A 72,089-nucleotide genomic window follows, 5' to 3' on the forward strand; every position below is an offset into this window, starting at 1 on the left:
TACCCCGTACACTAATCACACACAGGTCATTAGCGGCTTCATTCAGGGGTAGACGTGGGCTTTCAGGTTGGCGCTTGTTGCGGCGTTTGGTACAAGAATGTCGCTAAGATCACGAACCACTTATGCACAATCACGAGCAATATGCACACATAATTTCTCCAGAAGCTGACACTGAGCACGGGTAGCACGAGCACCGAACATCGAACGAACATAGAACATCGAACATTCGGAACCATCTTACAAAAACATACCCTGTTAAGTCCCTCACAGATGTTAGAAAAATAACGATGTGGTAGTTTGGGCTTGGTATTACGCAATGGTGAATTTCAGCGCAGATACATACAAGGACAGAAAGAATGAGAGGAAGGACGAACGCCAACTTCCAAAGAAAAGCTTTATCTTCAGCGACCCATGTTTATATTGTCACGTAGTAGTGATGTTCAAGGATACAGTAGCAAAACTGTGAATGATAAAGCTAACCTTCTTGGGGCAAACCTGTCCTCCCCCCCCAAAAAAAGTAGGAAATGTACAACGATAGCGGCGAGCGCATTCGGCGATCGTCGAAAACATGATCTCCGGGTCAAGCACGTCGGCTTTTATACATGATTCGTCGAAGGTTTCTTGAAGACACGCTCGTGCCCGCGTGTCTTCCAGAAAGAACTACACAATTCGCGTTGCTCATAAAATCATATTCATACAATCAGATAGAATCGATAACATTAAAGAAACAGTTGGTACATGCAGGCACATCCCGCGCTGAGTGACAACGTTTAAAATCTGTTTGCGACGGTGATAATCGGCGAACTGAGAAAGATAAACAAGTACACCTGTCAAAAGGACCCTCTTACAAAGCATCATACTGGTGCTATGCACATAAGAGCGAAAAACAAAAGCACACTTAGTAAAAGTAACAAAGCAATAAAGAAACAAAGTCCAGAAGTTGGATAGCGCTGCTAGAACGGCTTCAGGCGCACAACAGGTCGTGAGCGGCGCCGCTGCGATTGCGAAATGCCGTCTGGCGCGACCTCATAGTCCAGCGCACCAATCCGTTGGATGATCTTGTAGGGTCTGAAAGAGGGGTGTAAAAGCTTCTAAGTCCTCTACGACGTGCCGGGGCTCAAAGTCTAACACGATCGCCTGGTTGGTTTTCCGTGTAGCATCGTCGAAGATTGTAGTACCGGCTCTCGTTCATCCGCTGGTTCTTCATGCGTAGGCGGCAGAGCTGTCGGGCGTCTCGGGTGCGCTGGAAATAACCGGCAGCGTCGAGATTCTCTTCGCCGGTGCATAGCGTCAAGTGTCGTTGCCGGTTACCTTCCGTAAAACAGCTTGAACGGCGTTACCTGCATTGTTTCTTGCACTGTCGTGTTGTAAGCGAAAGTTACCGACGGCAAAACGGCATCCCACATGTTGTGCTCGACGTCGATGTACATTTCCAGCATGTCTTGTTCAGCAGCTTCGTAAAACCATTCATGTACAAGTAGTAGTCAGTTGTCCTCCTGCGGCTTGTCTGGCTGTATTTCAGATTGGCTCGAGTTAACTCTGCTGTAAAGGCCGTTCTTCTGTTGGCGAAGAGGACTTCTTAGGCACCATGTCGCAACAGGATATTTTGGACGAAGAATTTTGCGACTTTGGCCGCACCACATTTAGGCAGAGCATTCGTTTCGGCGTAGTGGGCAATGTATTCGGTGGCCACGGCGCTCCACTTATTTGTAGATGTTGACGTCGGAACGGGTCCTAACAATTCCATCCTGATCTGCTGAAATGGTAGGCAAGGAGGTCCGACCGGTTGTAGTAATTCTGCTGGCCTTGTCGGTGGTGTCTTGCGTCGCTGGCAGTTTCGGCATGTCTTGACGTAACCAGCGACGTCGGCTGTCAGACGGGGCCAGTAATACCGTTCCTGTATCATCGATAGCGTCTGTGAGAATCCGAGGTGCCCAGCGGCCGGATCTTCAGGTAGGACATGCAGTACCTCTGGACGCGGTGCTGAGGGAACAACAGTAAGGTAGCTGAGTTGTGACGGACAGCTTTTTGTGGTGCTAGTTGTTATACATGTGCTGCGCGTCGCGACATTTCCTATCATTGCACAGCTTCATAAACTTCTGAAGTGCGGAGAACACAAGTTTATCTTTGCAGTACTCTGCAATTTTCTTGACGTTATGCAGCAGCTTCTGAATTGACCGTATGATAGCCACTTTTTTGTCTGTCAGATGAAGCGACCACATGACAATCACTCGGCGCACGCACCTTTCTGAGAGATTCCGCAACGGAAGAATGTACATGCAAAGGATACCCTGCTTTTGTGAAATGCTTGGATTGGTAAAGAAAACTAGCTTCTATTTGATTAGGACAGAAATTCTGGAGCCCATTCAGAAAACAAAAATAACCGATCGATTTCTTGACAAGTTTCGAATGCGCGGAAGCGTACGAAATAACTGGCTTCTTGCTACGAAGTTTGTAACACCAACACGCATGCTCTGGGTGAAAAACTAGCTTAACGTCAAGGAATTTAAGAGAGCTTTTAGTGGGTAAATCACACGTCAATTCAAGAGGCTTGAGGCATATCCTAAATGACCCGAAAATATTAAGAGCCTGCGTCTGCACAGCATCTGAAACCTTGTCAAGGCAAATGGCCTAGTCATTGACGCACCTAAAGACTTTTGCCACTGGCTTGTCTTCCAAATAAATCAGAAATTCGTCTAAGTAGCCCAGAAGCATATCACAGAATGCGTGCTAAGTATGATCCGATACAAATTCCTTTTTTCTGAAGGTAAGCCTTTCCATTCTATTGAGTGCATGTCGACTTCAAGTCAAAACGATAGAAGTCCTAAAAGTTACCTACAGAAGCGCAGGAATAGCTTTGAAACCTTACGAAACAATTATTGTCAATGCACTCGTCTACAGTATACACTTCCGCAATACCAAATGGAATAAAATCCGAGAAATGGTCACCTTTTAGATATCCGCATTGCGACCGGTGTCTTAGCAGCATGTCCAAGACAGAGCTTTCAGCAGAGTCAAATGAGTGATATGTTTGTCTAGAGCGATCGTATTCAAGCTTTACATAATTTCTTGGAGTGCGTGCCAAGGCGGAACACCCTTATTGCTCAACTATAAATGATATAGCCTCTGCTACATTCTATCATAACCGACTTACACAAAGAGAGCCTTCTTCGCAGCGTGTAAGTAGCCTCGACAAGGAAATGGGTGTTCCGCTTTTTCAGCATTGTTTGATGACCCCCACGAAGCCGTTGCCGCTGTGGAATTGGCAGTTGTTATAACGTGATCACGAACGCATTTTGGGATGAAACCCCCAGCGAGGTCATCGCAGACCTTCAGGCCCGAAATTCCGAAGTCCCCATCATTCATGCCCGACGTATGGGGAAAACACGCTCAATCCTTATCACCTTCGCCTACGGACCAGTTCCGAGGAAAATCATCTACGGCGGCGGTGTCCACCTATGCACGGTCTACCAGGGACACATCGACACCTGTGCGAACTGCAGAAAACCAGGACATCGAGCAGATCTATGTACCCTGCCCCGCTCCCACCGATGCCCAAGATGTGGCGAAACTCATGAAAGAGTGGACCCCCCAACCTTCGCTCCACAATGCATTCTCTGCGGTGGAGGACATCTGACCGGAACAAGTGGATACAAAGCAAATCGAAGAAGTCCTACTACACGCCAGCCGCGGTCCACTCAAAAGAAGACAGAAAATCGTCAACACCATCGATCCAGTCCCGGCCCGCGTCGACGCTCCGGCAGCACAGCTTCTCGCTCTTCGGACGCTCGACATCTCACATGGGCCGACCTGGCCGCCGGAAGACATACCCCCCCCCCCTCTCAACCAGCCTCCCGAAGCATTACAACAGGAACGGGAGCTCCGGGCCCTCAGGAAAGAGGTAAGTCGCCTTGCTTCCCTCGTCCATACCCAACCCCCGACACAATCAGGCCTCCCTAACTCCACTCTACCCCCCGAGACAGAATTTCCCAGCAAACCCAGCACGAAAAAACAGCGAACCACACAGGAAATACCACCCCCTCAGTTGACACACATGCATGCCAAACTCGCAGCGCTTGAGGCTAAATTCGATCGTAAACTACAACAACTCGAAACAAGCCTCGAAACTAAACTCACTCACTTCGTAGAAACCCTCACGGAGAAATTAGAGCAACGCATGGATGTTACGCTTAACAAGATGTTCGAAAACATATAACACCGCTTGACACAAATGCGCCCTTCCATACCCTCGCGACCCACGCTTCAGCCTACACAATTCACCCCTCCTGACCAACACATTCCAATGGACACGCAACTAACCCCCTCTCCGCCCCCCCCACGCTCCAGTATGGGGGCGCGGGGAAATAATAACCTACAAATTCTAACTTGGAATTGCCGTGGCTTCCGGGGCAAGCGTGTACCTCTGCAGCTTTTACTTCCCACGCTCACTCCTCAGCCCCAAATACTTTTACTCCAAGACGCTACACATTGCGCAACACTTCCCAGCTACACCTTGGTACATTCGGACGCCACAGACAAACCCAGGGCGTCCACACTCATACACCGTAGCATCGCTCACAGAGTACACCATATCGCTTCAGAGACGCCCTGCATGATCACTGAAATCATACACCATAAACACACGTTACCATCCATATTTATTGTCAACATTTATTACCTCCCATCACACCCGATGGCGTCTCTAGAGTCCCTACTTCGGTCGATCCACCGACTGGCAGGAAAGCACCCGCGGTTAGTCGGCGGAGACTTCAACAGTCAACATACAGACTGGGGATACAAAACAACACACCAAGGTCGCAGGCTCTGGCTGCTCCTCCAGAACCTCCACCTCACCGTACACAGCAACTTCCTGACGCCCACTCGGATCGGCAATAGCGTGAGTATGGACACCAGCCCGGACCTGGTGCTGACCCACTCTCTCCGAGGCATCACCTGGACCAGAACACAATACACACTAGGCAGTGATCATTACATTATACAGGTCACTGTCCCATACAAACAACCCTGTCACACTTACATGACACACAAACTCATAAACTTGGACTCTCTCCGCACCACTCGGGCGGCCCGCTCTGATACCCCTATTTCCGATATCGTCACCTGGGTGAAATCACTCCAGAATGAAGTCCAACGCAATACAAAAATTATTGAAACCCTTACAGAAACCCTTACATTAGAAACCCGACTCGCCCACCTCTGGGAGGCCTATCACAGCCTCCTAGAACGGTGGAAGAGGAATAAGCTAAACAGGACACTTAAAAAGCGGCTGGCCGCGCTGCAAACCCAAATCCAACAACATTCTGAGGAGCTCTGCCGGTCCAACTGGGGCCAGATATGCGACAGCATTGCTGGGAACCTGTCCACCAAGCGGGCCTGGCAACTCCTTCGCCACCTTATAGATCCGACGCAGACAAAAAAAGCAACACAACACCATGTAACGAGACTCATCCACGCACACATAGACAACCCTGACAGCCTTATAGACACACTTCAAAAAACCTACACCTCCCCAGGCACACCGACTCGCTTGCCTCCCTATACAGGGCAGCCCGACTCCACACTGGACACGGACATAACGGAGACGGAAGTCAGAGCGGCCCTCCTGACTCTCCGCACCAGCTCCACACCAGCTCCGTACCTGGCGCCGACCAGGTAACCAAATCCATGCTTCGTAATCTGGATGATCAATCCATCACACAGATTACGGACTACTTCAACCAGTGTTGGAAGGAGGGCATCCTCCCCAGTCCTGGCGTCATGCGAAGGTCATTTTCATACCCAAACCCAACAAACCACTTACACTCTAAAACTTTCGCCCAATCTCGCTAACCTCATGCCTCGGAAAGCTTTTCGAGCCTGTAGTATTATCGAGACTCACACAACACATGGCGGAAAACGACCTTTCCCTCATAGCATGGTGGGCTTCCGCCCCCCCTTTATCCGCGCGGGATGCCATGCTACAACTTACGCACGACATTTTCGACCCCCTTATTCCTGGTCACACAAAGGCAGTCTTGGCTTTGGACCTCTCCAAAGCCTTTGATCGCGTAGAACACCAAGCGATCATGACTGCCCTCTCACCACTGGATGTAGGTGCACGTACGTACACCTGTATTGAAGCATTCCTGACCGACCGCACGGCTAAGATACACTTTGTTCCACTCACCGCCCTATCTTTTACTTTACGGAGTGTTGGCACCCCGCAAGGGCCCGTTCTGTCCCCCTTTCTATTTAATATCACCCTAATCCCCCTGGCCCGACAATTGGCAATCATACCCCATCTCAAACACACCCTCTATGCCGACGACATCACGCTGTGGACAACCCACGGCAGCGACGGCGACATAGAGGACACTGCAGTCTGCAGCCACCCTGAGCCAAAATTATGCGGCCAGTATCGGTCCTTCTCGCTCCCCAGAAAAATCCGAACTACTACTCATCAGACCTCGTAATCGCTGCTCCCCATGCTCCCCCATCACGATCGAGCTGGACGGACGCCCAGTGCCGGAGGTTGAAACCCTCCGCATACAGGGACTCCATATCCAGAGTGATGGTAAAAACACCACCACCCTGAGGAAACTCAAGCAGATTGCAGGTGGGATTTCACACCTCATTCGCCGGGTTTCAGCCCACCACAGAGGCATGAAGGAGCGCGACTTATGTCGCCTCATCCATGCCTTCGTCCTCAGCCGTGTGCTTTACACAACCCCATATTTACACTTATCCCGACACGGTTCTAATGCCCTAGATGCCTTAATATGCAAGGCGTACAAAGTAGCACTAAAACTGCCCATTAACACACCCACAGACCGACTACTCGGCCTGGGCCTCCACAACACTATCGGGGAACTTGCAGAAGCCCACCGACAGGCGCAATACATTCGCCTGACACAGACATCCACTGGGCGGCACGTCCTGGACTCCCTCGGGATCCGGATACCGGCCAACGACCCTACACTACTCGCCACCCCACGCCACATCTACCGGGAGCTGCTTATTAAGCCGCTCCCGAGGAACATGCACCCACAACACCACGAGGAGCGCCGCCGAGCTCGAGCTAAGGCGCTCCACCGCTATTAGGGCCCCTAACCGGACGCCGTATGGGTGGACGCCGCATGCATCATCCCCACTCATCACACTACCCCTCCCCCCACACACTTCCCCAGAAGCTGCAGAGGAAGCTGCGATTGCCATTGCCATCACCCATACGGAAGCCCGGTACATAATAACAGATTCAAGAACAGCTATACTGAATTTTGCACGAGGCCGAGTTCATGTTCCTGCTTTTCCATACTGGACTCGCCCGTTGCACCTCCACCCCGCCATGTGGAGCTGATATGGGTGCCTGCGCACTCCGGGAATCCCGGAAACGAGGTTGCCAACCTTTTAGCCCGAGGTTCTATTAACCAGGCTCAGGTGGCCTCCGATCCGGGATTCACGAAGGGGCGCATGCACTCTTTCACCGATCTGACGCAGGCTTTTAGAGCCGCACGTCGGATCTACCATCACCTCACCCATTTCTAGACAACAGACATGCGTCACATTGGAGGCGTCTCCAGACGCACACACTCCCCTCCCCTGTCACCCTATTCCATTACCATCCATCTTTCCCCACCCCCGCTAGCGCCCTCCGTACCGAACCGTTCGCATCCGCCATCCACATCCTCTCGCTTTGCCCGGCGGATACTCCCCCACGGGGCCTGGAGCACCTGACATCGTGGGAGGACTGGGAGATCGTGCTCCGCTCTGAGGACCCGGCAATGCAGACCATCGCGACCAGCCGGGCTGCCAGTGTTATGGACCTACGGAACATAAACCCTTGAGTGGAGTACGGTCGTGCGGGGACCCAGGGGCCTGCGTGCCCCGAACACCTTTATTTGAATAAAGTTTTTAAGAACAACAACAGAACGTGACACTTGGTTTGTAGGGGTGACAAAGCAGGTTCCGGAGATGCACATTAGAATGCGCTTTCTCGAATTCCAAGCAAAGTATCCGCACCAGTATGACTACACTCACACGTCAAAGGCACCTGCCGGCGTATCCTATGCGGCACTTGCTGAATCCTTTTCTGGATCAGATGAACTTCATCCGGCTATGACTATATTCGCGGCTTAGGCGTATGCAGTGTTGTCGGCTCTCAAATGTACCAAGCGAACAAACATAATAAAGGTATTATATTCACGGGCTCCTTAAGGGTACTAAGATCTGTAATGTCGCTAGTGAAAACAAAATATCCTGTAATCATTGGTCTTTATACACTTCTACGTACAACGTATATCTCTAACAAGGGTATACTGTATACTGGCTACCTGGGCATAGAGGTGCTGCGGCCAATATACTGGCAGACAAAACCGCCACATCGATGATTACACAAGCCTGGATACAATAGTTACTTCTTTATAGCTGTTCCTGCCATAGACTTGAAGCCTTTCATTCGGAGACAGTTTAGGAGCTATTGGCAGTGCTTACGTTAAACTGAAACGTCCAATAAGCCGCGTGTGATTAGGCTGAAGTTAGGAAAATGGCCACCCATTTGAAGAACACAATGAACAAAGGTCATCATCTAACGACTTAGAGTCGGCCACACTTATTACACACTCGTACCTTTTTACTCGTGACAAGCCATCTATCTGGGGTAAATGGATCACGAAGTTAACTGTCCTGGATGTGTTCATAGTATGTCGCGAAGTAGAAGCTCATAGATTGAAGCATATTCCTGTACCATGCCGTCAGCAAATCTCGTTTCCTACATCAATGTTACTAGTGTATTCTGTGCTACTTGACAATAATGAACCTTAGCTTTTTAAATGATGTTCATATGCGGCGTGATGTCTACCCAAATGATCCGTAGGACAGCCTCAAATTTTGCTGCAGCGATAGTATTATTTAATGCACGTGCTTCCCGGCTTTACACTCAAGGGCCCAGGTGAAGTGTGCTACTTGCATATTCCTACATTTTTATGTGCTGACCACTTCAAAACATGTATTTTATGTAAAAAAAAAACACGTCACATTTAATTCTAATAATCTAATGGGTATAGATGTTGCGCAATCATACAGCGAATTATTTTTAGCCATACAGCGACTTGTTTTTTTTTTCCATACGGCACCACCCTACGCCGACACAAAACACCGCCGCCGCCACCGCGCCATAGAAGCACCTGCCGCTACCGCTGCTGCAGCCGCGCCGGCACCTCCGATGAGCGTGTTGTTAAACTACAGAAGAGAACGCCACGTGCAGAGGTGGCGTCACCAAAACCGCAGCTACAGCCGCGCCGGCATCTCTGACGCGCGCGACGTTATAACCATAGAAGCCCAGTGATTGTGCAGAGGCGCCGTCGTCACACTCCCCCCTCTCGTTATCCGTCAAATAGGATTTAAAGTAAATAAAGAGCCTGAAGGCCAACTTGCTACACTAAGTGCCCTTTCTTATATATATAGTTCACCGCCGCCCATACCGTTCAACGGCAAATCATTACGGGCAACGTTGATGACATGCTCAAAAGAGACGTCATACGGCCGTCGTCCAGTACTTGGTTGTCTCGTGTTGTGTTCATCCGCTTACGATTTGCGATCAGATACGGTTTTGCGCCGGTTAACGAGCAATGGATAACATCATGTGCAGAGACGTATATCCGTTGCCTAGAATCGACGATGCGATTGACTCCCTCCAGGGCGCTGCATATTTCTGAAGTCTAGACCTCTGATCCGGGTATTGGCAAATACCTATGCATGAGGCGGACAAGGGCAAGACAGGCTTTACAACACCCGATGGACTTTACGAGTCTAACGTAAAGCTCTTCGGTTTATGAAATGCTCCTACAACATTTGAACGAATGCTAGACATAGTTTTACGCGGCCTTAAGTGCCCGACCTGATTGTGTTATTTAGATGACATTGTTATTTCTTCTACCACTTTTCTCCAACACCTTGAGCGCTTGGACGAACTTCTGAGATGCATCACTAACGCTGAACTCCTACTCAGCACAACAAAATTCCTTTTTGCCAGAAAAAACATGACAGTGTTGAACCACCTTATCAGTAAAGATGGCGTTCAACCAGATCTTGACAAGGTTGCTGCCGTGCTTCTGTTCCCTCACCTCGAAAATTAAAAACAATTAAGAAGTTTCTTGGCCCTGGCATCCTACTTCCGCCGCTTCATCAGTTATTATGTTGCCATGACGTCGCTACTGCACTAGCTGCTGATGCCGGGCACAGCTTTCCCTCGGACAGACGACTACAAACTTTCTTTTCCAGCCCTCAAGCAAGCGTTAACATCCCACCTCGTCCTCTGTCACTTCGATGAGAACGCAGCAATTTGTTTGCACGACGACGCTAGTAACCATGGTATCGGTTCTGTCGTTCTACGGCGAGATACTACCTCATGAGAGAGGGTTGTTGCTTATACCAGCCGCAAATCAACGGCTGCCGAGCAGGACTATACTCCATAACTGAGCAGGAGTGCCTCGAAGTAGTTTTGGCCATCCAAAAATTTCGGCCATATCTTTATGGACGCCACCTCACTGTCATCACCGACCATCGCGGCATATGCTGGCTGTCGTCATTGAAAATTTTGTTTGGGCACCTTGGTCGCTGGGTGCTCCGATTGGAAGTGTACGATTTTGACGTTGCGTACAAGTCTGAAAGAAAAAAAACATCAGGATGCCGACGCTCTGTCTGGCTTCCCCCTGCCACTATTACCTTCGAGCACGTCTCTGCATTGTTCGCCATTTGATGATGAGGCTACGTCTCCACATAAGCTTACTTCAAGTCGCGTCGCTCAGTTCGCCTCGAGTCAACGTTCTGATCCATACAGCAGGCGCATTATCCACCGCCTGTTCGCAACTGCTCTTGCACCGCATGACGGATTGCGTCAACAATTCAGACTATTTCAACTCGAAAATAATATGCTGCACCGCTACATTTCCGACACCGACGGATACCACTGGGTACCTGTGCCACGTTCGCTCCGCACACAAGTATTTCAAGCGTTTCACTACAACCCATCGGGTTTTCACATTACGTACAACCGCGTTAGGAGCCGTTTCTTTTGGCCAGGGGTGTCTGCCTTTGCAGCCAAGTATGTCACCTCTTGCGTCGAGTGTCAACGGCGGAAACAACGGACTTCGCCTCCTGCTGGCCTTTTACAGCCCATCCCGACACACTTTTGTCATCGTTGGGAAAGTCATGGTCGGGTCTCTGTCCGTAACTTCAGCAGGTCATTGGTGAATCGTGGCAGCAATCGACCATCTCACACGGTACGCAGAAACCGCTCCTCTACGCTCTTGTTCGGAGTCACACGTTGGCGCGTTATTTTCTAGACGCCATGGGGCTGCGTCACGTGCACCTCGTGTACTGTTGAGTGATCGCGGTATCAATTTCATGTCAACTATTATCATGGAAGTACTCAAGAGAGAGAGAGAGAGAGATGCAAATGAGAGGAAGGCAGGGAGGTTAACCAGACTTAAAACGTCCGGTTTGCTACCCTGCACTAGGGGAAGGGAAAGGGGAAGTAAAGACGGAAAGAAGAGCGTGACAAAAATAAAAGCGAAAAAATATGAAAAGGGACGAAATGGGGTCATTACAGTCTTTCTAATAGGCCACTGTCACGTAGAAAAGTCAACAGAGCCTTGACCGGATGTACTCAAAGTTTGTGGCACAGTTCATAAGACGACATCCGTATATCACCCTCAAACAAATGGCCTCAAATAAACAGATCGATTTTATCGCACGCTAACGGATATGATATCAATGTATATCGGGTCAAACCACGCCAACTGGCACAAACCTTTCCCTTTTGTGACGTTTGCTGACAACACCGCTACCCAACGAACTACGGGTACTCGCCCTTTTACCTCGTTTACGGTCGTTCGCTGTCATTCAGCATCGACGCCGCTTTCTTAAATGCCCCAACTAACACCTAGACTAGTACACCCGAACAGTTCGTCTCGAGACTTGACGAATTTCGCCAAAGCGCTCGCCTCAACACAGAAGTCAGTCAGCTAGATCGCAAGCAAAATTACATCTTTCATCGAGACGTCTCCTTTCGTCCTGGAGGGAAAGTACTCCATTAGACGCCCATTCGTACACCCGGATTGCGTGAGAAGTTTGAATCACTCTTCCTTGGACCCTACATTATTACTCAACAAACACCCCCAGTGAACTATCGTGTTGCTCTCGTTGAGGTTTCTTCAGGCCGTCGTTACCATGGTTCAGAGATGGTACACGTTTCGTGTTTCAAACTATTCGTTCGGCGTTTCCTTCCTGGTTAAGTCGCGGCCTGGCTGGCTGCTTGCCCGCGCAGGGAAATTAGTGTGAGCATTATTCAAGCGCTTCATCTTCTCATGTGTGCATACTCATAATCACAGTTTTTGGACCTATATTGTGGGTCTCTCGCTTGAAAAAATAGTCTGTCGGCCTGAACTTTGTCGCACACAATGTATGTACGTACATATATATATATATATATATATATATATATATATAAAGAAGAAAGGGCATCAGCAGAGGAGCCCGATTTTTATTAGTCATATCATAAGAAGCCAACAAACACTGACACCAAGGACAACATAGGGGAAATTACTTGTGCTTAATAAATGAAATAAAGAAACGATAAATTAATGGAAATTAAAGTGGATGAGAAAACAACTTGCCGCAGGTAGGAACCGAACCCACAACCTTCGGATTTTGCGTGCGATGCTCTACCAATTGAGCTACTGCGGCGCTGTTTTCCCATCCACTATCTTGGGTATTTGTGTGTCCTAGTAGAACCTTGGGAGTGTTAGCCAGCGCCACCACTCACAGACCTTGGCGGTGGACGTGGAACGTCCTTTTTGCTGCAGGCGTCACGAGAACGTGATCTTTTTTGGGGTGAAGGCAACTGGTCAATAAACCCACATATGCTACCCGAAGGCATCAATGTAGCCGGATTCGAGACCCTCGTTATGTAATAAACGAGAATAAAGGGGGTTAGCAGAGGGGCCTGATTTTTATTAGTCATATCATAAGAAGCCAACAAACACTGACACCAAGGATAACATAGGGGAAATTACTTGTGCTTAATAAATGAAATAAAGAAACGATAAATTAATGGAAATTAAAGTGGATGAGAAAACAACTTGCCGCAGGTGGGAACAGAACCCACAACCGAAACGAAGCGAAACAACCGCGAAATGCGAAGGTTGTGAGTTCGGTTCCCACCTGGGGCAAGTTGTTTTTTCATCCACTTTAATTGTCATTAATTTATCGTTTCTTTATTTCATTTATTAAGCACAAGTAATTTCGCCTATGTTGTCCTTGGTGTCAGTGTTTGTTGGCTTCTTATGATATGACTATATATATATATATATATATATATATATATATATATATATATATATATATATATATATATATATATATATATATATATATATATATATATATATATATATATATATGTAGCGTTTCTCATGCAACGCCGAATTTATTTGGTTGTATTGGGACACAAGATATTCAACTTTTGGAAGTTGGCAGAATTCTTGAAGCCTGCTTCACCTCCGCCGGGTGTCGGCCCGGTACTGCACTATCTTCCGGATCGGCCCACGCATTCCTGTCCACGCGCCGTGGTAATGATGTCAGCCTATCAGCCGGCCACGGTACGCCCCCTGGGAACGCATACAGGGCATGCCTACGGGCGCTAGAAGTACACAACTTTGCTGTAAAATGTATGATTTCATCATGTATGCAGCCCATATGTATGCTGCCCCAACAGCATCGCTGGTAATACGTGCCCATATTAATGCTGCGGCCGCACGAATTGGTTGCACAGATACGTGTGTTGGGTCTTAAAATACTTGAACAAAAGTTTCATGATATCTGTGCAGACGCTAGCTATTCCTGACAATTGATGATGTGCAATAGTGCTGCAAATGAAAAAAAAATCTGGTTCTGAGTCAGGCCCTAACAAATACAGGCCAGTGGGACTCAGTAGCACTCGCCGTAAGATTTTGGAACACGTAACTTACAAAGCGAGTGTCGCTAACGTTGATAGCAGAGATAGTATCGCTAACGAGGTTGATAGTAGAGATCAAACTGGTGCTGTTTTATACTTCTCCAAAGCCTTTGATGTTGTTGCTCACATTCATTTATTCGCGAAACTTCAGGCTTACGGTATTCATAAAAGTGCCGTATCCTGTATTTCATGTCATCTTAACATTAGTAAACAAACTGTGACTGTAAGTTCCACATCTCCGAGAAATTGACAGTCTTTTTGGGTGTTCCGCAAGGAGTTTTTGGCCCCATATTATTTTCGATTTGTATAGATGACATCCAATGCTGTGTTCCCCCAACAGTGCATGCCCGATTGTTGCAGATGAGTGCGCCATATATAGATCAGTAATTCCCTGGTCAGAACAACTGCCATTTGTCGCAAAGCTGAAGCTAAATGTCACTACTGAGAAGAAAACTGCATGAAACAACACCCCATGTCAAACTGGAAGCTTAAGAATATTTTATGTTACCCATCTGAAAATACACTGATATATCTTCAAGCCCGTATGAGGAATGTTTAAATGATAATTTAGAACAAATAAAACAATTAGCAGTCCGCTTCAAATGTTCAGAACACTCACGGTGGATCAGCGTTAGCCATTTAAGCTAAGCTAAATCCACTTGTCTATCGTGGAGCTCTAACAAGGTTGAAATTGATGTATGAGGTCTATTATGGCCACTTGAAAATATATAACTATGTTTACATTCATCACCTTAAAAAGCATTCACTACTCACGGGTCACAGTAAAATATTCAAACAAGGCAGACGTCACATTAACTCTCATGAGTGTTGTTTATTTCCAGCCGTAATAGCGTATTGGAACAAGCTACGGGAGGTAGCCGTCGGCTATTCTTCGAGTGAATATTTTGTTAATGTTATTGTAGACATCAACGTCGGTATGCAGTACGCTAATATTGCCTAACTGTCAACACACAATTTGCATTTCTATTTTATGCTTACTCAAATGTGGTTATTCGCGATGTTGTCTCCTTGTACGCTTAACATGCGGTTGGTTGTATTCTATGTGTGCTTGTTCTTCACTCCGGCTTGGGCCCAACCACGGCCTACATTTGTATACAAAAAAAAGAAAGTCTCTGTCCATGAACCGTTATAGGCGTCTCTTCTGGGTCCGTATTAAGTATGACGGCGGCTGTTGATAACTAAAAATGTACGAAGTTTCATTTGCTCATTTCGTTGTACGTTCTTTGCACGCAGCTACCTCTGGCTTTTCTCTATCAGCACCAGTCTGGACCTTCCGGTATTTAAATGAAAATTGTTCCGTCGTAGAAGTACCAGGTGCTTTTATTGGTAAGTAGGGAAGGCATGGGGGGGGGCGGGGGGGGGGGGTCTAATTGTTAATGTTTCTGCTCACCGAAAATCCTCGTGCAATATAAGGATTGCTTGGGGCGCTTTCACGTGACGCTACGGATTTCGCACATGGAAAAGACACTCGCTGATTTCACTCCAAATCTGTCAGCTCTGTTCTTTGTTTTACACGCACACCACGTTGTGTGGCAATGTCTATGTAGGTGTACTGTTAAGGAGATCACATAATCCCTGAGCGGCAGCGCACTTTCTTCTGCGGGAAGTATCTAAACGTCACGCTTTGTGCGAGGTGACTTGCGAAAGATGGCGTTGCGTCGTCTATATACCGCGTGTGGCACGTAATCTGAGAGAAACTGTAAAAACACGCATGTGCCATGTATCTGGACAGTACCAAAGTAATGGCGTTTGCCATCGCTTGGAGATACTCAGATTATTTTTTTGCATTCCATCTAACTACATAATTAATCTAGGTGACAAGAATAAGACGAGCTCGTACAGAACAGTTGCAGTAACTTCATATATATAGAGGGTGAACATTTTTAACTTTTATGGAGTATTAAAAATAGCCTGGTGGCAGATAAAAGAATTTTAGTCCTTGAAGCGACGTATCCAGAGAGCCGCACATTACTTGCACGATAAAGCGAAACACATATTCAACTAATTAACAGAAATCCACAAATTATCCTTCGAATTAAGTATTTTACGGCAGATATTGCAACTTACACATTGCAGCCGGCGAGCTTGGAAGGCGAATCTACTTGGAAGTAATTTCCAGAATGACGCCAGTTTGGAGATATGCACCATAAAACTTGCCGTAAAATTGCACTGTTGTTTCACTTTTTTAACAAAACGCTCTTTTATGTATGGAAGCCCAAAAAAGCTTCAACGGCCATGTTTTTTGTTCCACATTTTGGGAATAATGCCTCGAAACTGGTCTCATTTCGGAAGTTCATTTCAAGTGGATACGTCTTGCAAGATCACCGGCTACAATTATTAAATTGCTATATGTGCCATAAAGTAATTATTTAGGAACTAACTTAATTATATTTTTATTATTTCAATATGTGTTTCGACTTCTCGTGCTAGTAATGTCAGCGTCTTCGAATTATGCAACTCAAGGATAAGAATTATGCTACGTGCCAGAATCGATGTATAAAAATTCCATAAGAATCTAAAAATTATAGCCCTGTATAGAATGGCAAGGCAAGCCATAAAACTAAAGCTGTCGAAATTGGTGGAGAAAAATGATGTACTGAGGCGAATATAGAATGGGTTCAGAGCAGGCACACGCTTAGAGGACGATATGTTTTTACTAACTGAATGCATAGAGATTTCAGTAGCTCAGAATTGACATTTATGGGCAGCATATCTGGATATCAAGGGAGCCTAAGACAACACAGACATGGAATTGTTATGGATTATTGTCTCGCACGAAGGCATAGATAATGATTTCGTGGTGCTACTGAGGGAGATATATAGAGACAACAAAGTACTAATTATATGGGAAAGAACCAAATGTCATGCACTGGTGTAAATTCAGCAATGACTGAATCAAGGATGTCCGCTGTTTCTATTTTTGCTCACGCTTTCCGCTAAGGGAATAGAACGACGACAGGAAAACAGTATTTTAGGGTTTCATTTGTCCTCCATGCGCAATGGACAGATGGTGCAACGGAAGGTTCCCCGACTGATGTATGCGGACGACAAAGTGCCACTAGCGGACAATGCAAGAGATTTGCAGACACTAGCAAATATTTGTGGCAACGCAACGACAAATTTAGGGCTTAATTTGGCACGGAGAAAGCGGGAATTACGATAATTAATTAAGAGATGGGCAATTACGTGGTGTCAACTCAACAGCAACTCATACCCATTGTGAAGCAAGGTATCTCGGCCTTTATATCACTCACGATCTATCGTGGCACAAGCACGTTGAATATATAACCTCTAACGCTAGTCGCACGCTAGGCTATCTGCGCAGAAACATTCCCGCCGTTCCTCCATCATTAAAGCTGACGCTCTGGAAAGCACTTGTTCGCTCAAAATTAGAGTATTCTTCGGCCAGCTGGGATCCCCCTCAAGCATGAATAAGCGTCTCCCTCGAAGGCATTCAGAATCACGCGTCCCGCTTTATTCTATCTAATCACTCTCATCATGCTAGCGTAACACTCATGAAGCAAACCCCTAACATATCGGACCTTTCGGTACGTCGCGCATACGGTCGCCTCTGCCTTTTCCACAAGATTTACTATAACCAGGTATTAAAAGAGAAAATTCTAACACCTCCTCACTTTTCGTCGCGCAGCGATCATCTTCATCAAATTTTCGTGCCGTCTTGTCGTAGGACCGCGTACTATTACACGTTTTTCAGACGTACGCGCATTGACTGGAACCACCTTCGCACCGAGGTTCAAGACTGCTGTTCTCCATGCCATCTAACCAATCTTTTATTTTGTTCTTTTGTCCTGCATTCTTTTTCTGTGTATGTACCACTCCTTTCTGTAGCGCGTGCGGGCCTTGAAAGTATGTAAAACAAATAATGAAGTACAACGGTGCATGCATAAATGAAGGAAATATTTATTCCTGCAACCACCAAGACAATGTGAAAATAAAGGGTAAGCGGAATGCGTGCATAACAAAACACAGAGCACTTGGGGGCCACAATAAATGCGAGGTGGTGGGTGGAATCTGGAAAGGAGCAACGGTAACAGCGCTGATGTTTGCGAATGCAATTCTGTGCTTAAAATTGGATACTTTGGATGGGAACTTCACGAAAGGTTGGTACGCCGGTTCGCACTGAAAACCCACGCTAAAACTACAAAGGCGGGAGTGCCGGGCGGCATCGATAGAGCTTTTTTTTTCTTTTTTGAAGTCAGAGAAGCGCAGAGCGAAATTGTTTTTCAAGAGAGGCTGAGCAACATGAATCAAAATAAATGTTGGCTAAAGGGCGTAAGCACCTGTAACTGAAAAGCGTACGCACAGAATGGAGGAAGTAGTGAAGAAAGTTGGCAAATAAGTACAGGGTAACTGAAAGTGCAAATAGACAACCAGGAGTCACCAAAAAGACAGCGCGAGAAACAGAGATAGTGAATTGGATGCAAGGAATGGAAACAAAAAAGACCATAGAGAAATACAAGAACGACAAGAAAGCAATTGGAAAGCAAATTCTACAGGATAACACAAAGAGCAGTGCCTTGCTATTCGAAGATCCTCCTGGTCGCGTAAGGACAAGAACATAACGGAGCAAATATTCGCAACGAGATGAAGCGTCTATATGCTGTAGCGAAAATTCGGCACATCATGATTAGATGCGAATGGGTTGCCTCAGTGAACTTCAGAATAGTGGATAGCCGGACTTGTTGGTAGGAACAGACACTTTAGCGAACAGCGCAACAACGGGACAAAGGAAAGGCGCACACAACACACTCAGTGAAACCTGTAGGTAACGTACACCTTCCAAAATCGCTTTAATTTAAAGTGGACGGAAGCATCAGCCGGTCAAAAGTCAAGATAATCAAGCGAAGTTTACAGTATTAAAAAAGTAGGGAACAGATTCATACGACTGAATCCGTTACAAGCATATATAGTAGAACAATGTAGATTAAAAATTTTGAGAAACAGAAAAAAAATAGATTAGGGAGATGCGTACAAAAACGCTAGAATGAAAAGGAGCTATAGCATATCTGATTAGCTCAAGCGCGCTGGCTGGCTATTTGTCACCGCCCTGTTTCAATTGGGATGGCAACAAATCATCACCGATAAGCAGCTTCTTTGAGCGAGGTATGGAGACAGTAAGATGCCTCACCCAACGATGCACGTGTAGTGGCGTCATGCATTCGGCATTGACTACAGCCGGGCTCCTGTTTCATGCTTTCGTCTGGACACGCTGGGCCATCTAGTGGCGACTGACACGAATGAGGCACTATCGCCTTAATATTTTTATGACTGCACACCGCTTTTGTCTACTTGGCGAGTCCATACTGGGGATCGCTTTTTGCATGTGCGCTTCTTTTTTTAGATTTCTGCAAAGCATTTGATTTCGTTAACAGAAGATTCTGCTTAAAACCTAGGCTAATGGGATTCGCGGCGGAGCTGAAGCCCTCGTACAAGGTTACTTGACGAACAGAGTGCAGTCTACATAGCTAAACGGCTTCCACTCTGACGCTGGCACAATAAAGTACGGCGTACCGCAAGAATCTATTCTGAGACGCCTACTGTTCTCTGTATATATTAATGATTTAGTAAATATTCCTTTAACATGTCTAATTACAGCATATGCTAGTGACACTAATGTCTTTTTTTTCTAATTCAGGTCTCAAGTTATTTGCACAGCGTTCTAATACATGGTTAAGGAGTTTGTAGTTTGCTTATCTCTAAACGCAATCCAATTAAACATCAAAAACAATTCATGGTTTACTATGCGAAAAACAAAGTCGTTAATCCTAATGTAAAGTTATTTTGCGATGAAATAAGACTTCTGCACGCACATTCACGCAGCTTTTCGCGAGCGTAGTTTAGCAGTTAAGTTAGAGTGATCACGTAACCTATTTTAAAATGGTGGTAGCTCGTTCGAATGTCATGATAAATCGCTTAGAGAACTTCCCTTCTATATGTTCCGAAAAACAACCCCACTTTTTATTTGCCCATTGTCATCTCAATTACTGTCACCTAGTATAGGCAACATGTAACAATACAGATTCCGATCGTCTGGTTGCGATGCAAAAGACGAATTCATATATTCACTGGGAACGCCCGACTCAGGGGAGTAACCTTTTTGAGACTTTTCAAATCTTGCCTTCTCCAGAACGTATAAACAGCGTTTGGGAATATATATAGCACACAATTAGGCAAGCCTGCACATAATTTAGTAATGCCTACTTCGGTCATAATCTTCAATGTGACCTACGTGTTACCTTATTAATTTCTGTATGACCTCGAACAACATATCCAACTCATTCAATTGATTACCATGCAGATTTATGCACTAGCTATCACCTCTTGCTAAACGCGGCTCAAGCACGTAGAAAAGTTTCCCACATGAAAAAAGTACGAATAGATCTTGATTCGGGACAACCAGTGCTCTTCGTTCTATTGTGAAGCGTGGCATAGAATCATGTATGTACTTCCTCGTATTGTCACATTACCTGTTAAATTCTTGCATGTGTATTTCTTGCCTAATATTATTATGCGACTGAGTCTATTATTTTGTTTGTAATACTAATGAATATATTTCTTGTATTACTGTGGCTTTTTCATTATCTTGCCCGAAATCAGATCTCCTGTATTAGTTTCTGCATGTCATCCCATTGTATTTCTGTTACCCATCTTTTGTCTAGACTATTATATACCTGAAATGGTGTCCTGCCTATTATATTATGTTATTTATAGAATAGCTTTCTATACTTTTGTGTTTCTTACCCACCGATGGACTAATGCATTACCAGGGTTGTTGACCATTTTTAGGAGGCATGCAGTATTTGCCTTCTTTTGCCAGATTTCATGGGAATGTTGTGAACATGTCTGAATAAATTGAAATTGTAAGCTATTATAAGCTCTCGGCATCAAACGTGACTTGCACAACACACCCCTGCGCTATTTAATGGCGAAGGAACCAGTTAAAAGCTACCATTTCTTATTTATTTGTCGGTTTGTTATCTTATCTCTTATCACGCACATGCGCATTAGGCACTGTTAAGGTAAAAACAAACGTGCGTTATCGTTGGCACTAATGTTGTGCAGCACACCAGTCAAACTTATCGATGTAAGGGACGCTCAATAAGTCTGTATTATATTCATGAAAGAACCAAGAGTAAGCGACGAGGATCAGGTGGGAGTGTAATCTGGGTCACGCTAACGTGCTGCACGATTAGTTCAATAGTTATTCGCCGTTCAGTAAGCACTAGCGTATTCACTCACGTGGCAACTCGGGATTCACCAACGAGCAATGGTCGGCCACTTCTACCTGGGTCGTCCAGCCTTCTTCGACTGCGTTGAAATACTCTGTGTCATTTCGCTAGAGCGTCATAGGATGGAACATTATCACCGTACGCCACCGCCAGCTCGGCATAAACTTCCTTGGCATTTTGTCTCTTAAAGTGCAGAAACGGCATCACTACCCGGGTTTCAACCAGATTTCGAGATGAGCGTCGCCATTTTTTTTCTTATGGCCAAGGTTCACTTTGCGGAAATATACAGAAGACAATTTTTATATTCCGCTGAAGCTAGAGAGATGTGCGCTCATTTTGATTCCCATCCTCTACGGTTGTTCTGAGTGTGCGGTCCCGAGAATACGAACTTTATTAATACCCCTTGTATTATTCGAATAGCCATTTTCGTGTAGGAGGAGGATGAAAAGGTGGGAAGGAAAGGTAGGGAGGTCAACCAGACGCACGTCTGGTTTGCTACCCTACACAGGAGAAGGGGTATAAGGGAAAAAAAGAAAGGAGAGGGACGGAAGAAGGTACTATCGGTGTGATTACATTCTGATGTCCATAACTTCACGCCTATAATCGGTCCCTGAGGCCAGTCGCTTTCATGAAACGTACCAGTGCCCGCGTCGCTTTGTAAGCCTGCGACACATGGGGTCATGGTCAGGATAGGATAGGAATAAACTTTATTTGTCCAACGGTTATTGATGTTGGTGCCCGGGGCTAGGCTGCCGGAGAATCTTAGTATCTGAAAATGATCTGTTATCTAATCGGTTACGCACCCTCTGAAGAACGTCGCATTCATTGTCATAGAGATCACAAAAACACAACACGTGCTCAATCGTCTCTTCACCGTTGCACGAGTCACAGATCGGTGCGTCGGACATTCCAATAAGAAATGAGTACGCTTTCGTAAAAGTAGCTATGTAATCAAGCATGCAATATCTTAAGAAATAATTATTCTGTTGTACCACCCAAAATTAATCGCATTTTAATGGTATGAACTACGGTGTTTTTGTGCGCAGACGACTGCAATGATTCCAAGAACGCAGCCTCTGAAAGCAACAGCCTTCGCAGGAACGGCCGCTCCTCCGGCGGGTGGAATTTCTTGAAGCCTCGTTGTGAACTCTGGGTGCGCCGCGATTACGATCGAATTCGCCAAAAACAAGGGGAGCTGAGGAATTCGTACTGCTGCGAAGAATTCTTCAACCGTACTTGTGCCACTTCGACTATACTACGAGTATACGACGCTAATAAGTGCCTCCGCAAAAAAGAGGTGCCACATTGTTAATAAAGTTTATAATAAACCTGCTCCATCTGTGCGCGAAGTGTTCATGCAAGCATTCATGCGAGCTTGGGGCTTCAATGAGCATTAATGTTCTTGTGAAACCTGGGACAGAGATGTGACTACAAGAAGCTGAATAAAACGAGTTCAGGTATATATTCAGTATGGAATTTTCGTGGCGCCCACTTGGTCGGGCATAGGAGCTCGCGCACTCAATGATCGACATTTAGTTTACCGCTTATATATTTTCGGTAAGCTTAGGTGGCAAAGCGACTGCTTCGCATAGTTGGTCCTTTTTCTGTTTCATCTCCTGATCAAGATGAAATTGCCTTCTTTGAGGCAAACAGCGCAAAAAACGGGACATACGACATTATCTGGATCACACGCACTGTGGGAATCGACTTAAGTGATGTTTTCTGTGCTGTTTACGTTGCTTGACGATAATTTTCGGTGTTGTTACGGCAAATGCTTAAGTTCATCAGTGTTTAGTGCAATACTAGCGCGGCGATTTGGTGGTGAACGTTACATGCGGGCACCTCCTGTGTTTGTCTGCGTAGTACACAGAACACACAGCGAGACGTCGTTGATTCAGGTATTTTTTGCACGCCATTGCTGATAGCCTCCAAGAAGGTTAGCACTCTCATTGCCTGACACGGCGCAATGCACCCTAGCAAAAGCGTTCAACTTCAACTAAATTACGGGGCTTTACGTGCCAAGCACACCATCTCAATATTAGGCACGCGGCAGTGGGAGACTCCGTTTTAATTTGGTAACTTGGGCTTCCTTAACGTGCTCCTAAACCTCAGTACACGATCGTTTATGAATTTCGCCAAGCTATAAATGTGGCTCCCAGAGTCAGGATGGAAACCGCGAGCTCGAGCAGTGCCACTGCCAAAAGATTAACTCGGGGGACGTAGAAGTGTTGATTTGATGAGCGGCCACTCCCCCAGTGTCATTTAGACGCTGCTGTGCTTTAACGCAGCTTTGCGTCCGCATCACTTACGTCAGTTGCCCGCTAGCCAAATTTGCGTTTCGTTTATTTTTCACAGGTACTAGAACAGTACTGTAGCGTGCCTTAAATTTCATTTACCTTGTTAAGGTGTTTATCGGATCGGACTAGCAGCAGCGCAGCGGCGACAGTCTAGGCGGGGCACGGACTCCGAGCGCGAGCGGCATTCAGGAGCAAAAGCGCTGAAGAGGAAGACTACTAGAAAGGGCTGGAGAGGACGACCCACTATACCGTTCCACTCCTTCTCTAAAATTACACCCGGGAGCGAAAAGGAAGCCACCCGCCGATCTAACAGCATGTCACTATGAGTGGTTCATAGTAAGTCTTGAGGCGGTCGACGTTGACAATGTCTCGTCCACGACGGCGCATGTCCGAAGCGGATTCAACGGGCTCGATCACGTATACGCGACAAAGTAGGGCGTCTGTGTCTGTTCGTGAGAACGGTATGCGTACTTCAGAAGCATTATCTAAAGCAGTTTCCGCTTCAGCGTCTGCCTGTTCGTTTCCTATTACGCCACAGTGTGAAGGTATTCACTGAAAGGTGACATTCTGGCCATTTCTAGTTGTGTGGTCGAGATGCTCTGTAATTTATATAGCCATGGGCCCCGTCTGACACGAGCTCCGTCTGAGGACACAATCAATCGTTTGTAGAGCTGGCTTGCAATCGCGGAATATCGTCCATGCATGAGGAGGCTCCTCGGAGAGAAATCGAAATGCCTCCAGGATAGCAACAAGTTCTGCGGCAGTTGATGTTGATCCATGGTCTAGTTTACACCACCGAGCGATAAACATATGCGGAATGACGAAGGCTGCAATGGAGACATACGTTCTGGCAGAGCCATTGGTATACACGTGTAAAGTATCTCCGTAGTCTGCAGAAATGTGCAACAGGGTAGGTTGCTTGAGGTCAGATGTAACGGATGACTTTTTAGTAATTCCAAGGATCTGCAATGTAACGAAAGGTTTACGCAGAACCCACGGGGGTATTCTCGGAATACAGGCAGGAGAAAATCTTGACGGTAGAACACTCTGATGACGCGATAAAGCTGGAACCTGGGTGGGTGGCAGAGAGCAATGACAGAGGATAATGTATGTGTCGGGTCAAGACGCGAAGGTACAGTAGAAGAGGCTCGCAGAGCAAGTACACCCGAATAGGACAAGCACGAGCTTCCGCTATTGTTCCATTGATTGACGTGCATCGTGGGAGGCCCAAACATGTGCGCAATGATTGAGCTTGAATGCTCTCCAGCTCGCGCACACAGCTAAGTTCCATGCTTGAGAGCGCCGGCATGCTGTACCGTATATACCCTACGAATAGTGCTTGGTACAGTTGGAGTAATGAAGACTCCGAGGGGCCCCATCTTGTTCCTGCAACGACGCGAAGGACGTGAACAAAACTCTTCAGCTTTGACTTCAGTGTGGCGACGTGTCTTGACCAAGATAATCCCCGGTCTATGACTAAGCCAAGGAATCTGTAGTGTGTAACCGAAGGTATCGCTACTCCGTTAGCGATTATGGGATACCTGGTCATTCGTTTTCGCGTGAATGCAATCACAGAACATTTTTCTGTTGAGAGCTGGAGTTCTTGAAGCCGCAGATTCTTAGCTCTGATTGTCACTGCACGTTGAAGCCTAACACGCATTTGGGGACGGGGGGTTCCAGATGCCCATATGCACATGTCGTCCGCATATGTGCTAATCTTCACCATGTTAGGAAGTTCAGATGCAAGGTGAATCAATGCAACATTGAAAAGAGTTGGACTGAGAACTCCTCCTTGTGGAACACCTCGATGGATATTTTACTGTCCGGTGTCGCCATCACTTGTCGACATATACACCATGCAGCCACTGAGATAGCTAACAATCCATGCCTATAGCCGGCCACCAACGTCTAAATCTTTCAATGGTTCAAGGATTGCATAATGGAGTACATTGTCGTATGCACCCTTCATGTCCAGAAAAACATCTCCAACTAACCGACGGCGACTTCTTTCCTGTTCAACAGTGGAGACGAAGCCGATAACACCTTCACTGGAAGAACGGCCTCTTCTAAATCCGTTTATCTCTCTAAAGACGAAATAAAACACAACCATGTGCAGAAATTTTAGAAAGAATATCGCGCGTAACCGGGCCTCATGCTTGGATGTCATTCCATAAAGTCATTGTTCAAGGGCGGCGCCTGGGAGGGGAAGGGGAGAAGCGGCCGCCCCCCCTCCCCAAAAAAGAAATATTCCGCCTGCCCCCCCCCCCTTTGCCACGTTCCCCAAGACCGCCGGAAAGCTGATCCAACGTAGGCGGTATTAAACAAAATGTCAATTTTGATGTCTTATAATTTAGCGGCAGACGTATGAGAGCATCGCCGCTTCACCCTTGCCTTCACCGAAAAATATCGCGTACTCGTGACGCCTGCGGCAGAAAGGATGCTCCACATCCGCCGCCAAGGTTTGTGAGTGGTGGCGCTGGCTAACGCTCCCAGGGTTAATTCTAGTAGCAACACATAAATAACCCGGAAAGTGGGTGGGAAACGGCGCCGTGGTAGCTCAGTTGGTTTGAGAATCGCGCGCGTAATACGAAGACGTGGGATCGTTCCCCACCTGAGGCAAGTTTTTTCATCCACTTTCAATTCCATTAATTTATATTTTATTTTATTTCAATTAGTAAGTACAAGTAACTTCTGTTTTGTCCTTGGTGTCTTTGTTGACTTCGTATGATATGATTAGTTCAGCATGTCATCTTCAGGTAGAGGGTCTTTTCCTCACCCGTCAACGGTCGGTGGCAAAGCTGCATTGTCTTCTGGACAGGTGGGTGATGAATGGGGTGGGTTCGCTCTAGTAAACGTCTAAGGAATGCTCTTCTTCCTATTGAGATGTAACAGGAGCTTCGGCAGCGAGTTACAACTACGCCGCAGCTACGATCGTCCCTGGGCGCACCATTCATGCTGCGGCGCAGCCGTTCCCCTCATTGCACTGAACCCTTTCTAGTCTTCTAGTTCACTGCAGCAGTGGCACCAACCACTTCAGCCAATTCGCTTGCTCGCTCCCAAGCAATGCTAGTGTCGCGGGAAGGAACGCCAGCCCATCTCGCCACCGGAAGAAGTTCCAATGTGTGGTCGACGCCACAGGACCTTTGGGTTGCCTTAGGATGTCGCAGAAAAGGTCAATTGGCGATTTTTTTTTTCAATGCGAGCATACGGGCCAAGTAATAATGCGTCCAAGCGAGCTTTCTGCTTCAACAATAGGAGATTTGGAGATGCTCCATGAACAAGAAAATCCTCAGCGGTCCGTTTTGATTCCGCTGCAAGAGACTGAACAGCATCACTTCTGACGACGCTTGTCCGTCCTCGTCGGTGCAAATGGACAGTGAGTGCGACGAGTTTTCAGCATCGTGTGCAGCAAGGGATGAACCTGATTCCGCGACCGAATTCACCACCTCGGATGTGGATGTCGACTATGCAGGCCAGTTGGGCATTTCGAAATTTAAGACAGAGTCACTCACACAGCCAATACGGAACCCATTTTCATCTAAGAAGTATGGCAAATTGAGCAGAAACTTCCACTCGGACTGCTACCGCCTATTTCCTTGGTTGGAGTACAGTGCACAGGCTGACGCAGCTTTTTGTTACCCTTGCATAATGTTTTCTACTGGTGCCTATGAGAAATCTGCATTTGTCAACGGTGGATACACTAACTGGAATAAATCGGCAGTGGCTTAGCTCGGCTATGCCAGGATATACGTAGCAAAAGCTAAGGCATAGCTGGTTAGCCTTGGTTAATCTTGATTGCAAGTCCAGGTTAGTCTGGTTGTCTAGCTATGCTGCGGCGTTTAGCCAGTCGTTCGGCGCGCTGTTCGTCTGTTTCCTGGACTATTCGTTTCCTCTTCATCTCGTTCCGACGTCGATTCCAGGCCTCCTCCTGCTTATCAGAATTGTCGCCGTCCATACTGCCGCCTCAACTGTGGTTGCGGCGCACGCGAGCTCTCCTTTTCAATCCTCAGAGATGTTATCAGGCATGCGACGCAGCTGGCGAAGCGAGCGGAGGCGAGCGCAACGACGAGGAACGTGGTGTGACGTCATGCCAAACGCAAACGGCGGCAGGGAAAGGCGCGGCGGAATACCTGTGGCTCGGTGCTACTAGTGGCGTATGTGCAGTAGTGACTAGGGAGCGAGAGAGAGAGAAATATCCGTGGCGAGGGGCGCGCGTTGTGACGCCATGTGCCTCCTCGGAGCGCCGCCACGGCGAAATCGCAAGTTCGCGGCCAGTAAAGCTTTCGCTTTAAAAAAGCCCTGGAAAAAGATGCTGCTTTCAGAAAGCACGAAAACTCACTCGAGCATAAGTCTTGTCAGACATCGTGGGATTCCTACACGCAGATGAAGTCGGGAGGACACAGCAAGTCCGTTGCAACACATCTCAAGGACGCGTACTCCAGGGGGTTGGAGGAAAATCGCCTCTGTGTAGCAAGAGTCGCAGATATATTGCAATTCACTGCCATTCAGGGAACCGCTCAGAGGAGCCATGACGAAAGTGTCACAAGTGAAAACAACGGAAACTTCGTTGAACTTCTTTGGCAAATATGACGATATTGTCAGAGAGAAACTGAATGGTGGAGCAGCGAACGCGAAGTACTTTCATTATTCGATACAAGATCATATCCTCGAAATTCTCAGACACATCACATTAACAAGTATACAGGAAGAGATTAAAAGTTCCAAGTACTTTGCAGTTATTGTCGATGAAACCAAGGACCTAAGCAAGACGGAACAATTATCGGTTGTTATAAGGTATTACGCAAGTGTGGCTGTCTTTGAGCGGTTTCTCGGATTCCGCAACGCTGAGCACTTAGATGCAAGGTCGCTCCAGTGCTACGTAAGGTAAACGTTGAATCGCTGTGGCATAGGTACTCGGCTGTGCATTGCTCAAACATGATAGTGCGAGTGCCATGAGCGGTGCCTCAAGGCGCCTCCATGGCGCTGTTCAGGCAGGAAGTGTCGCATGCAGTGTACGTCCACTGCATGAACCACCGCCTCAATCTAGCCATCGTGGATGTCTTTAGGGTGATAAAACCGGTGAGGGATTTTTTCTCTCTTTTAGAATGCCTCTGTTTTCTTGAGTGCATCTGCAATTCAGTCTCTGTACGTAGGTGTGCAGAAAAGGTTGTCTGCCAGTGATAGAGCTTCAGCGTCTCAGCGATACACGATGGGCCTACCAGATAGTGGCTTGCACAACGGCAATGAAAAGCTTTCCTGCTATCCTTGTATGTCTCGCCGAAGTCATCGCTACAAACAGCAAGCGGGCAACGGAAGCTAGAGGTCTGCTTGAGCAAATGAATTTCTCATTTCTCTTCCATGTAAGCCTATTTACCAAAGTACTCAGCCGCCTTAAGGTTCCTTTGGACCTACTGCAAAGTAGAGACTGCAATATTAGTCCAGCACGCCTCATGGCACGCACAGTCATTGGCGAGTTCTCCGAAATGAGAAATTCCCAGAACGCATTTGACACTGTTTGGACGCAAACCTGCAGTGTTTCTGAAGAGAACGGGGTTTCCCAAAGAGAAAAGCAGATAATGGCGAGTTTTCTGCTGCATTTACAACAGTATGCATTGAGCGAAGGACGGCCCGTTGAAGAAGTCTCCAGATTCGAAGGAAACATTCAGAGACAAAGTTTTTCTACCCGTTTTCGACCACCTGATTGCGGAGCTGACTAGGCGGTTCACGGAGAATGATGATGTGATGATGTGCTCTGCACCCTCCACCCACGGAGTGAGAAATTTATGGACATCTCCTTACTCAAGCGTTTCTTCGAGCACTGTGCATGCGATATCGAAAGCGTTGGAGTGCAAGCTGGTAACGAAACTCTTCAGCGTATCGAAGCCGAAAGGAAGTGCAAGATAGAGACACTGCTGCAATTGGTGACTTTCTTGGGAGAATATGAACTAGCCTTCCACGAACTGCACAAGCTAGGTGTTATCGCCGTGACGACACCGGCATCATCATCATCTTCCCAATCAAAATTGGCCGAAGGCCGACCATCGGGCGGTGCTCGGCGGAACGCTAGGAGCCGATCATATCGGCATGAAGAGCTTGGACCGTAAGAAGGCCGACCTATGTTTCCGACCCCGTCAGCACTGGCTCGGCCACGGATGCCGGCACGGACGTGTGGGCCTGCATAATGCCGAGCGCGAAAGTTTTGGCTTGCCAGAGACGTCGGCTTCACGCTGGCCCGAAGCTGTTGGCCGATCATATATATAGGATGCCGCCGCCAACTTCTTGTGTGCTTCGAAGCGATGAGGGGGGGGGGGGGGTTATCGGAGAGCGAAACAATAGACTGTCGCTTCAACCGCCTGTGGCCGTCGGGTCAGGCAACATTCTGCGTGAGGCGGGTGCGTAGATGGTAGCTGTTCGTGCTTGATCGGCGCAGCTTCGTACGGTTTCTATGGCACTGCGCGTCTTGTTCGCGAGATGCGGACATTTCCAGCGTGCCGATTTTCACCTCCTACGGACATTTACACGTAAGTCGCACGTATTATTTACGCTAGTAAAGCCTATGTTTTGCAGCGTTAATTTGGAAGGAGATCACGTAAGGCTGCGTCCCTTTGTTTCGAGAGCTTGTCTGCGCTTGTCGAACTGTTGAAATCGACATGTGAATAGCGCAGCCTAAACTCGATGCCTTGTGGTCTTTGTAGCTGCACATATGTGCAAGTGCTCACAAGCCAAAGCTTGTCGTGCAAGCGAATTAAGAGACTTTGGGTGCATCGTCATATGCATGGAGCACGAATATGTGCATGCAGTGCCCGTAGCGTACTATACAGGATGTCCCAGCTAACTCTAGCCAGATTTTTAAAATATGCCGATGTACTCTGAGACAACGCGACCAAATGCATGTTACTGACTATTGTATAGAGTAAGTCACACTATTTTTGTATTCTCCTTAATTTCATAATTAGTCAAGATTAATCAAACACCTTCGGAAGCAACGAATTTAGGCAAAAAATCCCAATTAGATTGTTGTAGAGCGCTTAGCAAAACGTCCGACTAAGCAGTTTTGAACTTCCTATCTGTAAGGCATCAGTGTTTTTCGGCTTACTGCAGACGCCTGCAAAACACACCCAAAAGAAATACGTGACATGACTGCTTGCGCGGCGTGATTGCCGCGCTGACGAACGCTCCGCGTACAAACGAACATAGCGTTTAGCTGGGTGTGCTGCGGCTGCGTCTCTTACAGCTATCATGAATCGACGCGAGAGAAGCACATCGGTGGCGTAAATCGCACAGCCAACGCCTGCGTCACTGCCCTGTCACCTTTTAAGCGGCAGCACACCCTGCTAGATGCTATGTTCGTTTGTACGAGAAACTTTTGAGAGCGCCGTAATCACGACGCGCAAGCGCGGGCAGGTCACGTGTGTGTGTGTGTGTGTGTGTGTGTGTGTGTGTGTGTGTGTGTGTGTGTGTGTGTGTGTGTGTGTGTGTGTGTGTGTGTGTGTGTGTGTGTGTGTGTGTGTGTGTGTGTGTGTGTGTGTGTGTGTGTGTGTGTGTTTCATGGGCATCTGCAATAAGCGGAAAAACACTAACACGTAATAGATAGAAAGTTAGAGACTGTTTAATCGGACGTTTTGCAAAGCGCTCCACAACTTTTTCATTCGAATTTTCGCCTAACTTCGTTGCTTCAGAAATAGGTTAGTCAATCATGAGTAATTATGCAATTAATCACAGTACAAAAATAGTGTGACTTACTACATACAAAAGTCAGCAACATGAATTTGGCCGCGTCGTCTTAGAGTGCATCGGCATATTTTTAATCTCTGGCTAAATTTAGCTGGGACCCCCTGTATATGTCGTGCGCACGATGTGAGTATACATTGCAGTCATGGTGACCTGCGCAAGATAACGTGAGACTGCGTTTTCATGCACGATGCACATTTAGTGTTTGTCATGAAAAATCGTGGATTTGTCAGAACCTGTTCTTAAGTACAATGCTTAGAGTTTCAAATTTCATTTCATTCTTCCTTGCATTTATTGAAGCTTAAAGACCCGGAGGCATTACATAAGAAGGGGGCAAACAAAGTGTGAGGAACTCTTCATCACGCAAAGGAGGGAAAAGAGGAAGATAGACGAAGAATAGAATTGGGAACAACGCTCAGGAAGGAACCGAGCAAGTGGCACTATCATCAAGATCACTGTGAAAAAAACTACTAAATACAACAAAATACATACTACATAAATACTACTAAACACATAGTATGCATGATAATGAATGAATCATTAACAATTAATTACTTAACAGGGGTCAGGTAGCAAATGCATTTTTAACAAAACATTCTAGGTGAGGTGGATTGTTAGTTAGTTCCGACCACACGGAAAGTCGTGTGGTCGGCGGAAGAAACAATACAGTCAGGAAGAGTGTTCCACAGCGCTATTGAATTTGAAAAAAAAAAAGAATACTTCATTGAAGACGTGCGGCACTGAATGTGCACGATTGGACAGCTGTGGTTTAAGCGGGCAGAGATTCTAGGTGGGGGTAGTAGTCGAGGGTGTCTGGCTATTGGGTGATAGAAAGAGTGACGCATGCAGAGACGCGAGATGATACGACGTGATTGGAGACTGGGAAGATCGAGTGTGCGTTTTAGTTCAGTTATGCTGGTTTTACTTGAGTAGTTTGACATGATAAAGCGTGCAGCACGATTCTGAATGGCTTCTAATTCGTAGGTGAGATATGCTTGCGAGGGGAGCCAGGTAGATGATGCGTACTCCAGTTTCGGCCGAACGTATGTCTGATATGCAAGTTCTTTAATAGCGGGGGATGCAGATTTCATATTGTGACCCAAAAAACCAAGTGTGCGCGAGGCGTTCGCGCATATTGTTTCAATGTGAGTAAGCCGTGATAATGACGATGTCAAGTGAACACCTAGATACTTATAGCAGTCTGTTCGTGGTATTTTAGTTGAGCTTATGTGGTACGCGTAATTTGTGATGCTGCGCTTACGGGAAAAGGACATACATTGGCACTTATTAAGGTTAAGAGGCATGAACCATTTTTTACACCATGAAACAATAGTGTATATGTCTCTGTGTAGGTCAATGGAATCACCAAGGTTATGGATGGCGTTGTAGATGACGCATTCATCAGCAAAAAGTCGAAGTCTGGTTTTTGTGTTACATGGTAGGTCACTGATATAGATTAAAAATATCCGGGGGGATAAGCCTGCTCCCTGGGGGAAACCGGATGTAAAATCAGAAAGGTGTGAGTCATGAGAATTAGCGGATGTGTATTGTACGCGTCCTTTTAAGAAATGGTCTATCGAAGTAATCAGTGATGGGGGGATTCCAAGAGTAGATAATTTGGCAAGTAGGTGATTGTGGGGGACGCGGTCGAAGGCCTTCGAAAAGTCTAAGAAGGTGGCGTCAATTTGTAGGTGATCATCCATGTGTTGCACAATTTCATCAGTGAATTCAGAGAGCTGACTTTCGCAGGATAATAGTTTTCTAAAACCATGCTGGTATGAATAGAAGTTAATTGATTCAAGGTAGTTCATTAGATTGGTTATTATGATATGCTCCAGCAGTTTAGACGGTATGCTGGTTAGAGAAATTGGACGATAGTTATATTCTTTTGTTCGATCACTAGATTTATGGACGGGAATGACTTGAGCCTTTTTTTCAATCGTGGGGAACTTCACCAGTACTGATTGATTGTTGAAAAAGTAAGCTAAGTATTGCGCTTGACAGGGAAATTGTGTTTTTAAGTAATTTGCTGCTGATTTGATCCCAACCAGTCGAGGAGGATAATTTTAGACCGCGTATTAGCCCAGCTATTCCATCAGCGTTAATCTGGATATCGGACATTGTGGTTGGCGAGTGATGTGGTAATTCGGTAAAATTGAATTATATAGCAGGGGAAAATACTGATGTGAATTAAGAAGTTGTTAAGGGCTCTAGCACATTTTTCAGTTTCAATTAGTACGTTGTCGTCGTCTGAGAGCTGAGCTGAGTTTGATGCTTAGGCGGGGAGATAATCTGAAAGAATTTACGAGGGATAGACTGAAGAATTGATGAGGGCAATTGAAAAAAAAATATTTTTAAAAGCTTTCAATTCCTTAACGTATTTTGGGGCACTTAGTTCGTACCTATCCCAAGCTCTGCGGTTATTAGTTAACTTTGCTTTCCGATAATGGCGTTTTTTCTTATTAAGTAGACGTTTTAGGTGTTGCGTAAACCACCGGTTATTTTTGTCGGTATCTATAAGGATAGTAGAGACATATATGTTTTTTTTAAGTTTAGCACAGTGTTTTTACATAATGCCCAATTGGCGTTGACCGAGCGAGTGAGTATGACTGTCGAAAATCTTCGTAGAAGAGTGCAAGTTCGCGATTAAATGCGTCGAAGTTAGCTTTCTTGTAATCAGCGATTATTTTTTGCGTGGGGGCTTTCTTTTTTAATGGCAATGAAATGTCCATATGAAGTACGCTGTGGTCGCCAAATACAGCGAGCGGAGTCACATTTTTTTATGTTTTCCGGGCTAGATGTTAACAAGAGATCCAGGGTGTTGTCGCCCCTGGTTGGGCATGTTATCGCTTGGTGGAGGTTAAAGTCTAGAGTTAATTCAAGAAGGAAGGAAAAAAGGAAAAAGTGGAGAAGGAAAGGCGGGGAGGTTAATCAGTTTAGCTCAACCGGTTTCATACCCTACGCATGGAATGGGGATGGGGGGGGATGAAAGATGGGGAGGAGAGAGAGAGCACATAATACAGCACACACATCGTCAGTTACAGTCCGTCATTCTTGCGTGGTACGTGACATCACTGTCACAGCCGCTTGTCCAAGCCCGTTTCTTTCAAAAACAGTAGTAGTCCCTTCGTTGCCTTCAGCTGCGATGTCTTCTGTCAGCGATATGTGAAAATCGTGTTAACTGACGATGGTCTATTGTCAAGGTGCGCTTGAACGGACGCCAGGGACTGTCTCCGACATTCAGGACAGTCGCACAGAATGTGTTCCAGCGTCTCCTCGACAGGCATTGCAGAGAGCATTGTCGGCCATTCCAATGCGAAACGAGTAAGATTTCATGAATGCCACCCCTAGCCATAAGCGATAAAGCAGAGTGGCCTCTCCTCGGCGGAGTCCCGTTGGCATACAGAGATGCATCAAAGAGGGCAGGTCGTATTGACGATTGCTCCGGTTGGTCTGGCTGCTTGGTGTGCACCATAGAGAGAGCGTGATCTGCTGTGCAGCACTCGAAGTCTGCTGGCTGCGTCGGACCGTGAAAGTGGTATGGCCTCTTCCTGTGTGTCTTCAAGAGCTGCCCGAGCGGCATTATCGGCGTCTTCGTTTCCTATGACGCCGCAGTGATTTCGCAGCCACTGAAACGTCACGTGGCGTCCTTTCTCATGTGATGTATGGAGTAGGCATCTAATATCGAATACGAGCTGTTCGAATGGCCCGCGACGCAGAGCTGATAGCACAGATTGTAGGGCTGCCTTTGAGTCACTGAAGATTGACCATTGTCGAGGTGGTTCCCGGTTGACGAAATAAAGTGCAGCGCGAAGAGCAGCTAGTTCCGCAGATTTCGATGTCGTTAGGTGGTCAGTCCTAAAGCTGATGGTAATAGCTCTTGCTGGGACAACCACAGCACCGAACACTGGATGTTTGTGGAACCATCAGGATAAATATATACACTGTCCGCGTACCTCTCGTGCAGAAGAACCAGAGACAGTTGTTTCAGCACAGGCGACGACAGCTCAGACTTTTTCCCGATTCCTGGTACACTGAGATGGACTGTGGGGCTGATAAGACACCAAGGGGGTATCGATCGTTTAGATGCAGCGGTGAAGCCTGAGGGAAGTTTGTCGTTGCACTTAACGATAGTTTTCGAGAATGATGCTTGGTGCCTGCCTGAAGATAGTGTTGCCAGGTAGTGATAGGGGGCACGTGCAAAATGCCTGATGTGCGTTCTAAGGGCTTCCACTTTTGCATTGGCTAGTCCCAAGCAATCGCAATAGTTGCCTCTGTCGATGTGCATCTGGGCAAACCAAGACAAACTCTGAGTGCTGGAGCTTGTGCTGCCTGCACAACACGAATATTTGTCTTGCAGGTGTTGTTCAGCACAGGTAGACTGTATCTTAGAAAACCGAGAAAGAGAGCTCTGTAGAGTTTCAGCATTGCGTCTACTGACATCCCCCACGTCTTTCCTGTCAAGTATTTAAACAACTGGGAAGTTACTGTCAGGCGCCGTTTCATGTAGGCCACGTGCGGACTCCAACAGAGGTCTCGGTCAATAATTACGCCAAGAAATATGTGGGCTCTGACATAGGAAATGGTCCGCCCATTGATTGAGATGACATAAGGCGTCATTGGTTTGTGAGTAAATGCCACTAGTGCGCATTTTTCTGGTGATACGCTGATACCCTGTTTACACAAGTAGCTCGCTGTCAAAGTTGCCGCTCTTTGAAGCCTCGCAATTCAAGAAACTGTTTGGGTTCACTATAAGGTGTTTTGTTGGGTATTGAAAGTAGTGGCCAATTGATGCTGGGATGATTAAAGTCGCCAAAAAGGAAGATAGGTGCAGCGGGCATATCTTTTGGATGGATGGAAACAACTTTATTCTGAATCCGGCAAATTTGATGACCCGGGCTCAGGTCTCCTATGAGGGGACTTCGAGGCCTTGCCTCGTCGCCGCCTCTCGGGCTTGCTGGACAGCCCACTCTTGTGTCTTGAGGTTGGAGGATGCGCAGAGCGGCGGCCCACTTCGACGCAAGAGCCTCCGGAGCTACTGCCATTGTAACTGATGTAACCCGACACTCCCACAACATGTGTGACAGCGTCGCTCTAGTTTCGTGACATAATTTGCAAAGAGCAGTCGGGTATTGCGCGGGGAAAATGTGCTGCAATTCTATAGAAAGACATAAGAAATCGCAAAATTGGGGGTTACTATCTGGTAGACGGTGTTACGAACGGCCTGCAAGGGTACCGACCTACAAAATTTTCCCAGCCAGCTGCCAAGGTGGCGAGCTTCTCTGAAGCGACCTTGGAAGCCTTCGCCACTTGCTACGGTGACTCGTTTTGTAGGGACAACGATGTGCCGCGTCAACACCCCCTCGGCGCCGCCATGACTAAACGCGGTCGGCGGGCCAAGTATTGTAAGTGGATTCGCCGTGGCCGCCACGGCTTGTTAGAAGCGGTAGAAATGCTGGGAGGAGATGTCTTGCGGCCGTCTCACGGGGCTTAGAAGTCATGGACGGACGCGGCGGCCATTGTCTGCGGAGTCAACACTAGGATGAGGAGGCGCCTGTTCGAGGCAAGACACGTGTTCGAGGCAAGACAAGAACCCGCTCACCTTGGCGTGGTCAGTGAAACCTCTGCGGCAATGTGTGTAACCCCTCCCCCTCAAAGGCGGGTCGGCTACGATGGTTTTGAACGCTCCGAATTGGTAGCAGGTTGAACGACCGTTTTCTCTCACCTAGGTATTTAGGGAAGACAGTTTTTATAAGCAGCTTTTGTGCGGCTGCTGAGTGTGCATTCCTCTTTCAGTCATATTAGACTGATGAACTGTAACGTTCTCACGTAAATACTGTAAATAAACCTATATTCCTCGTTCTCGATGAGAAGCAGTCCTTCCCTTCAACAAAGTCCTCAGCGTGGATAAATTCGACGACGGCATTGGCCAGCTACCATCTATTTCATGCCCGACCCCAAACATTACAACGGTAACAGATTCCAAACACTATTTTGCCAATTGTACTGTGCAGGCTTACCCATGTTAGTTCGATGTTGTCGTCGTAATTTATCAGTGATGATGGTAAGCTGTCTCTAACGGCAATTAGTACGCCTCCCCTTCTCCTATCATGCCGATAGCGTCGGTAAACTGTAAAGTTAGGGTAGGATGGGAAAACTTTGTGGTCGCCGACGTCCTTATTTAACCACGTTTCCGTTAGTAAAATCATATCGGCTGTGGTGTCGTCTATGAAGCTTTCGAGTTCGTCACGCTTTGGAATTATACTGCGGATGTTTGTGAAAGCCACGATAATGTTAAAGGGACACTAAAGCGGAACAAAAAATCAGTCTGGACTAAAAAAGCACTGTTTGAGAATACTGCAGGCAGTCATTTCAAAATAATAGTTTGTTTATTAGGTGAGAAAATGAAGGTCGAAGTATCAGTATTTGAATTTCGCGCCGAAATTCCAACGCCGGTACGTCAGTGTGACGTCAGGGATCCCAAAGTATGCTTTCGCATTTGGGCCGCGTTGGCTGAGTAAAGGTTCCCGAAACTTGTAATGCTTAAAATATCGTTCCTTTAGAACACAATGTAGTCAATCTGTACCGCTATATAATTAAGTAGGCCCTAAAAGATGCAATCAAAATCCATGACGTCACAGCGACCAGGTGCGGGAGCTTCAAGGAGGCGTCGCCACCCGTCTTTCGTTCTTATGCTTTTTCTGGCTTACCTAGCGTCTTATCGTAATAAGAGTGGTGTTTTTGGTGTCCCAGAGAGGTAATTTACTGATGCTGAAGAAATCATTTTTCTCTTTAGTGTCCCTTTAAAAAAATGAATCATGGCGGTTTTTGAATGAAACAGGCGCGGAATTTCTTGTTCGTCACTGGGGCTGGTCAAATAAGGCATCACTTGGAGCTGGCAGTTCACTGCTGTTAAGTGTTATGGTGTGTTGAATGACGCTTTCGGATGCAGTATCATAAAAATAGCGTCCTATTCAATTGAGAGTCCACAAGGCGTCTGGTCCAATATTCAGCACTCAAACAATAGTTATACATGTCCCATTTCTGAAACTCACATAGTACATGACCTGTCATGGTTGCTCAGTGGCTATGGTGTTGGGCTGCTGAGCACGAGGTCGTGGGATCGAATTCCGGCCACGGCAGCAGAATTACGATGGGGGCGCAATGCGAAAACACCCATGTACTTAGATTTAGGTGCACGTTAAAGAATTCCAGGTGGTCGAAATTTCCGGAGTCGTCCACTACGGCGTACTTCATAAACTTGTTTTGGTACGTAAAACCCCGTAATTTAATTTCAACATAGTACGTCTCTGTATTTCAGATACCAGAGCGGGATCATGGGAAAATCAGTCAATTGTGACCTGGCTGCACAATTCTCTGGTGAATGGACTTACGCAATTCAAGGAAGGACATGTTCAAGTACGTTGATTAATTCAAATTTCATGATTGGTACAAAAATCTACTATTACAGCATTTCACAACAAACTATTCCAATTTCTGTCGTGTTTGTATCTAAATAGTTCAATAAAATTCTACAAAAATTATCTGTAGTGATAATTTGTCTACAAAGCGCTCACTTAAGATACAAACGTGTACATGAATTAAATAGCGAATTATACAGGGTGTCTTTTCTTATGTCAAACAATTTCTTTTTTCATTCCGGTTGCAGATACCAGCATTCCACTTCTTCATCTGGGTTACATTTTACAGGTGGGCATTACTTTCTAAATGAGTTGTAGTGCATAAGTTGCTAATTGGGGGGGGGGGGGGGGGGACAAAATCGTGCCCGTTATCTTTTTAATTAATAACCTTGATGCCCATGTTGCAATGGTGGAAATGAATCCTTAAAGGGCCCCTCACCAGGCCCCATAGCAAATTTTGGTTATACGCTAGAATTTGCTACGTGTCCTCTAGGGAGCTCTCTGCCGCAAAAATTTTTCAGATCGGCTTATTAATAGCCAAGGTAGAAATATTTCAGTGCCGCAAACACAATGTGTTTGCGGCACTGGAGCCCATCTGCTGAAACCATGTCATGATTTCAGCAGGTGGGCTCCAGTGCCAAGCAGGGCGCTCTCTCCACTCGCCCCGTCTAGCCTACGCAAGCGAAATTCCTTCCCTGCGTGCTCCAGTACCGGACCTCGAGGATCGCGTGACGCATACGTCACAGGCCCCGCCTTAATTTTTTATTTTTTTTGTTCCTCGCTTGGTCGTATTGGTGGTGGTAACAACTTTAAGGAGATTCTGCTCAGTTATGATCTGGCAGGCCCGAGTCTAGGATGGTCCCTCACGAGGAGCGACCCTTCCGGCCCAGGCAACGAGGGTCTTTTGTAGTTTTTGATCCGGCGTTCTGAGCAGCTCCTCCCACGTCTGATGTGAGGGAGCTGGCTGGAGCGACCTGTGAGGGGGTGTTTATTTATTTATTTATTTATTTATTTATTTATTTATTTTATTTACTCTGATACCCACAGCGCCATTTAGGCATTACAGCGGGGGGGGGGGGGGCTTACATACATCAATTAAACAGCTTCATCATCATCATCAGCCTGGAAAAGCCCACTGCAGGGCAAAGGCCTCTCCCATACTTCTCCAACAACCCCGGTCATGTACTAATTGTGGCCATGCCGTCCCTGCAAACTTCTTAATCTCATCCGCCCACCTAACTTTCTGCCGCCCCCTGCTACGCTTCCCTTCCCTTGGGATCCAGTCCGTAACCCTTAATGACCATCGGTTATCTTCCCTCCTCATTACATGTCCTGCCCATGCCCATTTCTTTTTCTTGATTTCAACTAAGATGTCATTAACTCGCGTTTGTTCCCCCACCCAATCTGCTCTTTTCTTATCCCTTAACGTTACACCTATCATTCTTCTTTCCATAGCTCGTTGTGTCGTCCTCAATTTGAGTAGAACCCTTTTCGTAAGCCTCCAGGTTTCTGCCCCGTAGGTGAGTACTGGTAAGACACAGCTATTATATACTTTTCTCTTGAGGGATAACGGCAACCTGCTGTTAATGATTTGGGAGTGCCTGCCAAACGCACTCCAGCCCATTCTTATTCTTCTGATTATTTCCGTCTCATGATCCGGATCCGCCGTCACTACCTGCCCTAAGTAGATGTATTCCCTTACGACTTCCAGTGCCTCGCTGCCTATTGTAAATTGCTGTTCTCTCCCGAGACTGTTAAGCATTACTTTAGTTTTCTGCATATTAATTTTTAGACCCACTCTTCTGCTTTGCCTCTCCAGGTCAGTGAGCATGCTTTGCAATTGGTCCCCTGAGTTACTAAGCAAGGCAATATCATCAGCGAATCGCAAGTTACTAAGGTATTCTCAATTAACTTTTATCCCCAATTCTTCCCAATCCAGGTCTCTGAATACCTCCTGTAAACACGCTGTGAATAGCATTGGAGATATCGTATCTCCCTGCCTGACGCCTTTCTTTATTGGGATTTTGTTGCTTGCTTTATGGAGGACTACGGTGGCTGTGGAGCCGCTATAGATATCTTCCAGTATTTTTACATATGGCTCATCTACACCCTGATTCCGTAATGCCTCCATGACTGCTGAGGTTTCGACTGAATCAAACGCTTTCTCGTAATCAATGAAAGCTATATATAAGGGTTGGTTATATTCTGCACATTTCTCTATCACTTGATTGATAGTGTGAATATGGTCGATTGTTGAGTAGCCTTTACGGAATCCTGCCTGGTCCTTTGGTTGACAGAAGTCTAAGGTGTCCCTGATTCTATTTGCAATTACCTTAGTAAATACTTTGTAGGCAACGGACAGTAAGCTGATTGGTCTATAATTTTTCAAGTCTTTGGCGTCCCCTTTCTTATGGATTAGGATTATGTTAGCGTTCTTCCAAGATTCCGGTACGCTCGAGGTCATGAGGCATTGCGTATACAGGGTGGCCAGTTTCTCTAGAACAATCTGTCCACCAACAGCTTATGGCATCCAATAAACAGCATTAAAAAACCCGCAAGGGGACAAAAATGGTACATCAGGATATCAATGTACAGCACGACAAAAAAAAAGCAAGGGGACAGAAATGATACATCAGGATATCAATGGCATTGAAACGGCATCACACAAAAAAAGGCAGGAAACGGCATCATACAATTAAGTAATAAAGCACTATGTAATGATAGCAAACTCTACAATTACTATATACTGCAAAATAAAGAAGACAATTTCAAAGAGAATTTGCAAAATGTTCATTCTTAAGTATACCAACTACGGCAGCAGGCAGTCGATTCCATTCTAAAATGGTTTTGGGGAAAAAAGTCGTTTTGAAAAGCTTAGTTCTACAACAGTATTCCCTAACCTTGAGCTCGTGATCTGTTCGTCTGGATATATAATGTGGCTGAAGAACATACTTATTACGGTCTATTCCAATTTGGCCATAAAATATATTGTGAAAAAGTTTCAAGCGTAATGCCTGCCTTCTCTTTTCTAAGGTGTCCCATTTTAATGTTTGTTTTGCACTAGTAATACTAAGGTTTCTGTCATAGTTGCCGATTACGTACCGTGCTGTTATATTCTGAACTCGCTCAAGTTTATCTCGGTCGGTGCACGTAGGAGGGTCCCATACGGTACATCCATATTCTAATATGGGTCTAACATAGCTTTTGTACAGAAGATCACGAGCCTGCTGGGGAAAGAGTTTTGTATTGCGCCGTAGAAGTCCTGACACTTTGCATGCCTTTGCTGTAATGAAATCAACGTGCCTGTGCCAACATATGGACGGTATGAGCAATACACCCAAGTACTTGTACTCGGAAACAATCTGCAATGGGGAACCGGATAGATAATGTACGGCTTCTGGCATACACTTTTTAGTAAAGCGCATGTGGGCAGTTTTCTGTGTGTTTATCTGCATATGTGACTCTCTGCACCAGTTTTGTAGTTTAACTAAATCATTTTGCAAAATAACAATATCGGCAATGCTTGTAATTTCTCTATATATTATCAGATCACCAGCAAACAATCTTACGGAAGAAACTATAGTGTTGGGAAGGTCATTTATAAATATTAAGAAAAGTAATGGGCCCAATACCGAGCCCTAGGGGACGCCAGACGTTATGCGGGCCGCACTAGATTTTGCGCCATTTACCACTACATGCTGAAACCGCAAGGAAAGGTATTCCTGAATCCATGCAATTACTTGTTCATTGATATTAAACCAACGTAGTTTACATACAAGCAATGTGTGATCCACCAGGTCGAAAGCTTTTCTACAATCTACAAACACCGAGTCAACACAAGAACGAGCATCCAGTGCACCACAAACTTCGTGGACGAATTCTGTTAATTGAGTTGTACAGGAAAGCCCTTGCCTGAAACCATGCTGTTTCTGATTCAGGAGGTTATGATTGGTTATGTGTGTCATTATGTTACTGCACAAGACGTGCTCTAATACTTTGCAGACAATACTTGTTAGAGATATTAGTCTGTAATTGCTGACTAGTTCGCGAGGCCCCGATTTATACACTGACACAACGCATGCCATCTTCCATTCGTGTAGTAGGATCCCGGTGTTCAATGACTTCGAGTACAGTATCTTAAGAAAGGGAGGGATGAACGACGCACTCAATTTGAGAAAAGCGCCTGTCAATCCGTCAGGCCCCCCTGCTTTGCTGGAATCTATACGTTCAAGAAGAGACTGTATTCCACTTTCATCAATAATTATATCATTCATGTTTTCAATGACCTCATTAGCAGACGGATGCGGAATTACGCTCGAGGCAGTGGGTGAGTAAATGGAAGCAAAAAACTTGTTGAAGCAATTGGCTTTTTCTAAGCTACTTTCTATTTCTACTCCGTCATGCTGAAGTGATGGGATACATACTTTGTCTTTGCTATTACATTTGACAAGATTCCAGAATAGCCTTTTGTGTTGTTTGAAATCGAGAAGGCAAAGCGTCAAAGAATTCTTTTTTTTTTGCCTGGCGGATTTTTGTTTGCAGTATTTTGGTTATGTTCGCAAGTTGATCGCAAGTTTCCGAAATGGAGTTTCTTTTATATTTCCTGTATATCCTATTCCTTTTACTAGTAGATTGAGCACGCCGTTTGGTCTGCACCCACGACGGCACATAGTTTTCTTGTATCTCAAGCATTTGTGCTTTAAAAAGGACCCATAACTCATCAACGCCGATTGTTTCAGAAAGTATTTCGAATGCTGGAAGGAATTCCTGTAATGCAAGTCCTATTCCATTTATGTTGGCTTGGCTGTAATTATACATCCTTCTGGCTCCCGAGCTTTGCGTCTTTTCGTACGTCCACTTCATTTCACATACCATAGCTTTATGGTTGCTAATACCTGGCACCGCCAAAACTTTCCTAACCCAATTTGGCTGATTAGTTAAAATTAAGTCTAAGACGTTATTTTGTCTCGTACCTTCTGTTACCACCTGGGTTAAGGAAAAACTGCTTAGTATCATCAACAATTCCTTTGCCACTGCAGATGTAGCTTTAGTGTTAGAAGGGTGCTTATTCCAAGAAAGCTCTGGGATGTTAAAGTCCCCGCCAATGACAAGGTAATCTGTATTGACTGTCTCTATCGTCTTTCAAAAATCAGACAAGACAGCAAGAGGGCTTGAAGGAGCCCTTTAAAACGAACATACTGATAATGTTTTCCCGTTTGGTAACGAAATCTTACACCATATTGTCACGTGGTAGTGACGGTGAAGAAAGAAGCAATACGGTGAAACAAAAAACTAGCTTTTATTGGGCGAACCTGTGCCCACAAAAACAGGCTACACTTATAGCACAACGATAGCGGCGAACACGGTCGGCGATCGTCGGAAAATCTGCTCAGCGGGTCAAGCATAGAGAAAGAAATTTCAACAAGAGCGGACACTCCCATAGAGCCCAGCGGCCGAATTGACTGTAGCACACCAAGCGGATGTTGTTGACTCCTTCCGGTTTCGGTTTTGGGCGCGCGCGTTTTGAACACCAGTTGGTACACGCCGCGCCGGCTCCGCTGCTCGGCGCGGCATTTTTTTTTCGCTTCTGCTGAACCTCGCGTGGCCTTGGCGTGGAATCGTTTCATTATTACGTAGAAATGATTGCGATTGACCTTTACAAGACTGCACCGAATCTGTCAGGTGCAATTTCATAAAGAAAACGAAAGACGTCTTCTGAAATGATGAAATGTTTATTTTGCTCTATATAAATGCTCGTTCCGGGCTTCTTCTGCATTCATCGAAAGTTGTGGCACCAGGTAAGCAGCAGTCGTTGCCGTACAATGCTCCACCGGATCCCATCAGCTGAAAGTAAATTACAAGCATGTATCATTTTGGCATATTGACCTAACAGGAGTATTTCGTGTAGAGGCGAAACGTGCGTAAGTGGTGAATGAGCGGCATTACAGATAAATTCACTTTTACGTACATTTCGCAGCAAAGACTCTTCCGAAACAATGCCATAAAATCTGAACATCTGATTTTCAAGCACCCCTCCTTTCCCTGGCATTATTTCCTGCACTTTAAGTGCACAAATACACGGGTGACTGCGCGTTTCCAAAACAACTTGGCCTCAGTCGACACGATGGTACGCGAAGTACACACACAGGCTCAGCCAGACCATGTTACACGCTCGCAGAATGCCTTCTAATCGCACTCAAGTCAGACTCGTGGGTGCAAAGCCTGTTTTCAGTCGCTCATAATACGTAAATGTCATGTTCTTGAGCTCCTCCGTGTTATCTTTTACGCGTCCTGCCGGCGCATGCAACACTCCCGTGTTATCACTCTCGGCAATCGCTCGTCGCGTTTTCGAGAAGCGTGAGTACCGAAATAAGGTATATCTTGTTGCAGGGCTATAAAATGCGTCACAAACTTGTCCCACTAAAATTCAGTACACGCAAAACTAACTCACTATGGCCGGCTTGCTTTTTTGCTAACACCTTCACAACCCCAGGCGCGGCGAGCAAGCCTTAAGATATCCCAAAATGTTACCAGATAAATTACAATACTTTTTCGGGTCAGAGAATGCGTCACGAACTTCTACCAGTAAGATCCAGTACACGCGAAACTAACTGCGGCACACAGCCGAGCTGCTTTTCGCTAACTGCGTCAATAAGCCGGGCGCGGCAACCGTGCTTCTAAACTACCCCAAATATAACGACGCTAGTTACAATAATGTTGGGGGCCACAGAATGCGCGAAAATTTGTCTGTCTTAGGCGCTACGACGCAGTACACGCATGTACACAGGCAAATGCTTCACACGGCCGAGCCGGTTTTCGCTTACTGCGTCAATATGCCGGGCGCGGCAAGCGTGCCCAAAACCTACCGAAATAAGTTACAGTAATGTTGGGACTCATAGAAAGCGTCGCAAACATCTCCCAGGACGAGGCATTAACTCAAATTAACTGCGCCAGGACGGCGGAGCTGTTTTTCGCTAACTGCGGCACTCGAACTAAGCCTAAATGTGCTTAAAATGCGCCGCACACTGTCAAACACAATTTCTCACCTTGCCGTAGTCCAGTGGTGCCGTGTCGAAATGCAGACGATACGCAAGAAAAGCATAGAGAAGGCCGGGAGCCCAAAAACATGGGCTATATCCAAAACAGACGGGTCGCCGAGCACGCGAGCTTCGCACGTACGGCCGGCCTCGCTCACTCCTGCGGCTTGTCTGGCGCATGACGTATGCACGCGCGTCTGGCGTGCCGCTAGCTTGTTGCTAGGCAACGCAACAAAAAGTTGCAAAGTGTAACTTCATTTACACGCAAAACTTTTTCACTTTTAGTGGGAAAGAATTAAAAAAATAAAACGTTGTCTGGAAGTTTATTTCACATTCTTTTTTTTTCTGATGCTCGCGTCAACTAACGGATGTTGTTGAAACTAGGCGTGACGTCTTTCCTGTTGCCAGTTTTTGAAGAGTGTCCCCTCTTGTTGAATTTCTTTCTCTATGGGTCAAGCGCGTCGGCTTTTATAGAGCAGTCGTCGAATGTTCCAGACTAATCGTTCGGTCCCGCGTGCCTTCCACAATGTTCTACACCATTTACGTTACGCGATGAAATCAGATAACACAAGGTTCGGCGACAACAGACAGCCGGGTAGAAGCATCGATAACTTTCCAGAAACGTCGGATACATGCAGGCGCGTCCCTCGCTGTGCGATTACATTTGTTAAGCGGCGAAACGTGGTCGCCCGATAAAGATAAGTACACGTGTCAATACCCCCCTCTTAAAAAGCATCGTCCCGATGCTACAAATATAAGAGAGCGAAACACAAAAAGACACTTCTGAAACATAAGTAACAACAAAAAGAAATAAAGTCCAAAGGTCAGTTACGCGAAGCCACAAAGTTCATTAACGCTGGTAGTAGGGCTTGAGTCGCACAACGTGGACTATTTCAGGTCGTGAGCGGCGCCGCTGTGATAGCGAAATACCGTCTGGCACGACCTCATAGTCCAGTGCGCCAATACGTCGGATGATCTTGTACGGTCCGAAATAGCGACGCAAAAGCTTCTCGCTCAGTCCTCGTCGGCGTATAGGGGTCCAAACCCAAACACGGTCACCGGGCTGGTACTCCACGAAACGTCGTCGGAGGTTGTAGTGTCGGCTGTCGGTCCTCTGCTGGTTCTTAATTCGCAGGCGGGCGAGCTGTCGGGCTTCTTCGGCGCACTGGAGGTAGGTACGGACGTCAAGGTTTTCCTCGTCAGTGACGTGAGGCAGCATGGCGTCGAGCGTCGTCGTCGGGTTCCTGCCGTAGACCAGCTTGAACGGCATGATCTGTGTTGTTTCTTGTACCGCCGTGTTATAAGCGAATGTTACGTACGGCAGGACGGCATCCCAGGTCTTGTGTTCGACGTCGACGTACATCGCTAGCATGTCGGCGAGGGTCTTATTCAGCCGCTCCGTAAGACCATTCGTCTGCGGGTGGTAAGCCGTTGTCCTCCTATGCCTTGTCTGGCTGTATTTCAGAATGGCTTGGGTGAGCTCCGCTGTAAAGGCCGTTCCTCGGTCGGTGATGAGGATTTCTGGGGCGCCATGTCGCAACAGGATGTTTTCGACAAAGAATTTCGCCACTTCGGCTGCGCTACCTTTCGGCAGTGCTTTTGTTTCAGCGAAGCGGGTGAGGTAGTCCGTCGCCACGACGATCCACTTATTTCCGGTTATTGACGTCGGAAAGGGTCCCAGCAAGTCCATCCCGATCTGCTGGAATGGTCGGCAAGGAGGCTCGATTGGCTGTAGTAATCCGGCTGGCCTTGTCGGCGGTGTCTTGCGTCGCTGACAGTCTCGGCATGTTCTGACATAACGGGTGACGTCGGCGGTCAGGCGCGGCCAATAATACTTTTCTTGTATCCTCGATAGTGTCCGGGAAAATCCGAGGTGTCCAGCGGTCGGATCGTCATGTAGGGCGTGCAATACTTCTGGACGAAGTCCTGACGGGACAACAAGAAGGTAATTGGCGCGGACTGGTGAGAAGTTCTTCACGAGTAGACTGTCTTGAAGCGTGAAGGAAGATAATCCGCTCTTAAATGCCCTGGGGACAACGTCGGTGTGCCCTTCCAAATAATGGACGAGGCCTTTAAGTTCCGGGTCCGCTCGTTGTTGTTCGGCGAAGTCTTCCGCGCTTATTATTCCAAGGAAGGCGTCGTCATCCTCGTCATCTTGCGGCGGTGGGTCAATGGGAGCGCGTGATAGGCAATCGGCGTCTGAGTGTTTTCGTCCGGACTTGTATGTTACAGTGATGTCGTATTCTTGTAGTCTGAGGCTCCACCGTGCCAGCCGTCCTGAGGGATCCTTTAAATTCGCTAGCTAACACAAGGCGTGATGGTCGCTGACGACTTTGAATGGCCTGCCATATAGGTAAGGGCGAAATTTCGCTGTAGCCCAAACGATGTCGAGGCATTCCTTTTCGGTTGTAGAATAATTGCCTTCCGCTTTTGACAACGACCGGCTAGCGTAAGCTATCACGTGTTCATGTCCATCTTTTCTCTGGACCAGGACGGCGCCGAGGCCTAGGCTACTGGCGTCAGTGTGGATTTCGGTATCGGCGTGCTCGTCGAAGTGCGCAAGTACGGGCGGCGACTGCATGCGTCGTTTGAGTTCTTGAAATGCGTCGGCCTGCGGCGTTTCCCACTTGAACTCGACGTCACATTTAGTTAGCTGCGTCAGCGGCTCAGCGATGCGTGAAAAGTTCTTGACAAATCGCCTGTAGTAGGCACACATGCCAAGAAATCTACGCACTGCCTTCTTGTCGATGGGCTGTGGGAACTTTGCTATGGCAGCTGTCTTCAGCGGGTCGGGGCGGACTCCAGATTTGCTGATGACGTGGCCTAAAAATAGAAGCTCCTCGAAAGCGAAGCGGCACTTTTCCGGCTTCAGAGTAAGTCCTGATGACCTGATGGCCTCTAGTACTGTTGCCAGCCGCCTAAGGTGAACGTCGAAATTTCCGGCGAAGACGACGACGTCGTCCAAGTATACCAGACAGGTCTGCCACTTCGATCCTGCTAAAACCGTGTCCATCACGCGCTGGAACGTTGCAGGCGCCGAGCACAGTCCGAATGGCATAACCTTGAACTCGTAGAGGCCGTCTGGGGTGATGAAGGCGGTCTTTTCGCGATCTCTTTCGTCGACTTCTATTTGCCAATAGCCAGACTTGAGGTCCATGGACGAGAAGTATTTAGCGTTGCAGAGCTGATCCAATGCGTCGTCTATCCGTGGGAGGGGGTATACGTCCTTCTTCGTGATCTTGTTCAGACGACGATAATCGACGCAGAAACGTAGGGTTCCGTCCTTTTTCTTTACCAGAACAACAGGGGATGCCCACGGGCTTTTCGACGGCTGGATGATGTCGTCGCGCAGCATTTCGTCGACTTGTTCTCTTATAGCTTCACGTTCTCGCGCCGGAACTCGGTAAGGGCTCTGACGGAGTGGTCGAGCGCACTCCTCGGTGATTATGCGATGCTTGGCGACTGGTGTTTGTCGAATCCTCGATGACGTCGAAAAGCAGCCTTTGTATCGTCGGAGCAGACTTCTGAGCTGCTGTTGCTTAATCATAGGGAGATTTGAATTAATGTCGTAGTCTGGTTCGGGAACCATGGTCGTCGGGGTAGATGCGGCGGAATCCGAGAAGACAAACGCATTACTGGTTTCCAGAATTTCCTCGATGTACGCGATCGTCGTGCCCTTGTTGATGTGCTTGAACTCCTGGCTGAAGTTTGTCAGCAACACTTCAGTTTTCCCTCCATGCAGTCGAGCGATCCCTCTTGCGACGCAAATTTCACGGTCTAGCAGTAGACGTTGGTCGTCTTCGATGACGCCTTCTACGTCAGCGGGTGTTTCGGTGCTGACCGAAATAACAATGCTGCAGCGAGGCGGGATGCTCACTTGATCTTCGAGCACACTCAAGGCGTGGTGACTACGAGGGCTCTCCGGCGGCATTGCTTTATCTTCCGACAGCGTTACTGACTTCGACTTCAGGTTGATGATTGCGCCGTGTTGGTCCAGGAAGTCCATACCGAGAATGACGTCTCGTGAACACTGTTGGAGGATAACGAAGGTGGCAGGGTAAGTCCGGTCACGAATGGTTATTCTTGCCGTGCAGATCCCAGTCGGCGTGATGAGGTGTCCTCCAGCGGTGCTAATCTGAGGGCCTTCCCATGCGGTCTTAACTTTCTTCAACTGGGCGGCGATGTGTCCACTCATTACGGAGTAATCGGCCCCTGTGTCGACTAAGGCAGTGACTGCGTGGCCGTCGAGAAGCACGTCGAGGTCGGTTGTTCTTTGTCTGGCATTGCAGTTAGGTCTTGGCGTTGGATCACGGTTGCGTCGTGTTGAACTGAAGTTGGAACGTCGCGTCGTCAAGTCGTCTTTCGTCGGTGTAGTTTTGGCTTCCAGACTTCGTCGGGACGGCGGCGTGTCGTTATGTCGTCGAGATGGTCTCTTCGTCGTCTTCGTCGGCGGAGGAGGATCTTCGTCAGTTCGACGAACAGCAACCGCACCTCCATCGGTTGCTGCTTTTAGTTTTCCGGGTATGGGCTCGCAGAGCGGCCCCGGGCTGGGCCAGTGTATGGACGGCGCTGCGGCGACAGGTAGCGGCCTGGTGACGGCGAACGGGACGGTCGTCGAGAGTTCCACTGAGTGGCGGCTAGGTAATCGGCAATGTCACGTGGGCGCTCCCCAAGCTGTGGACGCGGCGCGTTGACGGCGAACCCTCTCAGTCCCATGTCGCGGTATGGGCATCGGCGGTACACATGGCCGGCTTCTCCGCAGTGATAGCAGAGCGGGCGGTGGTCGGGGGCTCGCCAAGTGTCCGTCTTCTTCGCATAGGTGCGCTGGGCGACGGGTGGGCGCGCTGGCGGCGGCGGCGGCGGACGACGGAATTGCGGTGTTGCAGGACCTTGCCGCGGTCGCGCAGGGGGGCCTTGACGGCGGGCGACGGCGGCGGCGGCGTAGGTCATTGCTTCCGGCTGCGGTGGTTCTGGTTGCACCTCAGGAACTCCAAGGGATCGGTGCACCTCTTCTTTCACGATGTCGGCGATAGAGGCCACTTGAGGCTGCGACGAAGGCAAGACCTTGCGCAGTTCTTCGCGCACAATGGCCCTGATGGTCTCGCGCAGATCGTCCGTGGCCAGTGATTGAATTCCTGCGTAGTGGGTAGAGCTTGTGCGGTGGTTGAATTGCCGGTTCCGCATTTCGAGTGTCTTCTCAATGCCGGTGGCCTCGCGAAGGAACTCTGCTGCGGTCGTCGGTGGGCTTCGTACCATTGCGCCGAAAAGTTCTTCCTTCACACCACGCATGAGTAGGCGTACTTTCTTTTCCTCGGCCATATCCGGGTCGGCGTGGCGGAACAGACGGCTCATTTCTTCCGTAAAGATGGCAACGTTCTCATTTGGTAGCTGCAGTCGGGCGTCCAGCATAGCTTCGGCCCTTTCCTTGCGCACGACACTTGTAAAGGTGCGCAGGAAGGCGCTACGGAACAGGTCCCACGTTGTCAAGGTCGACTCCCTGTTCTCAAACCAAGTTCTGGCGGCGTCTTCTAAGGCGAAGTAGACATGCCGCAGCTTGTCGTCGGGGTCCCAGTTGTTGAATGTCGCGATCCGTTCGTAGGTTTCCAGCCATGATTCCGGGTCTTCGAATGTTGAACCGCGGAACGTTGGAGGCTCCCTGGGCTGCTGCAGCACGATGGGGGACGCTGGGGCTGCCATTGGGGTTTCCTTGGCCACTATCTTCTTGGTCTTCTCAGGTAGAAGTCCGTGCTCCGGGGGCAGCTGTTGAAGACGGCGGCTTGCTCGATGTTCCGGGACGGCGCTGGTGTTGTCTTTGAGGTCTGGGCTTGGATTACGGCTTGTCGGGGGCGTCCGGTACATGGACGTAAAGCACCTTCACCAGATGTCACGTGGTAGTGACGGTGAAGAAAGAAGCAATACGGTGAAACAAAAAGCTAGCTTTTATTGGGTGAACCTGTGCCCACAAAAACAGGCTACACTTATAGCACAACGATAGCGGCGAACACGGTCGGCGATCGTCGGAAAATCTGCTCAGCGGGTCAAGCGCGTCGGCTTTTATAGAGCAGTCGTCGAATGTTCCAGACAAATCGTTCGGTCCCGCGTGCCTTCCACAATGTTCTACACCATTCGCGTTACGCGATGGAATCAGATAACACAAGGTTCGGCGACAACAGACAGCCGAGTAGAAGCATCGATAACTTTCCAGAAACGTCGGATACATGCAGGCGCGTCCCTCGCTGTGCGATTACATTTGTTAAGGCCAGAATACATGGAGCGAACTTTCACGACGAAGTTCGGGCGGCAGAAAATCTGCCACGCCGCGACGCCGTATGTTCGTCGGGCTGCGCTACATAGAGCGAAGACACGGCGGCCGCCGCCGGTGAGTCGCTGCGTTGTTATCGGCGTGGCTAGGCAGTTTAATTCGCGCTAAGCCACTACTTCAAATATAGACGAGGCAAATGCGCTGTAGTGAAACACATAAAACAAAAAAAAGAACTTTAACGACAACTATTATCGCTTTTGAATTGCGGAACACCCTAAAAATGCGTAAAATTTTGTTTAGAAATGATTTCTAATGTTTTTTATGTGTTTGAGACATTCATGTGCCGATGTAGTTTAAAGAAAGCGGCGATGCTATGCGTTGTGTCAACACTGGGCGGGTAAACAACTTTCGCCTTTCTAACTCCGCGGCTCTGTTCTGTGGCTCAACGCGCGCGCGGCCGAAGCAAGCAGACCCGAAAGTAGCGCACGTGAGCTTGTCTAACCATGGCTGTTATTAACTTAGTAACCGCTTTGGATGCCGTGAATACGAAAAGCGGGAGACCGGCGTGAACGATAGAGCGGGATCGGGATACACGGACAAGCGGGGAAGCCTAGCCGGAAGTCGGGGCGGATAGTGAGACCTGATTGGCTCGCTTTGGGGCGCCGCTCGTTTGCCGCTTCCGGTATCGTCGCCGCCCGACGAACTTTTCTGCGCCAGCTGCTGGATCGGCGGCGAACGACGTTTTCTTCGCCGCCGCGCGTCGCGCGTACGCCGCCGGGCGTCAAACGCCGACTATTCGTCGCATATTCGCTCCATGTATTCTGGCCTTTAAGCGGCGAAACGTGGTCGCCCGATAAAGATAAGTACACGTGTCAATATATCCTCGCAATTTGCGCTGCCGATCTCGAGAGCGGAACAAGAAAGCAATGTGTGAACAAGTATAAAGACCCCACCACCATGACGGTTTCTATCGTTCCTAAAGCATGTGTAGCCGTTTGGAAAGACTTCATTGCTTGTTATTTCTTCATCTAGCCATGATTCCGTTCCAAGCACTACAGTTGGTTTGGTCATGCATAGAAGGTTGTGGAAATCATCTACTTTGTTCTTGATACAACGGCATTTGACAACAAGTTACATCTGCTTCGGAGCTGCGCATGCGTCATGTCGTTTGCACAACCTGGCCACTACCTTTCATCGTATACATATGCTTGCCCGTTTATAAGCAGCTTATCATATTGCTACGGAACAGCACGTAACAATATTTTAGGTTTGCGCGAGCACCATCAAGGTCATTCCTTTTGCCGAATTCCCAAAGAAACTTTTCTTTTTCTGCGCACTGCCTCTGAAAAATATTCTGATATACTAATATTGGATCCTTTTAGTTTCTTGGCGTTGGCTAGAAGTGCCTGTTTATCTTTAAACATTGAAAACATGTAAGCCCTCGCAACCCCAAAGAATGTGATTTTGGATAGCCAGTATTTGATTTGTTCAGTTTTGACATATTGGGTTCCATTGCCCCTTGGTAATTATGCCCAGCCAATGTGGGCTGGGGAACGACTCGCATTTTTTTTTCCGCGCTACGCACTTCCGCCTACGGCGTCGCGCGCGAGCTGTTGTCTCGTTCGCGCAGCGCACGATCTTGCGCACTGTGCACGAGGACACATGACTAGCGGTATAATTCAGTGATTCACGAATACTGAGGCCGAACAAGCAGACCGCAGAGCGTGATCACACGCTGGAACACGGTAGAAAATTGTATAGTTTCGGTACCTGCGCACGTGACCTCACGGCCTTGGGAACAACACAGACGAAGCGGAAGTACATCTCTCTTGCTTCGGTGCGAAGTAAAACAAGAAGCACGCAGACATTCCGTTTGTGTTTTATTTCTCTAAACTTAAAAAAAATTATGGGGTTTTACGTGCCAAAACCACTTTCTGATTATGAGGCACGCCGTAGTGGCGGACTCCGGAAATTTAGACCACCTGGGGTTCTTTAACGTGCTCCTAAATCTAAGCACACGGGTGTTTTCGCATTTCGCCCCCCATCGAAATGCGGCCGCCGTGGCCGGGATTCGATCCCGCGACCTCGTGCTCAGCAGCCCAACACATTTCTCTAAACTTCAATTCGTCAATTCAAGCAACAGATCGCACAGATAACAGATGACCTGAATAATTCTCGAAGTCACGTGTCACCACGAGCGACGTCACACTGCAGACGCGATTACGTCGCCGTCCGGCTTGGAGCGCGACGGCCGCGAGTGAAGAGGGAAACGGCGTTCGGATTGACATTTCAGATCATTCCGCGGCGCGTAGCGATGCAATACTTTGCAGACACGATCGTTGTCGCGCAATGTATGCTCCGAGCTTGTCAGCTCAACATGGCCAGACCTGGTGAGGGGCCCTTTAACATGCAGGGCCTATTCAGTTGGAACCAACCAGTTTCAAGATATACGTCAAAGTATACGGCAAGAAATACCCTTGGTGTCATAGCTATTTTGTTGCTGCTCTGCTAATATATCCAATGTGTGAGGGAAGTAATCGGGACACCAGCTCATTTTGCTGAATCTGACTTCCTAATGTCGAAATTGGTGTTAGTTACAAAATTGCTTCCGATTGAATACGGCTTGCACGTTGACGGGCTCTAATTCCGTCATTACATGTACCCTAAAGCGATTAATTAAAAATATAGTTAGCGCAATTTTTTTCAATTAAATGTTTCTGCACTAGCGACTTATCCAGAATGTCGACCACTTAAGGTAACCCTGTTGAAGAAGCGGAACACGCCGGTATCTGCGACAAAAGGCCTTAAAATGAAATAAGAAAAAAGTACCCAGTATCATCATCATCATCATCAGCCTAGTTACGCCCACTGCAGGGCAAAGGCCTCTCCCATACTTCTTCAACTACCCCGGTCATGTACTAATTGTGGCCATGTTGTCCCTGCAAACGTCTTAATTTCATCCGCCCACCTAACTTTCTGCCGCCCCCTGCTACGCTTCCCTTCCCTTGGAATCCAGTCCGTAACCCTTAATGACCATCGGTTATCTTCCCTCCTCATTACATGTCCTGCCCATGCCCATTTCTTTTTCTTGATTTCAACTAAGATGTCGTTTACCCGCGTTTGTTGCCTCACCCAATCTGCTCTTTTCTTATCCCTTAACGTTACACCCATCATTCTTCTTTCCATAGCTCGTTGCGTCGTGCTCAATTTCAGCAGAACCCTTTTCGTAAGCCTCCAGGTTTCTGCCCCATATGTGAGTACTGGTAACACACAGCTGTTATACACTTTCCTTTTGAGGGATAGTGGCAATCTGCTGTTCATGATTTGAGAATGTCTGCCAAACGCACCCCAGCCCATTCTAATTCTTCTGGTTATTTCAGTCTCATGATCCGGATCCGTGGTCACTACCTGCCCTAAGTAGATGTATTCCCTTACCACTTCCAGTGCTTCGCTACCTATCGTAAACTGCTGTTCTCTTCCGAGACTGTTAAACAATACTTTAGTTTTCTGCAGATTAATTTTCAGACCCACCCTTCTGCTGTGCCTCTCCAGGTCAGTGAGCATGCATTGCAATTTTGCAATATACGTGACTCAAAAAAGAAAAAGATGAAAACCGGCAAACGAACGCTGGACGTGGACAAGCCATGCTGTTGCCGTCGTGGGGGAAGTCGCCGGCCCGGGTGTCGGCCAAGCGCGGTCATGATGATCTAACCGGCGATCATGACGCCGGCCGGTGTCGCCTGCCGAATGCCTGCCGGTGGTCGGCAAACAGACTGGCCACGTGCAAAAACCAAGCTAGGCCCGACCCAGATGACCGAGATCGGGCCGTCTACTTTTTAACTGGCGATGTGCGTCGGCCGGATCTTCTGCCGAGCTCTTGTTTTTGCTTGGGTGGCGTGCGCAAGCTTTCGTGCTTTCGAAGATTGAAGACTATCTTCGCAGCAAGATGACGAACGACCGTCTGAGCGACGCAGCTGTGCTCGCGGTCGAGCGATCTCTTGCCAATAAGATAGATATTCAGCGTGTTGCCGACGTGTTTGATGCTGCGCACAGTAATCGGCGTATGCGTCTGCACTAGTATGTCAGTATATAATGATACCTCATCTTATGTCTGCGGCGTTTTCGAGGGAAAGGTGTGCGCCACGGGCGAAGGACCGATACCTATACCGGTATCGGAACACACGCTTCACCATCAAATCAATCCCGGATGTGTTTTGTCTTGTACAGCGCAGGCATTGGCATCTGTGGTTGTGATGAAACCTTCCTCTGTCCTCGTCATCGCATTGAAAGAGATGCTCGCTCTCCGAGGCCACGTCGGTAGCCTAGCTTGTGTAGTGAACATTGTGCAGTCTGAGAGCTGTTATTTGCGCTTGTGAAACCTGCTCTATTGCACGACGAAATGCGACACTGACTGAAACGCCTATTGCGTTCTCTATTTTTGCAGTTCTCTCCTCCCTTCTATTTGTTGCTATTCATTTTCTCATATACCTTTTTGCTATGCTTTTTCCCATTTCCAGCGTTTAGAATCACCAGTCGGCGCCACAAGAGTGCATCTTATTTTTTATTTTTTTAACTAGCGAGTCTTTACCAAAGTTGGAATTGATGTGCACTTTGCTTAGAAGTTAGTTATCTCTCCTGTTGTGAACGATACCCTTTTGAAGCTATATTGCGATCTAGTTAACTGATGCTATTTCGTTGCTGCTGGGTACCCGTTTTACTTTGATACTGTTTACGTATGTGCTTTACCATGCGTTACATAAATTTTCATTTTCGTAACAGAAGCACTGCTGTGTAAGTATGCTAAATTTTAATTTATATCTTGCTGCGATGCTGCAATAGCTTATTCGCACTGGTGTGTTCAGATGGTTAATATTGCTACGGGGTAGTATTTCCAATGACGAAGAGCCGAGCAGGAAGAAGACGAAGACGACGATTGGAAGCTAGCGCGGGCCGTTGCCGCTTGGTCAACTGCGGCGTATCGCCTTGTAAATATACGTGTAAATAGCTTTTCGTCGGTGTCTTCCTACGTAACATATTTGGTGGAGGTGGACGTTCCCTGTACGTCGTCACGGAGCTTCGCAGTGGACGGTACGTCGAGCCTTCCTTCATGGCTCCCGGCGACGACAACCAGACTCCGCCGGCTCCGACACCTGCTGCCACTTCGACGACCTACATCACCCTCCCCGCTCCCCGTGATCCTGGCGTATTCTCGGCAAACGATGGGGAAGACGTCGAGGACTGGATCAGCCTGTACGAACACGTCAGCCGCAATAACCGGTGGGACCCTACTATCATGCTCGCCAACGTCGTCTTTTACCTCGGTGGCACACCTCGAGTTTGGTATCGGACGCACGAAGATGAGCTGACCAGTTGGGATTCGCTTAAGCAAAAGCTTCGAGACTTGTTCGGCAACCCCTACGGTCACCAACTTGTCGCGCAGAATGCGCTTTCCGGTCGTGTGCAGACGTCAACGGAGCCCTACGTCACGTACATTCAGGACGTCTTGGCTCTATGCCGCAAAGTTGACGCACACATGACTGAGTCCGACAAGGTCTCCCACATCCTCAAAGGCATTGCCGATGACGCCTTCAACTTGCTCGTATTTAACAACGTCGCGACGGTGGATGCAGTTATAAAAGAGTGCCGCCGCCTGGAATTCGCTAAAAGCCGCCGTATCGACCAACAGTTCGCCCGTCTGCCCAACACCCCAGCGACATCTTCTTGTGCCGACGCTCCTCGTCCCAACAACACTGGCGATGTTACCAGGATTGTCCGGCGTGAGATCGAGGCCGCCTATCCGGCTGCGTTCGACTCCAGCCCCTCCAATGCACCTGCAGTCACTGTTTCCCTGATCCAGGCTGTTGTCCGCCAGGAGTTCGCCAACATGGGTATTCACACCATCTGCTCGGCCCATCGCCCTGATGCCCACCCGGCTTCTTCGATTCCACCCCGTCCCGCACCTTCTTCCCCACCACGTTTCCGCAACCCCTCTGAATGGCGCACTGCAGACGACAAGCCCATTTGTTTTCACTGCCATCGAATTGGGCACATTTCTCGGCACTGTCGCAGTCGCTGGAGTTCCCTGAACCAGTCTACATATACTGCCTACTCTCGCCCCCCAGGTGGCCTTTCTCGTCCCTATGCTGTCCGATCAGATAATGCCGCCACCGATTCTCCTGCGCCGAACCGCCCCTATTCTCGTTCGCCTTCGCCCCAACGACGTCAATCTCGCTCTCCCCAGCCCCGTCGTTCCTATTCGCCGACTCCCTTCGGACGCCGCTCCCAGCCGGAAAACTAGACGATGCAGCGCCTCGAGGTGACGCTGCATTGCTCCCTACGCCGCCAAATCCTCTCCTGACCTTGCCCACTCATCTGAACCTTCTTGACGTGCAAGTCGACGGTGTTCCTGTATCAGCTCTCATAGACACTGGGGCGCATTTTTCGGTAATGAGCGCGGACCTTCGTAACCGGCTGAGGAAAATAATCACGCCCGCCACGACGCCTGTTGTCCGTGTCGCCGATGGCGGATCAGCCCCTGTAATTGGTATGTGTGCCGCCCGCGTCTCCTTCGCCGATCGCTCCACTACCGTGCTATTCACAGTCATCGCCCACTGTCCCCATGACATTATCCTCGGCTTCGACTTCCTCTCCGCACATTCTGCTCTCATCGATTGCTCCGCCAGTACTCTCCGCCTCGACCTGCCTGTTCTGGATCCCGCTGAACCACACCCCAGTCGCCTCAGTTCCATCGACTTCGTTCACTTGCCACCTTGGGCACTACTTACGTTGACTTAGTGTCATCCCCACCAGTGCCCGACGGTCACTACATCGCGGCTCCTATGCAAGACGTCCTCCTTACACACGGGATCACACTACCTCATACAGTTTTATCTATTACGGCGAATTGCGTCTGCCTGCCAGTGGTCAATTTTGGCTTGACGACACAAGTGCTGCCACGCGGGATGTCTCTGGCCCAACTTTGCTCATTCGAGGATCACTCTGTAGCATCGATTTCAGTAGACGACACTTCACCCGATCCTCCTCTACCATCGCAGTCGGCAACTTGTACCATCGCCGACTTACAGAAAATGATTGCACCCGACCTGCCGTCCGAGCACGCTCGTGCGCTCTACCGCGTTCTGCTTTCCTACCAAGATATTTTTGACTTTAACGATCGTCCTTTGGCCCAAACAACAGCTGTTAAACATCGCATTAATAGCGGAGATGCCCCTCCTATTCATCGCCGCCCGTATCGAGTATCACCGGCTGAGCGTCAAGTTATTCACACCGAAGTTCGCAAAATGCTTGCCAAGAACATTATTGAACCGTCATGTAGTCCACGGGCGTCACCGGTTGTGCTCATGGCGCTTTTGCGTGGATTATCGGCACCTTAACAGGGTTACCAAAAAGGACGTGTATCCCCTACCTCGGATTGATGACGCCCTTGACTGCCTCCACGGTGCTCGCTATTTCTCCTCTATTGACCTTCGCTCCGGCTATTGGCAGATTGCCGTGGACGATCTCGACCGCGAGAAGACTGCCTTTGTAACACCCGACGGTCTTTATCAATTGAAGGTGATGCCGTTCGGCCTATGTAACGCTCCTGCCACTTTTGAACGCATGATGGACTCCCTTCTTCACGGTTTCAAATGGTCCACGTGTCTGTGCTACTTGGACGACGTTATAGTATTCTCCCCAACATTCGCTACGCACCTCGCGCGCCTCTCAGCAGTCCTGGACGTTTTTCGGCGAGCCGGTCTGCAACTCAACGCATCGAAGTGCCAATTCGGCCGTCGCCAGATTACCGTCCTTGGACATCTCGTTGACGCGAACGGAGTGCAACCGGACCCAGGCAAGATCCATGCTGTTACGCACTTCCCTGTTCCGAAGTGTGTCAAGGATGTGCGTAGCTTCATCGGCCTTTGCTCGTACTTCCGCCGTTTCGTCAAAAATTTCGCGGCCATAGCACGACCACTAACCGAGCTTTTGAAAAAAGACGCCCCTTTCCAGTGGGGCGATAACGAGGCCTCTGCATTCTCGCTTCTCATCGATCTTCTCACAACGCCCCCCGTTCTGGCCCATTTCGATCCTTCTGCGCCTACCGAAGTCCGTACTGATGCCAGCGGTCACGGAATTGGCGCAGTACTGGCACAACGCCAGCGTGGCCACGACCGTGTTATCGCTTACGCCAGCAGGCTCCTCTCGCCCGCGGAGCGCAACTATTCCATCACTGAGCGTGAGTGTCTGGCCCTAGTTTGGGCGGTTGCGAAGTTCCGCCCATACTTATATGGCCGACCCTTTTCCGTTATCACAGACCATCACGCGCTTTGTTGGTTATGCTCATTGAAAGACCCTTCAGGAAGACTTGGTCGCTGGGCCTTACGCCTCCAAGAATATTCGTTCTCTGTCACCTACAAATCTGGCCGACTGCACAAGGACGCTGACTGCCTGTCTCGCTACCCGGTAGACGAGCCTGACGACGCCGACAGTAGTACCGCCGACGGCATTTTCTCTGTGTCTACCTTCGCCAACATCGCCGATGAGCAGTGCCGAGACCTCTCGCTGCGAGTACTCATCGAGCGTCTGCGCTCTACACCTACCGACGCATCCGTTCGCCGATATGTCCTCCAGGGCGGCATTCTGTACCGAAGGAACTTCCTCCCTGATGGCCCTGATCTTCTTCTTGTCGTGCCAAAACATCTACGACAGACTGTGCTCTTTGAGATGCATGATGCACCCACTGCAGGACATCTCGGGGTAACCCGCACGTACGACCGCGTCCGCCGCCGCTTCTATTGGCCTGGTCTCGCTCGCTCCGTCCGACGCTATGTTGCTGCCTGTGATCCCTGCCAGCGTCGGAAAACGCCTCAGGTGCTACCTTCCGGTCATCTCCAGCCGATCACCGTCCCTGTGGAACCGTTTTTTCGTGTTGGATTAGACCTCCTTGGTCCCTTTCCCACGTCATCCTCTGGGAACAAATGGGTAGCCGTCGCAACTGATTACGCCACCCGATACGCTATCACGCGGGCTCTACCTACCAGTTGCGCCACTGACGTCGCGGACTTTCTCTTGCGTGAAATTATCTTAGTGCATGGCGCCCCGTGACAGCTGCTTACTGACCGTGGTCGTAACTTCCTCTCGAAAGTTATCGCCGACATTGTGCGTTCCTGCTCTATTCAACACAAGCGGACTACCTCATATCATCCTCAAACCAACGGCCTGACAGAGCGGTTAAACCATACTCGTACCGACATGCTGTCCAAGTACGTTTCGAAGGACCACCACGACTGGGACGTTGCCCTTCCTTACGTCACCTTTGCTTACAATTCTTCCCGGCATGACACCGCCGGCTTTTCTCCATTTTATCTACTCTACGGTCGCGAACCGACCTTGCCCCTTGACACGGTACTTCCTCCTGCTGCGACCTCAACAACCGAGTATGCGCGCGACGCCATCGCCCTCACCGACCATGCACGCCAGCTTGCCCGTGCTCGACTGACGGACTCGCAAACCACGCAGCAGCGTCAGTACAACGCCCGCCACCGTGACGTACAGTTTTCACCTGGTGCACTCGTGCTCCTGTGGTCCCCCTCTCGTCACGTCGGACTTTCCGAAAAGCTCCTTTCGCGATACACAGGGCCCTACAGCGTGTTGCGCCAGGTGACGCCTGTGACTTATGAAATTGCTCCTGTGAGCTCAACCTCGTCATCTACTCTGGTGTCTAGTGATGTCGTGCACGTCAGTAGGCTCAAGAGCTATTACACTGCTTCAGAGTCCGGCCTTTAGTCGCTCCGGGACGGCGCTTTTGCCGCCGGGGGTAGTGCTACGGGGTAGTATTTCCAATGACGAAGAGCCGAGCAGGAAGAAGACGAAGACGACGATTGGAAGCTAGCGTGGGCTGTTGCCGCTTGGTCAACTGCGGCGTATCGCCTTGTAAATATATGTGTAAATAGCTTTTCGTTGGTGTCTTCCTACGTAACAATATAGTCAAAACACAACGCATAAGTCGCCCCCCCACCCCCGAAGGAACTCACTTGTGGGTGCCTCTCCAGTGAAAAAATCCTGTCGCCGTCCTGCCATTGTTTCGCAGCTTGTTGCAGAATCTGTCAATGTTATCTTTCCTTGTACATCACGGAACGAATGTACATAATAAATGGACATTCAAGTCCATGAGTTTCAACATGATTGACAAACCCTTTCCCCTTCAGTAAGAGACGGACAAATTTTTTGCTTCTGTAGTGCTTCTTTGCCGCATCGCAGCCAAATAAAAGGGAAAAGGATTCTGCCAGCGGAATAAAATCAGACTGGACCTAAATATGGAGGGAGACCTAGAGTATATGCCACTAGAGTGCAATTAGCAGATGAATTCTCGCTGCGCTGCAATTGTGTAAAAAAATCACCCCATGCATTTCAAACAGGTTTACAAAAGTGTCCCAGGAAAAAAAATCTGGCCAGTGGAATTAAACTAGATGCTGCGTTATTAGGATGGATAGTTGGGCGTGTTGGTAAAGCATGACCTGAAGTGAAGGGGCGACGACGGTGGACAAAGAGGGAACACAAACAGGGCGGCACTTCCAACAGTTTAATCAAGAAGAAACGCCACTATTTTATACAGGGAGTGCAACCAGTTTCTCAGTGCGCATTCGCGTTCAGGTAAAGCAGTTCCTTGCGTGATAGTGATATTGAGCATTATGCAGTTATCACCTGCCTCAATGATCCTTTTGGCCCGAATTATTAATCGAACCCATTTGTCATGGCTTCTGGCAACCAAAGCGCAGGCGTGGAAGTCTGGCTTGCATTTGCAATTTCTACAATGAATTGCCAGGTGGCCCTCCCTCCCAATGTTGACTTTGTTATTATGTTGCCTCAGGCACTGCTGTTTGGCCCACGTACTTTCTACCACAATTTAAAGGATTCTCAAACGACTCCTGCTCCACAATCAATGTATTTGTTATCGTGTTTTGTACACAGGCTGGTGCCTTGCGGAAAAAAGGGTTGGTCATTCTACAGAGCTTAAGAGAGCTTGCACAGGGCAGAAAACACGACATTTACGTTAGCTCGCTTGGCAATCTTTTTCAAATTATGCGACATGCGGTGTATGTAGGGTACGACAGCTATCTTTTCTTTTTCACTAGGTGGCTCCTTGTCTAGTTAGCGAGTTCGCGACTTCTTCAGGATTGTTTACGCTACAGAAACTAGAACAGGTTGCAGGTAGCCTGCCTCTTCCAGTCGGTCAATCTGCTTAAGAAAACTTGCTGCAGCTCGATGCGGAAAAAACGTTCAGCAGGCACATGTTAGCAATGCTGCATTTAACTAGCTTAGAGTGAGAGGAACTAAAAGGTAGCAGAGGTTTACTAGCCCAAGGTTCACACTGCCAACAGACTACTTGCTGAAAACAATCTAAAATCTAAAGACCTGATGGAGAAATCTACCGAAACTTTGTGAGTCACTTCAATGGGAGATAGAATCTGCCTGAAGGTTGTCAATTTTTGACTAACGACCAAGCTGGCGTCAATGAAATTCTTATCTACGAAAATTAGGAAGTGGTCGACAAATCTAAAAACTGACTAAGCCGCTACCCTCGAGACTGCTAGACATGGTTCTGCCAGCACGAGCTAAAAATAGGTGGCTCAATATTGGAGCTAAACACGAACCTATGCAAACACCGCTCTTTTGCAGGTACAAACAACTATCCCACTGAATATAAGTGGAAGCCTGGTAAAGTTCGAGCATAGCCAAGAATTTCTCTTCTGCAATACCCGCTTCATTCTGAAATGACAGGGAGCCATAACTGCCAATGCCTTAATTCCTGAACGCACTGAAGCAATTCTGCTTTTGGCATGCTATAATATAGATCTTTCAGATCTACAGCAAAGGCCTCTACTTCTATTACTGGCTGCCTTGACAAGTATTCAACTACTTGTGCAGAATCCTTTAACAGGTAAGGGTCGTCTACTGTTAGAAGCTTCAGCCTTTGTAACAGAAATGCAGCTAAACACTTCTGCCATGTATTGCGCTCGAACACAATTACTCTTAAAGGTCAGTTATCTTTACGGGTCTTGGTGCTGAAAAAGAGCTCGAGAGTGCGCACTTGGCTATTTCTAATGTCCCTAGCTAATTTGGACAGGTTCATTTTTTTCACAAAGTTTCTCCGCTTCGCATTTCAACTTATTGAGCAACGCATTATGGTGACAATGAAAAACAGAACTTAAGGCTTCCAACACCTTCACCTCGTATCTCTCTCATGGAGAGAGCAAGCTGCCTTCTTTGTTCGATGGGAGTATGCAGCAGGCGTTCATCTTCAAATAAGATGCCAGACGATTAATTGCGGGGCGACCGGGGTCCCACTGGTCCCTTAGAAGAACGTCCACACCACTCGAAACGCACCAATCCATTTCACTCACGGGAGCCAAACTGGACACTTTTCGCACCAGGAAAACATTTTCCGGAGCGGTGGCTTCATGGTAAACTTCGGCCCTAAAGCGAGACAGTTTTTGACATCTTCCGGTAGCGCGACGTTTCCTTCGGTAAAAATTTCACTCCCAGGGGGCCTTGTTTTTCCTTCTTTGGACGAGGATGGCCATGTAGGTGAGACAGGGTACTCTGCCAGAGGAATTCGGTCGTCTGGTAAGCGAGACGATTAAAATCCCAGAAGGCTCACTTCACTCTGACTTCTCGCATCAAGCTGTGCAGTTGGGCTCCTACGTGAATTCGGTAAGGGCGAGCCTCTACCTGTTGGAAGTGGCACCCTGTGTGTGTGTGTGTGGTCTCTCTTCATCCACCGTTGTTGTCGCGCCTTACTTCAGTTTAAACTAGATGCAGCACATACCATCAGTCAGTTGTCGGGATTAAGTGCCTAAAGTGCTATTTGCTAAAAATAGGACATTGCTTTGCTAAAAATAGGACATTGCTCAGCAATTTTTTTAATCACACTTCCCATAGAGTGCTGCTGACCACATCACTACAGGGTCGGCTGCGCCGCAGTAGTCAATGTCCCGGATTCCTGGACTTGCACAAATACTTGCTTGGGTGTCAGTTTAGCACTTATCCAGACCACCAGCAGGCTCCTTGGCTCTTTGGAAGCCTGTGACAGTAACGCTGGCTGCCTGCATGCAGCAGTAGGCTTTCCTGCTTGCTGCATATGATTACTGTTGCGTTTATTCTAAGGGGTGAAAGGTAGAAATAATGATGCACTGTCAAGGTTGCCACTCGCAAATGAAAAAAGTGTCACAGTATGTTCATTTATTTCCCGCTGTTCGTGCATGCCATAGTCGGTTTCCGCCATTCAAAAGTGCACAAGGGATACATGTTCTGAGCAGTTTCCTGTCCCTTTAAACGAACACTAAAGGCCAATATTAAGTCATGGAGAACCGATATATTCATCTTCGAGAACGTCTAAGGCATCAATATTATCTGAGTCTTGGCTTATTAGATGAGTCTTGGCTTAGTTTCCTCCATGCCCATGCATTTGCATTTTGCACAAAGAACCATAGTGCTGTCCGTCAAAAGCAGTTTTACTGAACGGTGGCAGCAAACGACAGTGATGGTGCATGCAACCACTGCCCTGTTCGAGGGTGGGTTATTTGAATTGCGCTAAAGCTATCCAGACCCTTCAGACGAGATTTTCTCTTAAACTAAGTCTTTTCTTCGGCATGAAACAAGCGCTGCGACGTGCATAGAATGGCATTTTAACACTCCACATTAACTTAATATTTGCCTATAGTGTCCCTTTATTGAAAGTCCAGAGAAAAGTAACGTAGAAATAATTCCTCAAATGCTTTCTTGGGACAGTAATTGGGAACTGTAATTAATTATATTTTTAATGATGTAATAGCACTTTGTTACTTTTTTTGTAACACATACAAAAGCAGTCTTGGGATCAGCTTGACAGTGCAAGACCTGGATGATTTCTCCAAAGACTACCTTGGGAGGTTCTCACCATTAACGAGGACCTCTCAGTGTTTCTAAGGCCTAATTCCAGCTAAGAGAGAGCAGCATTGCGCATATCTGGGAAGGCTAAATGACGTTACTTCGTAAAACACTGGTCGCTGTATTCAGAATGTCCACCAGTTGGCTTCGCAAACTTGAATTATCTTGCCTTTGGAGACTGCTTCAGCAACTTCTCAAGTCTACCAATTGAGTCTCATTCCTCTCATAACTAGTGTTGCCAGCTTTATTTCTTCATCAGGCCAACAGTGCATGCAAGCCATTAGCCGAGACTTTTGTTGTCCTCATCTTTCCTTGCTCAATGGTGTAGCACTAACAAGGAAGAAGATATGACAAGAATTGAATGAAATAAACATAATTAATGCGCAGAGAAATGCAAACAACTATTGAATATTTTCTCAAGTCGATAAAGCCATCTTGTAACAGCACTGTATTGGAAAATTATAGGTAACAAGAGACTTACCCAAGCAAAAAGCATCAAGTTATCACATGCTAAAGAATCCAAAGCCAAAATAGATATCTCTTATCTTAAACAAGACAGCTGAACATAAACAGAGCCTAAATTATTCTACATTCACTTTCTCAATGAGATCTTGATCAATAGAACCAGGCAACAGCCATACATTTCCATGGACCAAGGCTTTGGCTATCTAGATCTTGAAGTTGGCCTTTGCAGAGTAATTTGAACTAAGCAACATGCACGGCTGACCCAAATGTTAACAGATAATAGCTGTAGTATCAGTATGGCAGAGAGTGAGTAAGTCAATGACTCATTATCACTGAAAGTGTCAATTTGCAGCCTGCCCAGAGTTGTGTTTCAGGAGAAAATGGCAATTCATAATGCATGATTAGTATTTACATTTAACAGACACGTTTTCAAAGTAGATCCAGAATTTGCATACACTGTACAAAAGAAGTTCTAAGGTTTCATGCGCCAAATCCCCAATATGATTACAGCAAGACCTTGTTAATTTGCATTCCATGGGACCATTTATGGTCCCATGAAATGCAAATTAACAAAATTTTGCTACAATCATGTCGGGGATTTGTCACATGAAACCCTATAATTCTTTTTCTTTTCTCTGAATTAGCCAAATGCCAATTTATCGAGGATATCAAAAGAACAATGCTTACAGAATCAACATGTATTTACTGAATGAATCAGCAAATCCCGTTTCTATTTTGCACTATGGCAGTGCAAAAGCTGCAATTCTCGTCATCTCGCGAATGATTAGTGCTCACAGCAAAGGCCAAGTGGCTTTCTTCTTTCCAGAGCAGCCGTGGGGCAAGACCGACGTTCTCACGCGAGACAAGCTTTTCACTACCATCTGCATATCTTTATCTTTTTTCATTGAGCTGGTAATGAAATCGTCCATCCATCGCAATGTAGTCGGCAGGTTTGATGCCAGCATGCGGCCCACAGTAAAATTGCCCATCCTCTATAGCTTCCACCATGTTTGTGACACCGTGCGTGCACTGCAATGAGTCAAAGCAAAACTGCTGCTAGCTGCAACTGCTGTGGACTAAACTATGGTCACTATCGACGCATCATCGATGGCGACTATGCAGAACTCTCGGAAGGCACGCAGCAAACACACATTGAGTCAAAACGACACTTCTGTATGCCGCAACTGCTGTGGACGAAACCATGGTCACTATCAATACAATCATGGATGGCGACTCCATAGTTCTGAAGCACGCGGCCTAAGCAGTACCACGCTTAACAGCAAATGCAAGCATAAAAACAATAAAGGCTACATGTAAAAGCGAAAATAGGCACCAAGCATTCCGGCATTTTTGCAGTTCACATTCAGTGCGGTATGGTTTCCACTGATGACTATGCCAATGCGAAGTCCACTATTTTGTTTCGTTTGGACACTGGTGTTGCTTTTGCTCCTCTGTGTTGCATTTGTGGCTGTAAGCACAGTTGGGCGCATACGCAGCCCCGCACCTTGCTTTAGAGGCAATCTGCAGCATGTGCAAATAGTGGGCATGCTGAGACTGCATGGCACAATGTAAGCCGTCTTACCACGCATTTGATATTGGAGGTCGCATAATCTTGAGCTTCGGTAACCTGTTGGAGCAAGAGACAAATGAACCATTCACTCTTTACTGCCGACCCTGTTTTTCATGATAGCATGTCCCAGTGCAGGCGACACTATCAGCCGCGGAGGCGAAATGCTCGCAAAAGCGTGGTGGCTTCGCTTAAGCGTACCGCCTATGTGAAGATAACGTCGCCGTGGCATGAAACCGTATCATTCACCGCTGACCCCCAAATTCATCAAAACGAGTTCCTTTCTCATTCAAATTTGCTTTTTTTTTTTTCGATTGCCTGATAATTGGAAAAATTCTGCGGCCCCTCTCCGTGTAAGCAAAATCAATCGGCAACTGTACTTATTTGGATTAAAGGTTGAATTTAAATATGAAATTTCAATATAACGAAAAATATGGTTGATTTTACCTACTTTGATATATCGAGGTTCAACTGTACAGCTAACGTAACAAGTGTTTGATGCCATTAAATACGCATTCACCTGCTGGGACAAAACAATTCGTTTGAATCATTCAATTTACCAAATTAATGAGGTTTTACTGTATGAGGCACACATTAGTGGGGACTCTGGATTAATTTTGACCACCTGAGTTTATCATGCACCTAAACTTAGGTACACAAGGGTTCTTCAGGGTTTCTACAAAGTTGACATTTCCAAATTCCCTGAGTTTTCCAGGTTTTCCCTGAGTGCCTTCGCAAAGTTCCCTGAGTGATGGAGAACTATGTTTTATGTCAAGACGGGCTGAAACCATTATTTGCGGATACTGTTACTCTCTACTAAGCATATGAAAAAAATTTTAAAAAGAACGACTTAATCTAATCTGAATACTAAGGAGTAGTGTTTATGTTATTCAAAAAGCGAATAAAGGGAGGGGCTAGTAAAATGCACAGCAAATAAAATGTCTTTAAATATATGCAAATCGAGTCGGACATTCTCAAATACGAATAAAAAGGAGATACATATAGAAGCAAATATTTTCAAATATGAGCTATTTCTATCAACTTATAGCAAGCTCAGTGGTATGAGGCCCGAACTTTGTCACAATTGGGGCATTCTCTCAACAGCTCGTAAGACAACCTCAACTGCCGACATATACTCTCAGCCCGCCCACAACACCTCATTGTTGTGTTTCACTGTTTTAAAGAGTTTATATTAGTTTGGATAAGGGACACCTGCATCTCGGCATCAGCCAGCACTTTGCTTTTTGAGCTCAAGCTCCTTCAAAATGGCGGCAGCGCGCTTCTTTTCCCGTTCATTCCTCAATGCGTAGGTACTTTGTTTTTGTCTTCCTTCCGCCACTCGTTCGTCCCTCGGACCATTTGAAGCATCTTCTTGGTCAGTTGCACAGTTCACGTCCGATTTTTTTTAACTCCCTAGGGGCTACGAAAACGTCCGAAAAATCGGCCAGTTGGAAAAAATAAATGGTTGTCATTTACTGCCCTTAAGGGCTCGAACCGCCACAGGCACATTCGAAAACGCTCTGAAGGCCTGTCGGTACACGTATTAGGCATATAGGTGCCCGTACTGTGACAGGAAATACTGGGTGCATGCGTGCATAATTAAGGAATACATACTGTGTCCCGTGGCAATAGCCCCTTTCCACGCTTATGCTTCACTGCAATACTTTTGCGTATGCTTCACCAAGTAACATTTCTGTACGGCGGCGGAGTTGACTTTCGGGAACCGGCATTATGTAACGCACCGTGCTTTCCAAGCTTCTGAGCCAATTGCGAGGACCACAACGGCGGAACCCGTGCAATTGCTGACAGTAGTGAATACTTTCAATAAAAAAACAGTGCACTCAACGGCAAGAAGCTTCATAGCAAATGCCGAACCAGCTAGGCCTAGCGTTGCCGCAGTGGTGGCTACGGCTGCCAGCGGATCTGCGTGCGAGAGCGCCGGTTCGAGGCGGCGAGGTAATCGAAATGGCAGCGGTGGTGGCTTTGGTTAATGCCGTTTCGTACCTGCTGTCACGGCAAAACTTCCAGAAAATCGGACGGTAAAGAGTTCTTGCGTCCGAAATCTCAGCCGTTCTGATACATTGGCTCTAAGGGGTACGTGGTGGCGCCGCATGGCCGTGCAAATTATCGGGAATCCGGAAAGTCGGTCGTTGACAGCACACTGTCAAATACTCCAGCCGACGACAGGGTGTCAAAGATGATTCATTACGATTCCTGTCTGTTACTCACGCCAGTATTATCGCGACTTTCGACCGTTTCAATAAAATTACAGCTAATTTTCCCTGATAGAGGCACAAATTCCCCGAGTTTTCCCTGAGTTTCTCCAGACTACTCAAAATCCCTGATAATTCCCGGTTTTCCCGGTTGGTAGACACCCTGTTCTTGCATTTAGCCCCTATCAAAATGCGGCCACTGTGGCCAAGAATTCACACCCCAACCTCGTGGTTTAATGACACCGCAGTCTCAGGACTCCGGGGACCCGAGGCAGCCTTCGGGCTTGGTGAAAAAACATATTCCACCATTAGCGTATGCTGCTGTGGACACCTCAATCAAATTTTCATTCGTGCAGGGTGTGTGAAGATCACAAGCAGAGCGCGAAGTCACATATTTCTCACTCTCTTTTCAAACGAGACCTTCTCCTCACCCACTTCAAAGTTGCCGGCTGCTTGCATGTCATCATATGCAAGATTCCCATAGATGGCTGCTATTGGCTGATGGCTGACATCAACCAAGAGGCGTGCTTGGATCAGTGTGCTTCTTCCTGCTGTTATTATGCGTATCTTTAACACAGTCTACTATGCAGACTGAAGTAAGCGAAAATCTGCATTTAGAATCTCGACAAGAACTCCATACTTCTGGAAAAAGCTAACATGTTCTGCTCACGCTTGGCTGCGCTTGTGCACATAGGTATGAAGCTACAGCCCCCACACTTATCAGTGTCGTAGCCATTAGATCTAATTTGTATCGGTTCTGAACACTCAAAAGCTTCTAAGCATGCTCATTAAGATCACACCACACATACGCTTGCAGCACACTCACTTCTGGTCACTCCTAGTTGCGCCAGGTCATGCGCAATAAAATGTCAAGTGCTAAGCAGCATCCCAGAAAACGCGACAAGACATTTCTGCTGATTTAAAAGGAAATGAACAACTACCATAGCTCCTATGTGCAAGTTTGCAATAAAATGGTCCTTTATTACCCCAGATAAAGGATAGACCACGATTTAGCACGCTAGAGGGCAAACCTTTGTGCAACTCTGTTCCTATAAAGAGCATAACAGTAACTGTAATCAAATCCGGCATCGGTGCCACCATCATCACAAGATGGCAACAAAATTTCTCCCCTAGGTTAGTGACATTGACACATTAAAAAAAAAACTTTTTCATGCTAGCAGCAACAGAGCTGCATCAAACGTTTTATGCATGTTGGATGGCATAGCGTCGCAGGAAAAACTGACTTTAGCCTGGGCATGGGTCACCATCCCATTCACAATGTTTGTGGGGTCGCTCATGAAAAGCGGAATAACAAGTGCAGTGGACCGCATGGAAGACAAAATGTAGCACACGACAATAAACTGTTTGAGAGTGACATACCTTAAATGTAAATAAATTTCCTTCTTGTGAAGGTAAACTCAGCAAGTTTCATCTCCTTCAAGTTGCCAGAATCAGAGGCATGCTATGGTTTCCTTGTCGTAAGATCAGGTGGACGTTAAGAGTTGCATGCCTCTCGTTTTCTGTATTCAACCCATAATAAACTGTGGGCATATCAGAACAGGGAAAATACTGCTGAACAGTCTCTTTAAATTTTTTTTTTCACCAGCCGGATAATCTTTTCAGTGCCGTCAGTCCAGTCAAGGTTGAATTAATGGAGGTCGACTGTCACACAAATCTTCCAAAACAAGTTAACAGTTTCAAGCGCAGGTACTTACTCTTTCACATACTAGCCACTAGCATTTGGCCATCGCCTCCAGAGGTAAATGTGTACAACTTGTTTGCAATGGGCTGGATCCAATGTTGTGGCATGGCACAAGACTACTTCCTGCAGTGAGCCTTCTTTTTACCACTGCATATAAGACCAATTAAAATGTCTCTTACT

General features: G+C 47.4%; 1 long non-coding RNA gene, 1 other non-coding gene and 1 pseudogene across 2 annotated transcripts; 1 reads left to right on the forward strand and 2 right to left on the reverse strand.

The window, feature by feature from the left end:
• Positions 1 to 12,671: 12,671 nt before the first annotated feature.
• On the reverse strand, positions 12,672 to 12,744 carry TRNAL-CAA (transfer RNA leucine (anticodon CAA)). The gene has a single exon. It is a non-coding gene; the product is annotated as a tRNA-Leu (tRNA).
• A 15,815-nt stretch (positions 12,745 to 28,559) lies between these two features.
• LOC142574836 (uncharacterized) lies at positions 28,560 to 56,278 on the forward strand (annotated as a pseudogene).
• Positions 44,446 to 45,997, reverse strand: LOC142574276 (uncharacterized). The gene is made up of 2 exons (XR_012826485.1): positions 45,781 to 45,997; positions 44,446 to 44,578 (listed from the first exon to the last, which is right to left on the reverse strand). It is a non-coding gene; the product is annotated as an uncharacterized LOC142574276 (long non-coding RNA).
• Positions 56,279 to 72,089: the final 15,811 nt, after the last annotated feature.

The sequence above is a fragment of the Dermacentor variabilis genome, chromosome 3 (genome assembly GCF_050947875.1).
Source record: "Dermacentor variabilis isolate Ectoservices chromosome 3, ASM5094787v1, whole genome shotgun sequence".
NCBI lineage: Eukaryota > Metazoa > Arthropoda > Arachnida > Ixodida > Ixodidae > Dermacentor > Dermacentor variabilis.